Source organism: Aegilops tauschii, chromosome 2 (assembly GCF_002575655.3).
Source record: "Aegilops tauschii subsp. strangulata cultivar AL8/78 chromosome 2, Aet v6.0, whole genome shotgun sequence".
NCBI classification, from domain to species: Eukaryota; Viridiplantae; Streptophyta; class Magnoliopsida; order Poales; family Poaceae; genus Aegilops; species Aegilops tauschii.
The window spans coordinates 585,106,920-585,178,839 of record NC_053036.3 but is presented as its reverse complement, the minus strand read 5'-3'; the positions used below and the strand labels follow the sequence as shown (position 1 = coordinate 585,178,839).

Genomic DNA, 71,920 nt, shown 5'->3' with positions numbered 1-71,920 from the left:
AGAGAGCGGCTGTTGGGGAGATAAGGTGGAGAGAGCTCCGAACGATGTCGACCTCTTTGTGGTGGCCGGCCTTATGGGAGAGAGAGCCGAGAGGAAGAGGTTGGGGATAACAGAGGCGACAGAGGTAGGAGACGGAGGAGACGAAAGGAAAAACGAGTGGCTGTTGGCGAGATAAGGTTGCGCGAGCGATGGGTGGGTCTGATAGAGACACGTGAAGGACGCAGCACGCGGCTTATTTTCTGAGAAATCAGTCAGATGAAAACAATACTTTTCCTAAAACATGTCGAAACGACCATCCATGCGGGGAAAAAACATTAGTCATTTAAACTCTCATATCCATGCACCATGTGCGATTTTTGTACAAAAGAGATCATATCTATTATAAAGATTCACTAGAAGAAAAAGGTAGCTCAAACATAATAAAAATTACATCGAGGTATATGGACCATCAAATTACCATTGCCGCCATGACAAGCCGCCGTTGGGCCGATGTCACTGTTTCCATACTGGAGCCGATCTAACTTTGTCGATGGAAACTGGGAAGTCTTTATGCATGTATCCGTAAGGACCAGCGCCCTGGGGCCGCAGTCATCTCCATTGAATTCTTTAATCGATCTGAAAACCTGACACCAAATCTCGCCGTTGTGTACGCACAGCAAGAAACCCTAACCTCGTTGCCTTGGGGAGCTGGCAGGAATCTTCGTGAAGCTCTATGTAATCCATCCCGGCGAATGAACTTGCAGAGGATCGGATCCCGAAAGACTATCTCGAAGAAGATGTGTCATCATCCGTCCGAGCGTCGCCCCTGGGAGGACTAAACCCTACCTATCTATTAGTCGAAGCCGAGGCACCATAAATCCACTCCTCATCACCGACCGCCGGAGCGGTAGGAGGAGAGGCGAATCCACGAGCTCGTCGACGTGGATCAAAGGGAGGAAGGCTTTCATTGGTCCCCTTGTGAGACGCGGAAGGAAAACACCGATATCATGTACCCCGTGAGATTGACCAGGTGTTTTTATCACTGTCTGGGTTTTATAAGTAATAAAAAACACATTTGCATTTATTTATTTTGTGGGAAATTCCTATGTTTATGATTTACATATGAGCATATCTTTACAAAAAACATTGTCTTATTATTAATCATAAAATATCGTGTATTGTTGATAAGTGTGTTACCAATCCGTGCATGCCAATCACGCGCTCACACAAGCATCAAAAAATAGGAGAAAGCATTTTTTTTTCATTCACACGTACTAGAGAATGACGGGCCGGATGCTAGCCCCCTCGGGCAGGCGATTGGATACGATAGCCCAGGCCCAACAGTAGCATCTCAGGGGCCCATCCTTTTAGTTCGTCGCCGGGGCCAAATTAAGCAGATCGATCGGAGGTTTTCAAAACTTTCTTACAGAGGAAATACCGGGGCCAACAAGAAAGAACCTAGATCGATCTGCTTAATTTGTTAGTCTTTGGAATCGATAGATCGAAGTCCTCGCGTACTGCAAACGCCCTCCAGCAATCATTACGGCTGCTTCCGCCACCGGCTCCGGCGGCATGTCTCTGCCAGCGTCCATGCCCGCTGATTTGGTTGAGCTGGTCGGCCAGCGGGTGCTGGCCGGAGACCTGCTCGACTACGTCCGTTTCCGCGCCCTGTGTGCGCACTGGCGATCCAGCACCATCTGTCCACGCGGGCGTGGCATCACTGATCCGCGCTTCCATCCGCGTCGGTGGATGATGCTGCCCGACGGCCATGGACTCCACCTCAGAGATGGCAGGAAGCGTTTCCTCAACCTCGACACCGGAGTATTTGTCCGCCTTCGAGTTCCTCTTCTCGAGGACTATGTCATCCTCTGTCCGGTTGAAGGCCTTCTCCTCATGCAGCTGCAATACTTGCAATACGGTGACCAACGCAACAACATCTGCCTCCTTCACCCCTTCACAGGGGACGTCACAAGGTTCCCACCTATCACGCATCACACAATAACCTTGGGATCGAATCCAGATGGCATGCTTTTTAATTTTCTGCCTGGCAGCGCGACCGCCTCCTTGAGCATTAGTGCCAAGGGAGTCGCCATGATGATGATGGTGCTTCCACGTACGCGTCACGTAGTCTTTGCTACCACCGACGACAAGCAATGGAGCTTCTCATCCTGGAGTTTTTCCCCAGATGTGACCACCATATCATCCCAGGGAAAACTTTACATGCTGCAGAAGTCCATGGATACCGGTGGAGTACAGATTTTCCATGTCGACCCACCTCATGAGATGTCTGGGTTCAATTCATCTTCGTATCTGCCTCTCAAGGTTATCCCCGTATGCACGACTCGGATCCGCAACCCTTTCGGATTAGTAGAATGTGACTCGGAGATCCTGCTCGTGGCTTACACGAGAGTTTATAGAATAGAGGATCTTGTCCTAGAAAAAATTGCCCCACTAACAAGCGTCGGAGAAAACGCTCTCTTGATGAGTTTTGAAACAAGTCAGGGTGGCATCGGAAGGAGCCTGAGTGTCAATATCAAGGCGATGCCTACCATTAGGGGTGACACTATCATACGTAATAACCCCTAGGTGACGAATCACTTGGACAATATCACCTCGATACTGGCACTTGGTCAACTAGAGAGGAGCGATGCATGAAATATGATGGCCGGTTCTGTACTTGTAGCACTGTTCACCTCATTAACCATATCTATGGTGTCTGCCATTGTCCTGTTAACTGGTGAGCTGGTCTTTTTCGCTCCTGATTTACTTGAGTGCATAACCGTAAAAAAACTGCAACTTATTTGTATGTGTCCATGCAGGAACCCAGGCCGAAAGAGGCTTTGGTAGCTAGTGCCGGGTCGAGGGAGATTATGTTTGTGACAAGATAAGTTTGGTGCTACTTGTTTTCTCTTCATGGGAAGATAATTCACTTCATTCGACAATTATATGCATATGGCCAGCCTTTCTATACGTGTAAGATGTAGGAAAGAAAGTAGTATTGATCTTGATTATTATATCGTACACATACGGGATGAATGAACCGATTACCCCTGGCCCCTATCAATTGTTATTCATAAGCTGCCGAGGATGTGATGAAACTCATCTTTATCAAGTTTTTTCCAGAGTTTATTCACTTCATCCAGGGGTGGAGATTCATGAGCTTGTTGCCCTTGGGGAAATGCGAGCAGGTGGACGGGTGCCTGACTCCATCCTGCGGTTGTGGGAGCTGGACAGACAGTACTTTGCGCGCTCTGCCTATGCGGCTTTCTTTAGAGGCCGAGAGGTTTTCGACCGGGTGTTGTGGATTTGGTGCTCCCGTACTCTGCCTATTATTTACCGCCCTTTTGCTTGGCTTCTGACCTGTGATCGTTGCTTGACGGCTGACCGTCTGCATCAGCTTGGACTTCCTCACCTGACTGCGTGTCTACCGTGCGATCAGCACCAGGAGACCTAGCGGGTTTGGTGGTTCGTCGAGTATGGGCCATAGTGTTGCTCAGGTGGGGCAGTGCATGCTAGCGGTGGATTCAGATCGTGTAGCTTGGTGGACTTCCATTAGTGTGCCTGACGCCGTGAGACTAGGATTTTAGATGGTGAGGAGAGAGAATGAAGAGGGTAATAGTCCGTCGGTAGAATTGTAGACGATCGGTAGTGCTAGAAAATCGAACGCTACAGACGGCCATCCACCGTTGTATCAAGAGTGCGTCTGTAAAGCTACAACTGCATCCTTTCTCGATCGATTTGGTTTTCAAATTTCAATACCTCGCCGGCGGTGCGAGACCGCCCGGACCTTGTGCAGCACGGTGATGAAATGATGCTGGAGCCTGGTGTACGATGCGTGTGGTAGTCCATGTATATGTCCTGGATGTTACCGTCGGTGGCGGCAAGATGTTTGTCCAGGCCCGCCGGCGTCTTTGTCCAGGTGGGAGTCAATTGCACAAAACAAACGCATTTGCGGTTAGGTTTGCAAAAAGGGTGTGGCTTAGTTCTCAGTCGACGTCTCAGTCAAGCAACACAGTATATAAGAGAAAACAAAAAATAAACATAATTTTCTTTTATGAATCTTAAGGCAAGATCAAAGAAATATGCATCGACTAAGACATAAAAGTCTCAGTCGACTGAAATTTAGCAAAATTATTGCAAAAGACCACCTCGTCCCTAATTTTTTTTATAAAAACCACAGCATATTCAGTAATTCTTTTGCAGAATACACTGATCGAAGGATTTGGCCGTTTGAGCACTTTTCCGACCGGTGGGTCTTGATAGTAAGAACCTGGCTTGAAAAAAAATGTCACATGTGTACGTTGATCGGTCTATCTACTCTTCCTATCTCTCTTTCTTCTCCCTCCCTCTCTCATAACGCCATTGCCATCGGCCCGCCATGTGAGGGCTAGGGTTCGGAATTTGCCATTGAATTCAAATCTCGAGCTACAAGGGGGGATTACATGGAGGAGGAGAGAGTTGTCTTCCTCAGAGAGAGAAGCACACACGCAACATGCCTGGGATCTAGCCGTTTCTACCTTCCTACCTCCACACCACACAGTCACACAAATATATATAACGACTCTACTTGACCCACTCCGGCCCAGCCAGCTGAGCGGGTGGGCGAGGCTGCCGCTTGGGCCGGCCCATAGCTTGAACGCCATCTTTGCGCGTCTCCTGCTCGCTGACAATCCCTCCCGCCTTAGAAGCGGCTTGACCCCAAGCCAGCGCACGAGGAAACTTCTGTCGTAATGTCACTTTATCTTCCCAAGTAGCCATTTCTCCAGGTGCATCACTCCACTTGACCAAAACCTGAACCAAGGAATCAGCACCCCGACGAACCACTCGCTGCTCCAGAATTTGCTCTGGATACTGAAACTGATCATCAGGAGCAGGAAGCAAGGGAAGCACCTGACAGTCTTGAGCAAGGACTTTACGCAGTAATGAAACGTGGAAGACTGGATGCACATGGCTGGTTGGAGGAAGAGCTAGACGGTAATAAGCCACCTCACCCACACGTTCCACCACTTCAAAAGGGCCATAAAATTTGAAATCAAGTTTGTGGTTAGCGCGCGGCGCAACCGAAGACTGAAGATATGGTTGAAGTTTCAGGAAAACTGCATCGCCCACATTAAACACACGTTCAGTACGGTGTTTATCAGCTTGGTTTTTCATGCGATGTTGAGCTCTCAACAAGTGTTGTCTGACAGAAGCAAACACCACTTTGCGATCATCCAGCCATTTCTGCACATCCACTTACTAAATCACTGCATCTGGAGAGATACCAAAATGATGACGCGCATGCCCAAATATGATCTCAAAGGGAGTAGTATCTGTGGCAGAGTGCCAGTTGGTATTGTACCAGAACTCACAAAGAGGAATCCACTTAGCCCATTTAGTGGGATGAGCACTGACAAAGCAACGCAAAAAACATTCCACTTGTTGATTGACCCGTTCAGCCTGTCCATCAGATTGCGGGTGACGAGCAGAGCTCATTCGAAGCATAGTACCAGACTTAAAGAACAACTCTTGCCAGAAAACACTGGTGAATATGCGGTCTCTGTCTGAAACAATGGACTGGGGCATTCCATGCAAACGATAGACGGAATTGAGAAAGGTTTAAGCAACAACCTCCGCAGTGAATGGGTGATGCATGGGAACAAAGTGGCCATATTTAGAAAACTTATCAATGACCACAAACAGACAGTTGTACTGACCAGATGATGGTAACCCTTCGACAAAATCCATTGTCACCATGTCCCAAGGGAGTTTAGGAACAGGCAATGGTTGCAGCAAGCCAGGGTAGGGCACACGTTCTGGTTTTGCTTGCTGACAGATTAAGCAATGCTGCACATAGTGTTTGATAAACCCCCTCATGTGTTTCCAACGAAATAGCCGTCTGACATGGCGATAAGTAACCGGAAAGCCTGAGTGCCCTCCAATAGGACTATCATGGAAAGCAGACACAATCTGTTTGTGTAGCTCAGGAGCATTACCCACCCAAACACAATTATCAGTACGGAGAATGCCAGCTGTCAAAGTAAACTGGCTGTCAGCAGAAGGACTCGCAGACAATTTCTGAAGTAATTCAGTGCAAAACTTATCCCCCACATAGCTCTGCATAATATCTTCAAGCCAAGCAGGCTGAACTGAAGAAACAAGATGCAGTTCAGGTAATACATCAGCAGATTTGTGTGGCTTCCTAGACAAAGAATCTGCTGCACTGTTTTCAACACCTTTCTTGTAACAGATGCTGTACTGAAGGCCCAACAATTTTGTGAGAGCTTTCTGTTGCCACTTAGCATGCAAACGTTGTTCAGAAAGACTAGCCAGACTCCGTTGATCAGTACGAATCACAAATTTTGAAACCTGCAAATACTGCCTCCAGTGGTCAACAGCCAGCAGTATTGCTAAGTATTCCTTCTCATACACAGAAAGAGTTTGGTTCCTGGGGCCCAGAGCTTTGCTAACATAAGCCAATGGGTGTCCATTCTGCATGAGCACTGCCCCAATACCCACATCACAAGCATCTGTCTCGATCACAAAAGTGGATGAGAAATCAGGTAGGGCCAGAACAGGAGTTGTCACTAAAGCCTGCTTAAGCACTACAAAAGCTTGGTGCTCATTTGCTGTCCAATGAAATGGCACTCCCTTTTTCAACAGATTGGTCAAAGGTTTGCTCACAATGCCATAGTGATGAATAAATTTCCTATAATAACCAGCCAAACCCAGAAAACCTCTAACCTCTTTAGCAGTTTCAGGAACAGGCCAATCCTGAATAGCAGAAATTTTTGCTGGGTCAGTAGAAACCCCTTGCTCATTAATGATGTGCCCCAAGTAAGAAATTTGTGTTTGAGCAAAAGAGCATTTAGACATCTTGACTTGCCACTAATGTTGCAATAACAGTTTCAATACTTCTGGCAGGTGCTGTAAATGCAAAGCATAGGAAGCACTGAAGACCAAGATGTCATCAAAGAAAACAACTGCATTTTTTCTCAAACAAGGTGACAAGGTGTCATTCATAGCAAACTGGAAGGTGTTAGGTCCACCAGTCAATCCTTGAGAAAGGACCAAAAACTCAAAATGCCCAAAATGAGTCTGAATTGCAGATTTATGTTCTTCTCGAGGAGCTAACCTAATCTGATGATATTCATATCTCAGATCAAGTTTGGAAAACCAACCAGAACTTGCAAGTTCATCTAGGAGTTCATCAATAACTGGGATAGGGAACTTGCTTTTGACAGTGATTGCATTCAAATGCCTGTAATCAGACACTGGTCTCCATGTTTTATCTTTCTTCTGAACTAAAAGCATGGGCGAGGAGAAGGCACTATTTTTGTGTCTGATGATACCAGACTGCAACATTTCAGTTACTTGCTTCTCCATTTCGTCCTTCAAAGCTGGTGCAAGCCTGTATGGACGAATAGATACTGGTTGAGCACCAGGGATGAGAGGGATGGTGTGGTCATATTTCCTTCTGGGGGGCAATCCTTTTGGAGCTTCAAACACAGGAGCAAACTGAGCCAATAATTCCTTAATCTCAACAGGAAGGTCAGGTTGTTCTGAAATTTTAGAAACTGATAATGCAGAGACTTCTATGACAGCACAATATTGAGGAACAACATCCTGTCCTAACAAAGTAACCAAAGTATCATTCAACTGGAAACATAGCCAATGTTCTGCCCAATCAACTTGCATAGGACTGTGAGCAGCTAACCAATCAAGCCCTAAAATGCCATCATAAGATCCCAAGGGAAAAAACCTTGAAACTGGTCAGAAAAGTGTGCTCAGCATAACTCCAGGAGCCTTGCTGTAACTGGTGTGTACAAGGGATCAGACCACCATTAGCCACCTTAACCATACGAACTGGAATTTGAGAAATTCCTTGGAGTTTGGAAGCAACAGTGCAGTCAACAAAAGAATGAGTACTGTCAGAGTCAACCAAGAAAACCAAAGACAGGCCCTGCAACTTAACTTTCAATTTCATCGTAGAGATTGCTGGAGCTGAAGTGTCTCCCATTGCTGCAGCTGACAAACAAATAGCATTAGCTTCATCAACGACTTCCTCTTCAGTATCACTAAACTCAGATGGCATGTTCTGAACATAATCCAACATCTCTTGCACGACATGCAACTGCACTTCCTGCTTGCACTTATGTTCCCGAGCCCAACGTTCACCACAGGTGAAACAAAGCCCTTTGGATTTCCTATAAGCATGTAATGCTGCCCAACGATCATCAATAGGGACAGTTGACGGATCACATCAATACTTTTCCTGTCATCAATTGTTTTGGAACCAGAACTGGTGTGAGACACACGAGAAGGAGTCGATGCCACAAAACGTTTGGTGTTAACAGGAACAGTGTGCTGAATCAGAGAAGAGTCACCCAATTTTTCAGACAAAAGTGCAAGGGCATATGCTGAATCCAAGTCAGTGGGTTGCTGAATTCCAACTAATAAACGAACTGATGGTACCAAACCTTCCATAAACCGTATAACATAATGAACAATACTAGGATTCGGTTCATAAGCTGTCAACTAATCATACAGTTCAGAGAAGCACTCAACATAGTCCTCAACAGAGCTAGTTTGCCGTATGTGAAACATCTGACGAACTAAGTTCTGATGCTTGTTTCGCCCAAAACGAGACTGCAGCAAGGAACATAATTCAGACCAATTGACATTGGGAGCACGTCGTTGGACAGATTCAAGCCAGCGAGCTGCAGGACCATCAAATTGAGCAGAAGCAAACGATATCCACTGACTCGATGGAATACCCCACAATTTGAAATAATCTTCACATCGAGACTGCCAGAGCTTGGGATTAGAGCCATCAAAACACGGTAACTCCATACGCGGGGCAAAATTAAAAGTATCAGGCAACGGTGAACGCAAATTTTCAGGAGCTGGGACCAATTGCCTCGATTGAACTACCTCTGATGGTACACCTCTAGTTGGGGGTGGAACATACCTCGGGCCCGAATTCCTCTGCTCCAGATCTGACCGAAAGCCGTCCATCCCGTTCGAGCCCCCGCCGATCGCTGCTGGATGGGGCCCTGGCTGTGGCTCTCTCGGAGATACTGGAGCCGACGGAGAAGATGAATTGGCCCCAATCTCCCCGCGGAGCTCGTCGAGGTCGACGCCGATGGCGAGCTTGACGTCGTCGATACGCCCAGACAGCTGATCCAGCTTGTTGTCCAACTTGGTGAAGGCGGAGACCAATTCTTCATTGCGATCTGACGAGGACTTGGCGAGCGCGGCGTCGAAATCCACGCGGAGGAGCTCGTAGATTGCGCGAGTTTCCGACGGAATTTTGTCCATGGCTTCAGCTCGTCGGCGAACGGCTAGGCGAGTGTGGCGAAAGTGGGTTGGGAGCTCCAGGATTTTGAGGGCTCTGATACCAGATTGTGAGGGCTAGGGTTCGGAATTTGCCGCTAATTCAAATCTCGAGCTACAAGGAGGAGGAGAGAGTTGTCTTCCTCAGAGAGAGAAGCACACAAGCAACATGCCTCGCATCTAGCCGTTTCTACCTTCCTACCTTCACACCACACAGTCACTCAAATATATATAACGACTCTACTTGACCCACTCCGGCCCAGCCAGCCGAGCGGGTGGGCGAGGCTGCCGCTTGGGCCAGCCCATAGCTTGAACGCCATCTTCGCGCGTCTCCTGCTCGCTGACACGCCACAAAGCAGGAGAAGCTGAGCCGCCACCCTGCATCCCGTCTCTCCCTCTCCTCTTCCTCGCTCTATCTCTCTTTCATACAATTAACTCCTCTCCCCTGACCTCCCCGGCCTTTCAGCGCCACATCTTGCTACCCACGGCTCCTAACGCATCCCCATCCCCGCCACCAGTGACCCGCGCGGTCGCATCGCTGCTGCATCCACAGACAACATGTTTGTGGATTGGTGGCCGAAGCTTTCCGACGCTGCTGATACCGGAGGCAGCGAGGACCGCCTCGGTGCGTTGTACGACATCGTCCTCCTCAAGTGCGCCGGCGCGACCGCAGCCGTTCAAACTAGATTCCTCGCCCGACTCTAGCGCGGATCCAGCGATGGAGCTGCCTCTTATGCATTGGGGTCAATTGACCCAAATGAAATTAGCAAATCCTTCACAAACTTAGTACTAATCCCTATTCATTTATAAAGGATGACCCCCACTATCATACACATGACCCCATTAAACTTTTTTTTCTACCTTCTTCCATGCGCGGATCGAGGGGGGGGAGGGGGAGGCTTTCCCTAGTCACCTTGTGAGAGGGAAAAGAAAAACACCGGTATCATGCACCCTGTGAGATTGAAGGTGTTTTCATTACTGCCTGGGTTTTATAAGTAATAAAAACACTTTGCATTTTTTATTGTTGGGGAAACACCTATGTTTATGATTTACATATATTTAACCATAAAACATCAGTGTATTATTGATAAGTGTGTTACTAATCCGCGCATGCAAATCACCCTCACACAAGCATACAAAAAGGAAAACGTATCACGCCTACACGCTGCTGGCCGAAACTTCGGTCGATGGATCCAGCTTGCCTGCTCTCTCCCATGCTTCATCCGTGCTCCCACTTCATCTTACGACTGTGTTTTTTTTTCTTTCTAATCTAATCATCTTCCCCTAATTTTAAAGGATGGGACGGGCTTTATTTTGTTTCAATCAAATCAAGTCACCTAGGCGGGAGCATGGATGGCAGAGGAGGCAAGTCTCGTCCTCGGTCGATGGCTCGCGCGTCGTTGGATACACGCATATCCTGCGGTGCCTGCACGTGCTAGCGTTTTGGTACGGGGGAGCATGTGGCTGGCGGCCCCACGCACTTCCACCATATCCGCTCAGCGGCCGTTGCCATCCACTTTTTTTTCTCTTTTCTTTCCCAAAACTCAATCTCTTCTTCCCCAACAGCCCTGCAGGCTGCAGCCCACAACAAACGTCATGGATTTTGAAAGCTGCCAACAGTGCCCATGGAGGGGAATTCAGCCATAAACAGCGAGCTGGGTGGCCGCGGACGGCGAGGACGGGGTGGGGCTTTCTTTTTTAGCACCCCGTATCAGTGGTTTTGCTAGCTACATGCTAGAACTAGCACCAAAAAATACTACAGCCGACGTTGTGTTTTGCTTGCATCGCGCAACAGCATGGTGATTTTTGCTACACAACTAGCGTCGCTTCTTGCTACATTCAGTGTCGTATTTTGCTACAACCGGCAGCACGGCGAGCTACAGCCGCAGTGCAGCGAGATGCAATGGAAGGAATTTTTGGCTGGATCAGGGGGTCAAATTTGCTGGAACAGCGAGCCGAATTGTTGCAACGTTGAGTGGCGTCGAACAACGACAACTTTATTTTGCTGCAACCGTACTAGGCATTTGCTACGACCGTCGAGAGGTATTGCTACGACCAGCACTCGAGGAAGGTACATTGCGAGCTTGTCCATGGGTGCCGCGGCCGGCGACCGCCGCCACCCGAGCTGCGCCGCGTCGTTAGTCGGAGTTGCGACCGTTGCCGTTTGTTTTTACTGCAACCTGTGGGCGCACGGTATTGCATGCGCGAAGCCGGCAAGAAAGGCTTGGGAGGCAGCGACCGGCGTCGCGAACGGCGAACCGGCGGCGTGGTCGGCGGTGCTTCAAGATTGCCAGTGGCGCCGCTACTCCTTTTCCCCACTGCCTTCGTTAGATTTAGTATTGGGAGAGAAAAGGACATGAGAACTCGAAACAAGCTTTCGCCCCGCTTTATATATAACAGCAATACGTGCTCGATTCGAAAATGTTGAAAAGGACAAGAGAAGCCCCAATCCAACGGCAATACGTGCTTGATTCGAACGGTTGGAACGCGACTGGCCCAACTATTGGGCCGGCGCGCCGCGCGCCGACGCCTAGCACTAGCCACTTTTTTTAGCAACTAGCATTGGCCACTTAGGAGAAAGCATTTTCCTTTTTCATTTGAACTTACCAGAGAATGACGTGCCGAAACTTAGCACCATCGGCAGGCCCAACAGTAGCATCTCAGGAGCCATCTCGTCGCCAAGTCGATCGGAGGTTTCCAAATCACCCGGAAAAAAGAAATATCGGAGGTTTCCAAAAAAATAATTTACGGCGGGATTACCGGAGGGCAACAAGAAAGAACCTAGATCTATCCCTAAAAAAAAACCTAGATCTATCCTAAAAAAACAACCTAGATCCATCGATCTATTTAATTAGTTATTAGTATTTGGGATCTATAGACCAAAGTCCTCCTTGCCCTTGGCGTACTGCAAACGCCCTCCAGCAATCACCACAGCTGCTTCCGCCATCGGCTCCGGTGGCTCGTGGCATGTCTCTCCCGGCGTCCATGCCCGCTGATTTGGTTCAGCTGGTCGGCCAGCGGGTGCTGGCCGGAGACCTGCTCGACTACATCCGCTTTCGTGCCGTGTGCGCGCACTGGCGATCCAGCACCATCTGCCCACGGGGACGTGGCATCACCGACCCGCGCTTCCATCTGCGTTGATGGATGATGCTGCCCGACGGCCATGGACTCCACCTCAGAGATGGCAGGAAGCGTTTCCTCAACCTCGACACCGGAGTATTTTTTGTCCGCACTCGAGTTCCTCTTCTCGAGGACCATGTCATCCTCTGTCCGGTCGAAGCCTTCTCCTCCTGCAGCGACAATACTGGCAGTACGGTGACCAACACAACAGCATCTGCCTCCTTCACCCCTTTACGGGGGACGTTGCAAGGTTCCCACCTATCACGTATCACACAATAACCTTGGGATCGAATCCAAGTGGCATGCATTATTATTTGTTGCCTGGCAGCGCGACTGCCTCCTTGAGCATTAGTGCCAAGGGAGTCGCCATGATGATGATGGTGCTTTCACGTACGCGTCGCGTACTCTTCGCTACCACCAAGGACGAGCAATGGAGTTTCTCATCTTGGAGTTTCTCCACAGATGAGACCGACATGTCGTCCCTATATGAGACCATCATCTCATCCCACGGAAAACTTTACATGGTGCGGAAGTTCATTTCTACCGGTGAAGTACAGATTCTCCGGATCGACCCACCTCGTGAGGAGATGTCGGGGTTCAGCTCGTCTTGGTTTCCGTCATTGAAGATTATCCGGGTATGCACGAGTCGGATCCACAACCCTTTCGGATTGGTAGAATATGACTCAGAGATTCTGCTGGTCGCTTTCATGGGAGTCTATAGAATAGCGGATCTTATCCTAGGAAGAATTATCCCGCTAACAAGCATCGGGGACAATGCTCTCCTGATGGGTTTCGAAAGGAGTCGATGTGCCATCGGATGGAGTCTGAGTGTCAGTATCAAGGCAATGCCTACCATTACTGGTGACACCATCATACGAAGTCACCCTCTAAGTGACAAAGCTCTTGGACAATATCACCTCAACAGAAGCAGTTGGTCGCCAAGAGCGGAGCGATGCCTCAAATATGATGGTCATATGTCCTGTACTTGTAGCACTGGTCACCTCATAAACCATATGTATGGTGTCTGCCATTGTGCTGTTAACCGGTGAGCTGGGTTTTTTCACTCTATTTTTCTTTTTGTTGCTTACCAGGGGTCCACTCCTAATTTACTTGAGTATTTTTATTAACCGAAAAAATATTGCAACTTATATGTACGTATCCATGCAGGGACTTAGGCCAAATGGGTAGAAAGCGCCGGACCGTGGGAGATTATGTTGTCACAAGATGAGTTTGGTGCTTACTTGCTTTCTTTTCATCTGAAAGATGATTCACTTCATTCGGCAATTATATGCATATATGGCCAGCCTATGTGTGCATGTAAGATGTAGGAAGGAATTTATTGATCTTGATTATTATTATATCATACGCATATGAGATGAATGAACCGATTACCCCTTGTCCCTATGTATTGTTATTCATAAGCTACCGAGGGTGTGATGAAATGCATCTTTATCAAGTTTTTTCTGAAGTTTATTCTCTTTTTTCATGTGGTGAAGATTGGTGAGTTTCTCGTCCATAGGGAAACGCGGGCGGGGGATTTGAGAATTTGCTATATGTTTGTTGCTCTTTGAGGATTTGCCCCCGCTTTGCCTGACATCAATTATTTGCCATCTTTCCCGGATTCTTGATGATTTGCCCCTGTTGTCGCTGCTGATACGGACCTACAGCAAAATGTCCAACATGCCCCTGGTGAGGTCTAGCGTCGTTCTCGTTCCCTTGTCCTCATCTCGCCCAAAAATCGGCATGGTGGCGGACAGAAGCTCCACGGTAGCACGGCCGGCTCCACTTGTTCGTATTTGTCCCGTGACCCGGCCCCAATGCGTATGCGACCACTTTACATCTTCGAACTGAGCTAGACACGCATGAACTCCCCGGTGTCCACGGATGCGCGATGTCCGGTGCTCACCTCCACGATGGCCACCTCCAAGCATGGCGGGAGGAGGGAGGAGAATTTGCTAGCAGCGTATTGGTGGAGGACAGTGGATGCGTGTGCCCGGCGAGCTACTGGTTGAGGTCGTGACCTCGGCTTTTCTTTCAGGATCGACATCGTACTACTTGTTCTAGACCTGCCAGTGAAGGTCCTCGAGCGGGGTCTCGTATGGTCGACATGGAGGGGCTGGGCACAGGATGCGACTGGAGGTGGTCGTGGAGGACGCGAGGTGGAAGAGCACGGCAACGAGACACACGTCCGTGGAGGAGATGCGGGGAGGCAGCAGCACAGCAAAACGACGACCGGGAGGAAGCACGGCGGCAAGCAGCTGCACAGCATGGGGAGAGGAGCAGCACAACTAGTACGATCACAACAAGGCATCCCAACGGCAAGGCACGACTGCGAGTCATGGCGAGCAATGGGATACGCACAAACAGAAAGGTAAACGGGATGGGTGAACACGAGCTGCCTAATTTGGGCTAAGGGCTAGTTTGGTCAAAGATTTTATCGTGTAATTCTAAACTGTGCATAAGGGGCAAATCATCAATAATCTGGGATAGTTGTGGCAAATAATTGATGACAAAGAAAATAGGGGCAAATCCTCAAAGTGCAAAGAAACCTATGGCAAATCCTCAAATTCCCTGATGCTAGCAGGTGCATGGGGTGCCTGACTCCATCATTTGGTCGTCGGAGCCATATGGGCATTTTGGATTTGGTGCTCCCGTGGTCCGCCTATATATATGCCGCTTTTTGCTTGGCTTCTGCCCGTGATCGCCTTGGCTTTGATGCTCCTGTGCTCTACCTATATATGTGCCGCTTTTTTTTTCCTTGGCTACTGGCCCGCAACCGTTGCTTGGTAGCTAACCGTCCGCATCGGCATGGAATTCCTCACCCGACCGCTTGCCTATTGTGTGATCAGCACTAGGAGACCTTGCAGGTGTGGTGATTCATCGGGTATGGGCCTCAGTGTTTCTCAGGTGGGGCAAGATGGAGTCCATGACAGCGGCGGATTTGGATCTTGTAGCTTGGTGGACTTCCAAGTGTGTCGTCGCGACTAGCTCATGATATCTTGACCTGCTTGGTTCTGGTGTTCTGGTGCTTATGACAGCATTGGAAAAAGGTTATCCTCAATGGGGAGTCGGTCTCTCTCCAGTCGTTTCAGCAGCAGATTGCTCCGGAGTTTAAGGTGTGGCGGTTGTCCCCAACATGTCGTCAGTCGTTTAGGGCGACCTGATAAGGATCAACGTGATCCAAAAGGTTTTTAGGCCCGATCTTTCACGGCGAACCAGATAATAACTTCAATCGGTGAATAGATTGAATCTACTCCTCGATACGCAACACAGATTCTAATGAATCAGCAAGCACGGAGGATTTTAGACAGCTTCCTCAAAACTCAATACGGGTATCTACCCTGAAAAACACATCATGTTTATAAACTCAAAACATAACCCCCTATTACATGGCCGCACGTGGCTTCATATATTAGCCGACTCAAGTTGTCCTACAAGGAAAACGAAACCAACGGGAAAATAAAAACAACTTGACTCGGACCCACTTTTCCTAAACAGAAAATAAAATAACACAACTAAAAATAAAAGGACTCCTTGGTGTGCCACAATTGCCACGCCTGTAGGTGGACCCCAGCCGGACTCCTTCAAACACAGCACGCTCCACCAAATTCTTGCAAACACAACCATGTCTCTTTTGATCTTCTCCTTGCGCGGTAGAAATAAGAACAACAACTGTCGCTTGACAACATCAGCAACAGGGAAAAGAATATACATAGCACTCATAGGAGGTGCCGTATCACGACCAATCCGTTTGCAACAGTGGCCATGTTGCGCTTGCCATTTGCGACATAAGCCATGTTGTGCTTGTTGTTGTGTCGTGTCAGCTCGTCGAGAGTCGCAAGTGGACGTTTGCAACATGGAGTATAGTGCAGTCACCTTTAGCTTGCATAACGTCGGAAACACGTGGACTTTTGGTCACCCATTTCACATGGACCATGTTGTGGTCTATTTGCAGCACTGACGCCGAGCTTGCCTTGTAGCGTCGACAACGACGGCAACTGACCCTTACACATAGTCGTTTCCTGGTTGCACGCAGCACGGCGCATCCCCTGCGAGTGGGTAGCTTTACACTACTAGGGAAAAGGTTATAGGCAGACGCTTACTAGTAGCGAGGGTTTATACCCCTCGCTACTGCTACTTACTAGTAGCGCAAGATTTTACCCCTCGCTACTACTAAGTTGATAGTAGTAGCGCGGGTTTTTAAACCTCGCTACTACTAAGCGGTCTCTACCGTGCCCCCCGAGACATGCCATAGTAGTAGCAAGGGGTATAAACCCGCGCTACTACTAAGTTGATAGTGTTGGGGAACGTAGAAATTTTAAAAAAATTCCTACGCACACACAGGATCATGGTGATGCATAGCAACGAGAGGGGAGAGTGTGTCCATGTACCCTCGTAGACCGAAAGCGGAAGCGTTAGCACAACGCGGTTGATGTAGTCGTACGTCTTCACGATCCGACCGATCCAAGTACCGAACGTACGGCACCTCCGAGTTCAGCACACGTTCAGCTCGATGACGTCCCGCGAACTCCGATCCAGCAGAGCTTCACGAGAGAGTTCCGTCAGCATGACGGCGTGATGACGGTGATGATATTGCTACCGACGCAGGGCTTCGCCTAAGCACCGCTACTATATGACCGAGGTGGAATATGGTGGAGGGGGCACCGCACACGGCCAAGAGATCAAGAGATCAATTGTTGTGTCTATGGGGCGCCCCCTCCCCCGTATATAAAGGAGTGGAGGAGGGGGAGGGCCGGCCCTCTCTATGGCGCGCCCTAGAGGAGTCCTACTCCCACCGGGAGTAGGATCCCCCCCCCCCTTCCAAGTAATAGCAGGAGGAGTCAAGGAAAGGGAAAAAAGAAGAGAAGGAAGGAGGGGGCGCAGCCCCTCCCCCTAGTCCAATTCGGACTAGGCCTTTCTGACGCCCGGATAATCAAGCTACAGTAAAACTTTGCTAATGGTGCCACGTTACCTCCGTTACTGTTGCTAATCTATCGTTAGATCAAAACCGGTCCAAAATTCAAAGTTCAAAATCAAGCAAACAATAAAAGTTTTCAAATATTAAAACTAAAATGTTCGGAGTGAACCAAATATTGCATAGATAATAATGGGGGAGAAACCACACTTTTATAAAATAACTGAATGCTCGAAAGTAAATAGATAATAGCTAAAACCAATAATTAAATTCCTTTTATAATATATAAAATGTTAAACTAATTTGTTTGGGTGCCCAAGTTATTGTGGCATTAGAATAAGTAGTAATACTATTTTAGGAACTAATTTTATAATTTATAAAACTAACATAAATAGTAACAAAAAGGAAAACAAAAAAAATAGAAAATAATAAAAAGTTTTTTAAAAAAAGAGAAAGGCAAAAACAAGGGGAAGACCCCTGCCCCCTGGGCCTAGCCAGCCGAACCGGCCCAGCTAGCTCAGCCCAGTGGCCCACCCCCACCCGGTCGCTCGTCATGTTCCTCAGGCACGTTGCTACAGGGGAGGAGCCCCGCCGGACCAGCTCGCTGGCGCCGGCGAGTGGATAAGAACCCCCGGCTCCCACTCTCCTTCCCCTGGAACCCTAGCCGCCCGATACCCCCCTCTCACCTCGTCCAGATCTGCCTCGCTCTCTTCCACTCTCCCTACTCCTCCCAGCTCGCCGAACGCCCAAGCCGGAGCTCGCCAACGCGAACCACCCCCCCCCCCCCGGCCGCCTCCAGCTGCACCGGCCTGTCCAGGAGGAAGTGCGTGCCCCCCTACGTGGACTACGGTGCTAGATCGAAGACGGGAGGCCCCATCGACGACGCCTGCTTCATCTTCTTCCCTGTCCGCCGTCGCACAACCTCGCCGTCGATTCACGAGCTACACAGCGCCCCAGACCTCGCCACCCCTCCTCTGCGACCACTGTGAGCTCGCACACCTCCCCTCTCTCCCCGTTTTCCCTGCGCGCCCCTAGCTTCGTTTCCCCGCCATTGCCGAACCTCGCCGCCACTGCGGTCATCGTCGCTGCTGCTGCCGTTCGTTTCAGGGCCGGGCAAGCACTCGGTCGTGCTCAGTGCATCGCCCCGATACCGCCCGTGCCGCCAGTCCATCGCATTAGCGCCCGTAGAGTCGATCCCGTGCTCGCCCAACTCCGGCTGCCGCCGCCCGTCGACGCCCCGCCCGATTCCGGCCGTCTCCGCTCCTGCCACTGCCCACATCTGACGCGGCGCGACGTGCGCGTCCCGTAGGGCCAAACCCCGGGCCAAATGGTCACTTGTAGCGCGATTCCAGCCAACTCCGGCGAGGGGCCGCCTTTGATTTGGTCGCCGGAGCTCCTCCGGCGCCGGCCCTGACCTGGTGTGGCGTGGGGCCCGCCCAGTGCCGCTGACAGTGGGCCCCTGCGCCTCTGTTTGACTGCGTTGACCGTGGTCAACGCGGGGTACTATTCCCCAGCCACTGACATATAGGCCCCACCACCTAATTAGGTTAGTCAAACGTTTTTAAAAAATAAACTTAATTAGTTAAAACCTGATCAGTCACTGACAGGTGGGCCCAGTAGTTTTACTAACTAAATTTAGATTAGTTTGAACTCTGTTTAACCCACTGTCTATGACAGGTGGGTCCCCCGTGTCAGTTTTGACCAGTCAACCGGACTGTTGACTGCTGACATCACTCATACGTCATGCTGACGTCATATCCCTTTTCTGTTAATTAAGTAATTCCAGAAATTCAAATAATCTTTGAAAATTCATATCTTTTAAACCGTAACTCGGATGAAAATGTTTTCTACATGAAAGTTGCTCAGAACGACGAGACGAATCCGGATACGTAGTCCGTTCGTCCACCACACCTCCCTAACATATCGAACTCGCAACTTTCCCCCTCCGGTCCGTCTGTCCGAAAACGCAAAACATCGGGAATACTTTCCCGGCTGTTCCCCCCCCTTCGCCGGTACCACCTACTGTCGCGTTAGGACACACCTAGCACTGCTCATTGTCATGTCACGCATCGTCATGTTTATGTTTGCATTGTATTTACTGTTTCTTCCCCCTCTTCTCTCCGGTAGACTACGAGACCGACACTGCTGCTGCCTAGTTCGACTACGGAGTTGACGACCCCTCCTTCTTGCCAGAGCAACCAGGCAAGCCCCCCCCCTTGATCACCAGATATCGCCTATTCTTCTCTATACTGCTTGCATTAGAGTAGCGTAGCATGTTACTGCTTTCCGTTAATCCTATCCTGATGCATAGCCTGTCATTGTTGCTACAATTGTTACCCTTACCTGCTATCCTACTGCTTAGTATAGGGTGCTAGTGTCCATCAGTGGCCCTACACTCTTGTCCGTCTGCCATGCTATACTACTGGGCCGTGATCACTTCGGGAGGTGATCACGGGTATATACTATATACATTATATACATGACACATGTGGTGACTAAAGTCGGGTCGGCTCGTTGAGTACCCGCAAGTGATTCTGATGAGGGGGCTGAAAGGACAGGTGGCTCCATCCCGGTAGAGGTGGGCCTGGGTTCCTGACGGCCCCCGACTGTTACTTTATGGCGGAGCGACAGGGCAGGTTGAGACCACCTAAGAGAGAGGTGGGCCTGGCCCTGGTCGGCGTTCGCGGATCCATAACACGCTTAACGAGTTCTTGGTATTTGATCTGAGTCTGGCCATTTGGTCTATACGCACTAACCATCTACGCGGGAGTAGTTATGGGTATCCCGGCGTCGTGGTATCAGCCGAAGCCTTCGTGACGTCAGCGACTGAGTGGCGCGCGCCGGATTGGACTGGAACGCCACTAGGCTAGGTCTGCTTCTGGCCGCGTACGCAACGTGCAGGTGTGCATAGGGCGATGGGCCCAGACCCCTGCGCGCATAGGGTTAGACCGGCGTGCTGACCTCTCTATTGTGCTTAGGTGGGGCTGCGACGTGTTGATCTTATGAGGCCGGGCATGACCCAGAAGAGTGTGTCCGGCCAAATGGGATCGAGCGTGTTGGGTTATGTGGTGCACCCCTGCAGGGAAGTTTATCTATTCAAATAGCTGTGTCCCTCGGTAAAAGGACGACCCGGAGTTGTACCTTGACCTTATGACAACTAGAACTGGATACTTAATAAAACACACCCTTCCAAGTGCCAGATATAACCCGGTGGTCGCTCTCTAACAGGGCGACGAGGAGGGGATCGCCGGGTAGGTTTATGCTATGCGATGCTACTTGGAGGACTTCAATCTACTCTCTTCTACATGCTGCAAGATGGAGGCTGCCAGAAGCGTAGTCTTCGACAGGACTAGCTATCCCCCCTTATTCTGGCATTCTGCAGTTCAGTCCACTGATATGGCCCTTTACACATATACCCATGCATATGTAGTGTAGCTCCTTGCTTGTGAGTACTTTGGATGAGTACTCACGGTTTCTTTTCTCCCTCTTTTCCCTTTTTCTATACCGGATTGTCGCAACCAGATGCTGGAGTCCAGGAGCTAGAGATCCCGAGGATGATGCTACATGGAGTTCGGCTTCGAGGAGTAGTTTGGTGGTCCCAGGCAGGAGGCCCTGCCTTTTCGATCGTTGCTACTTTTGTGCTAGCCTTCTTAAGGCAATCTTGTTTACTTATGTCTGTACTCAGATATTGTTGCTTCCGCTGACTCGTCTATGATCGAGCAATTGTATTCGAGCCCTCGAGGCCCCTGGCTTGTATTATGATGCTTGTATGACTTATTTATGTTGTAGAGTTGTGTTGTGATATCTTCCCGTGAGTCCCTGATCTTGATCGTACACATTTGCGTGCATGATTAGTGTACGGTCAAATCGGGGGCGTCACAAGTTGGTATCAGAGCCGACTGCCTGTAGGAATCCCCCTTTCCACACTCCTTGGCCGAAGTCGAGTCTAGTCAGTGAAAACTGTTTTACTAACATGGCTGTGTGGCTTACGGGCCCACGTCGCCATTGGGTGGTATTAGGATCTTTTATTCCTCAACCTATACTCTGGGACTCTGATCTCTCTTCTAATCGGGTTAAGTGAATTTTACTAAATCTAACATTAGGATCTCGTTATCACTTTCACCCGGAGAGCCCCTTATTACTGATGATCGTCTGCTGCACGTGAAGACCCTGAAGATACTCTCCGCTGATAACCCGAGAACTTGTGTTCATCGCTTTTGCAATTCCCTTTCATCGATAAACTCCTATGGATAACCGCGTATACTCGCCATTCTTACAATGTTTCCCAGTTGATCTTGTTATTACAAGATACCCCGAAGTTAGCTCTGTTGTTCCAAGAATCCTTGAGCTTACTGCCTTGCTGTTCTTTGTCACCTGAGTACCCCTACGGATAATTTCTCGCCCTTATCGAGTATCCGCTCACCCCCAGTTGATTCAAGTATTTCACAAAAGTGTTCAAAATACCATTCGATCTACCAAAAATCCTGAGCAGCCTATTGCTCTTGAAACTCTTGCTTGCTTGCATTATGGATAATCCCATAAGTCTCGTAATCTTATAGTCATTCCTTGTCATTATCATTTTGAGTCTCTTGATTCAAAATATTGCGAATGCTCACAATCCTCAATCAGATCCTAGAATTCTTCCTTCTGGCTCAAACGTCATTTTTAACATGAGCTGGATCTCGACCTATCAAATTGCCATCGATTGTACCCCTAAGCCTACTCACTTATCCATCCTTGATCAGAGCGTTGCTTCTGACCCCCTGATTTGGAAATCATAATTCTTTGCATTCGAACTTTGAGTTAGTCAGTTGTTTCTATAATCAGATCTCCTTGCCTTCTTCTTCCTCTGGTTGAGTACCGGTGCTCACATCAGATCCCTTGTGGACCATCGGTTCCTTCGTTGGATTTTATCCGACAGTGTCCTTCATATTGAATAACCTTGTGAGTTCTTTCCCTGATACATAATGCCTTTAGTAAATTGTATCCTCTCGTTTTGACACCCATGCTCTACTTTCGAGCTTGTATTATTTACTCCGAAGTTTGTGGTATAAGTTCCTAAGATGCCCTGATGGGTTGAACCTATACCTTCCCTAAAAAAACCGTATGAACCCGAAGGTTTTCACAAGCCATACCCTTCTGGTATTTTACCAGATAAGTTTCTACTAAATAACTTCATCGAACGCGAGAAGTAAATGAAAGGTTATGCATTGGAGAAGTGGGAGTCGACCTTGAACTTTGCGTTCATGCCCATGGACACGATGTAGATCTTATCATTAAAGCTTTTCTTAAATTAATTATTCCATTGGTATAAGTTCATCTTATATCTGGGATCTGGCCTTTTTCAATCGTGGTTCCGACCATGTTCTCCTTTAAATACCATTTCTCGTGCAAGTTTAAGCACTTGTCTTCTGCAGAGCAATACCCTAGTCCAACCTCTACTTTGATCTGTCGTCGAGCATTACCCCCCTGGTATCTCGAGATTATCACGGAACTGCATAACTTATTATGAGTTCTCCATCAAGTGCTACATTCTCATTGATTCCAATTTTCCACGGGCTCTGAGTTATTAATCACGCAAAGACACCGATAACTGAACCGAGTCCGCACTACGGTTCAACAACTCTTAGTAATCTTCCTTAAGTACGAGTTTGTACCCGATCACGCCATTCCTAGCCTGTTTGGCTATATCATTACCTTGATGATTTTAACTGTGTTACCTGGACCTTCCCAGCGCACAAATTTCGACAGTGAGCTAATCTTGCGTCGATCTCCCTCGTCATATCACTTCTCCTTGAATAGCAAACTTGAATTCGAGTTTGTGCCCTACCCGTGGTTCCAATAACCTTTCGCTTTCATCATTCCTTTGACTTGATGTCATCGTCGATCAATTACATCTTCTGGAAAACCTCTCGACAAATTTGTCGTGATCATTGTCAACAATTTGATTTCTTCCAAGTTGTGTGTCAAAATTCAGGATGAGAAATACCATCCTTGCCCCTCGATGAATTGTGTTATCATCGACAACATTCTTGCCTCCCCTCAACGCAAACTTGTTCATATTTTGTGTTGTATCTTGATTTCCCTGCTATCCAACCTACGTTATGTTCTACCGTGGAGTATTACCATCTTCGATGTCAAGAATGTCGTGAGCATTACTCCACCTCTTAAGAATTCTTGGTACAGTGATACTTCTCACCATCACCATTCTTTCTTGGTCCCCGTGTTGTTTCTAAACGAAATACCGACAAATGGTCTGTGGCGTGTAAATTCTAAACTTCTAGCAACCCTATTGCTTTGAAGTTATTGGTCTATAGTTTGATTCTACGTCTATGGCTTAATGAATCATCATTCGAACATTGATCGTGCTACCTAGCCCACATTTCGGGTGCACATTTCAACCAATGTTTAACTATGTATGTTTTCCTCGAGCATACATCATTAAGTCATTCGATCTAGCTATTGTTATCTCCTTGTTCACATAGTTGTGGAAATCCATCTTTTGGAACTCTCAATGGAATGTCGCTGAGTCCATCAGCCACCTCCTATCCCTCTCTTTGGTTTAGTGAAGAACTCTGGTTTCGGAACTTGCTTTCATAGTTCATTTCCCGAGAATCTTATAATGTCATCCCATCAATTTGTGTTGCACTTTTCTTCTCAGACATCCTGAGTCTGAGGTATCCTGACACCAATCAGATCTGAATCTCGGTCAGATATGATGGTTGGAACATATTTCCAAGAGTTATAACATTGGCCTATTTATGACCCGGTAAGGTGATGATACCCAGCACCCCTGGCGGGAGGACCTATTGTTATAAGTTTTCCCTTTTAGCAAGGTTAGCTATTCTTCCATGAGAAAGTGGTAAGACTTATTCTATAAGTTGTTTCCGATGGATCCTTTGTATCCAAAGTCTGACCTTTCCTTGAAGACCATGCCAATGTTATCTCGAAGCATGTCTGTGGTACTCTGATTTTCAATAAGAGCATTTGAAGAACAATGCAAAATTTTCTTTGTCCATTATCCAAACACCGTTGTATGGGTGATGTCATGAAATTTCTCTCACCTTACCTAAAGAGTTTTCTACATTATATCCTGTCCTGGATATCATGCTCTGCTTGTCCTTGGGGAGGATACACCCTTGAAATATGTGTTTAAACACATTTTCCTTTCCATTCTTCTGTTTAATCTGATAATCATATTTTCCTTTCCATTGTTTGGTTTAACCTTTCTGGTGATCTATATGATCTAAGCAGTAGTATTCTCCTGCTTATGTAAACACCCCGGTGTACAATTCTGTCAGTAAGACCCTGTTACTATTGTCGATGATATTCCGGTAACCACCGATGGACGAAAACTTTGCCTATTGGTCCGCCTCGTTTCGACGAGCAGGAAAATGGTTCTCTTCGTCCCTCGCCCTTGGTACCGATGTGGTTGCCGACATAAAAGACATGCTATCCTCTGACATGCCTTGCTTACATGATCATGCAAGACGTCTCCGCCCTTCCTACTTTTAACCCACATGGTGGGCCCATAACCCACAGTTCCACAGGATCGAAACCTGACTCTCCTATACACCCCCTGTTTCCAAAGTTATTCCTCGCGCGTGGCCTCATATGTAATTCACGAGCCACCTTCCGAGATATCATCAATTCTGGTATCAGACGCAATACTTATCCCCGTTTCTTTGAACCCCTTTCACCCTCTGTTTCAGGCAACAGACGGTTGCCTACCCGCTTGGAGCTTCTTGTTGCCCATCCTCACCTTGCTCTCGATAACTTTCTTGAATTTCAACTTGAGAGATGCCTCTATGCCACGTTCACTGAGATAGCCCCCAGGTACCTAACATATGTTGAGCTCCGTCCTTCCCGAGTTTTCCCCCTTAGCTTCCCGTAAGTACGATAGAGATCCTGAAGGAAGAATGACGACTTCATCAGGATAACCTCAAGCAGACAAATGAAGACTTCAATCTAATGGATCGACCTCTTCAAGAAGAGCAACCAACACCGAGAAGACCCATTAGAGTTTCGTAACCAGATCCCTTCCCCCTTATAACCGCTCCTAAATCTCGGGACGAGATTTCTTGTAGTGGAGGAGAATTGTGACGCCCGGATAATCAAGCTACAGTAAAACTCTGCTAATGGTGCCACGTTACCTCCGTTACTGTTGCTAATCTATCGTTAGATCAAAACCGGTCCAAATTTCAAAGTTCAAAATCAAGCAAACAATAAAAGTTTTCAAATATTAAAACTAAAATGTTCGGAGTGAACCAAATATTGCATAGATAATAATGGGGGAGAAACCACACTTTTATAAAATAACTGAATGCTCGAAAGTAAATAGATAATAGCTAAAACCAATAATTAAATTCCTTTTATAATATATAAAATGTTAAACTAATTTGTTTGGGTGCCCAAGTTATTGTGGCATTAGAATAAGTAGTAATACTATTTTAGGAACTAATTTTATAATTTATAAAACTAACATAAATAGTAACAAAAAGGAAAACAAAAAAATAGAAAATAATAAAAAGTTTTTTAAAAAAAAGAGAAAGGCAAAAAAAAGGGGAAGACCCCTGCCCCTGGGCCTAGCCAGCCGAACCGGCCCAGCTAGCTCAGCCCAGTGGCCCAACCCCACCCGGTCGTTCGTCCTGTTCCTCAGGCACGTCGCTACAGGGGAGGAGCCCCACCAGACCAGCTCGCTGGCGCCGGCGAGTGGATAAGAACCCCCGGCAACCACTCTCCTTCCCCTGGAACCCTAGCCGCCCGATACCCCCCTCTCACCTCGTCCAGATCTGCCTCGCTCTCTTCCACTCTCCCTGCTCCTCCTAGCTCGCCGAACGCCCAAGCCGGAGCTCGCCAACGCGAACCACCGCCCCCCGCCCCCCGGCCGCCTCCAGCTGCACCGGCCTGTCCAGGAGGAAGTGCGTGCCCCCCCTACGTGGACTACGGTGCTAGATCGAAGACGGGAGGCCCCATCGACGACGCCTGCTTCATCTTCTTCCCTGTCCGCCGTCGCACAACCTCGCCGTCGATTCACGAGCTACACAGCGCCCCAGACCTCGCCACCCCTCCTCTGCGACCACTGTGAGCTCGCACACCTCCCCTCTCTCCCCGTTTTCCCTGCGCGCCCCTAGCTTCGTTTCCCCGCCATTGCCGAACCTCGCCGCCACTGCGGTCATTGTCGCTGCTGCTGCCGTTTCTTTCAGGGCCGGGCAAGCACTCGGTCGTGCTCAGTGCATCGCCCCGATACCGCCCGTGCCGCCAGTCCATCGCATTAGCGCCCGTAGAGTCGATCCCGTGCTTGCCCAACTCCGGCTGCCGCCGCCCGTCGACGCCCCGCCCGATTCCGGCCGTCTCCGCTCCTGCCACTGCCCACATCTGACGCGGCGCGACGTGCGCGTCCCGTAGGGCCAAACCCCGGGCCAAATGGTCACTTGTAGCGCGATTCCGGCCAACTCCGGCGAGGGGCCGCCTTTGATTTGGTCGCCGGAGCTCCTCCGGCGCCGGCCCTGACCTGGCGTGGCGTGGGGCCCGCCCAGTGCCGCTGACAGTGGGGCCCTGCGCCTCTGTTTGACTGCGTTGACCGTGGTCAACGCGGGGTACTATTCCCCAGCCACTGACACATAGGCCCCACCACCTAATTAGGTTAGTCAAACGCTTTTAAAAAATAAACTTAATTAGTTAAAACCTGATCAGTCACTGACAGGTGGGCCCAGTAGTTTTACTAACTAAATTTAGATTAGTTTGAACTCTGTTTAACCCACTGTCTATGATAGGTGGGTCCCCCGTGTCAGTTTTGACCAGTCAGCCGGACTGTTGACTGCTGACGTCACTCATACGTCATGTTGACGTCATATCCCTTTTCTGTTAATTAAATAATTCCAGAAATTCAAATAATCTTTGAAAATTCATATCTTTTAAACCGTAACTCGGATGAAAATGTTTTCTACATGAAAGTTGCTCAGAACGACGAGACGAATCCGGATACGTAGTCCGTTCGTCCACCACACCTCCCTAACATATCGAACTCGCAACTTTCCCCCTCCGGTCCGTCTGTCCAAAAACGCAAAACATCGGGAATACTTTCCCGGTTCTTCCCCCCCCTTCGCCGGTACCACCTACTGTCGCGTTAGGACACACCTAGCACTGCTCATTGTCATGTCACGCATCGTCATGTTTATGTTTGCATTGTATTTACTGTTTCTTCCCCCTCTTCTCTCCGGTAGACTACGAGACCGACACTGCTGCTGCCCAGTTCGACTACGGAGTTGACGACCCCTCCTTCTTGCCAGAGCAACCAGGCAAGCCCCCCCCCCTTGATCACCATATATCGCCTATTCTTCTCTATACTGCTTGCATTAGAGTAGCGTAGCATGTTACTGCTTTCCGTTAATCCTATCCTGATGCATAGCCTGTCATTGTTGCTACAATTGTTACCCTTACCTGCTATCCTACTGCTTAGTATAGGGTGCTAGTGTTCCATCAGTGGCCCTACACTCTTGTCCGTCTGCCATGCTATACTACTGGGCCGTGATCACTTCGGGAGGTGATCACGGGTATATACTATATACATTATATACATGACACATGTGGTGACTAAAGTCGGGTCGGCTCGTTGAGTACCCGCAAGTGATTCTGATGAGGGGGCTGAAAGGACAGGTGGCTCCATCCCGGTAGAGGTGGGCCTGGGTTCCTGACGGCCCCCGACTGTTACTTTATGGCGGAGCGACAGGGCAAGTTGAGACCACCTAAGAGAGAGGTGGGCCTGGCCCTGGTCGGCGTTCGCGGATCCATAACACGCTTAACGAGTTCTTGGTATTTGATCTGAGTCTGGTCATTTGGTCTATACGCACTAACCATCTACGCGGGAGTAGTTATGGGTATCCCGGCGTCGTGGTATCAGCCGAAGCCTTCGTGACGTCAGCGACTGAGTGGCGCGCGCCGGATTGGACTGGAACGCCACTAGGCTAGGTCTGCTTCTGGCCGCGTACGCAACGTGCAGGTGTGCATAGGGCGATGGGCCCAGACCCCTGCGCGCATAGGGTTAGACCGGCGTGCTGACCTCTCTGTTGTGCTTAGGTGGGGCTGCGACGTGTTGATCTTACGAGGCCGGGCATGACCCAGAAGAGTGTGTCCGGCCAAATGGGATCGAGCCTGTTGGGTTATGTGGTGCACCCCTGCAGGGAAGTTTATCTATTCGAATAGCCGTGTCCCTCGGTAAAAGGACGACCCGGAGTTGTACCTTGACCTTATGACAACTAGAACTGGATACTTAATAAAACACGCCCTTCCAAGTGCCAGATATAACCCGGTGGTCGCTCTCTAACAGGGCGACGAGGAGGGGATCGCCGGGTAGGTTTATGCTATGCGATGCTACTTGGAGGACTTCAATCTACTCTCTTCTACATGCTGCAAGATGGAGGCTGCCAGAAGCGTAGTCTTCGACAGGACTAGCTATCCCCCCTTATTCTGGCATTCTGCAATTCAGTCCACTGATATGGCCCTTTACACATATACCCATGCATATGTAGTGTAGCTCCTTGCTTGCGGGTACTTTGGATGAGTACTCACGGTTGCTTTTCTCCCTCTTTTCCCTTTTTCTATACCGGATTGTCGCAACCAGATGCTGGAGTCCAGGAGCTAGAGATCCCGAGGATGATGCTACATGGAGTTCGGCTTCGAGGAGTAGTTTGGTGGTCCCAGGCAGGAGGCCCTGCCTTTTCGATCGTTGCTACTTTTGTGCTAGCCTTCTTAAGGCAATCTTGTTTACTTATGTCTGTACTCAGATATTGTTGCTTCCGCTGACTCGTCTATGATCGAGCAATTGTATTCGAGCCCTCGAGGCCCCTGGCTTGTATTATGATGCTTGTATGACTTATTTATGTTGTAGAGTTGTGTTGTGATATCTTCCCGTGAGTCCCTGATCTTGATCGTACACATTTGCGTGCATGATTGGTGTACGGTCAAATCGGGGGCGTCACAGCCTTGGGGGGGCGCGCAGCCTCTCCTCTCTCTTTCCCTTAAAGCCCAATAAGGCCCATATACTCCCCGGCGAATTCCCGTAACTCTCCGGTACTCCGATAAATACCCGAATCACTCGGAACCTTTCCGATGTCCGAATATAGTCGTCCAATATATCGATCTTTACGTCTCGATCATTTCGAGACTCCTCGTCATGTCCCTGATCTCATCCGGGACTCCGAACTACCTTCGGTACATCAAAACACATAACTCATAATATAAATCGTCACCGAACGTTAAGCGTGCGGACCCTACGGGTTCGAGAACTATGTAGACATGACCGAGACACGTCTCCGGTCAATAACCAATAGCGGAACCTGGATGCTCATATTGGCTCCCACATATTCTACGAAGATCTTTTATCGGTCAAACCGCATAACAACATACGTTGTTCCCTTTGTCATCGGTATGTTACTTGCCCGAGATTCGATCGTCGGTATCTCAATACCTAGTTAAATTTCGTTACCGGCAAGTCTCTTTACTCGTTCCGTAATACATCGTCTCGCAACTAACTCATTAGTCACATTGCTTGCAAGGCTTATAGTGATGTGCATTACCGAGAGGGCCCAGAGATACCTCTCCGACAATCGGAGTGACAAATCCTAATCTCGAAATACGCCAACCCAACAAGTACCTTCCGAGACACCTGTAGAGCACCTTTATAATCACCCAGTTACGTTGTGACGTTTGGTAGCACACAAAGTGTTCCTCCGGTAAACGGGAGTTGCATAATCTCATAGTCATAGGAACATGTATAAGTCATGAAGAAAGCAATAGCAGAATACTAAACGATCAAGTGCTAAGCTAACGGAATGGGTCAAGTCAATCACATCATTCTCCTAATGATGTGATCCCGTTAATCAAATGACAACTCATGTCTATGGCGAGGAAACATAACCATCTTTGATCAACGAGCTAGTCAAGTAGAGGCATACTAGTGACACTCTGTTTGTCTATGTGTTCACACATGTATCATGTTTCTGGTTAATACAATTCTAGCATGAATAATAAACATTTATCATGATATAAGGAAATAAATAATAACTTTATTATTGCCTCTAGGGCATATTTTCTTCAGATAGTAGTAGCGCGGTTTTATACCCCCTCGCTACTACTAAGTATGAGGTAGGTGAAGTCGCCATATCCTCGGCCGAATCCCCATCTCCTCCCCCAAATCCCTCCTCTCTTCCGCCACTCTCTCCTCTCACTTTCCATATGCTCTCACATGGACCTCTTGCCCATGCGCCCCTCCTCCTCCTCCGTGGGGCCGAAAGAGGCCGCCGCCTCGCGCCACCGGCGTCCAGGAGCTCGCCGGTCTTCCACCGACGTCCAGGAGGCCGCCGCCCCGCGCCACCACACCGGAGCACCTCACCACCGGTGACTAGCTCCGCTGCTCCCTCCATCACCTTCCTCTCTCCCTCGGTTTTCCTTTTCTCCCTCTCCCTCTGGTTTGACTCACCCTCCCATGTCCATGCCCGTGCAGGTCGTCGCCATGGACGACCCGGAGCTATCTGGCATGGTCGGGAAGAGGAGCCCCACACCGCGGCCTGGCTCTGCCATAGAAACGGGCCCTCTCCAACAGCCACTGCTGGATCTGGTCTTCCGCTGTCCGGTCATGCCTCCGGCGACGCCAACCGTCGCTAGATCAAACCACTGCTGCCATTGACAACACGCACGGGATCGAGATTTTTTTGTTTTTGAAAGTAATAGCAGTAGCGCGGGGTATAAGACCCGCTACAGATAATTAGCAGCAGCGCTGTCTGCAACGCACGCTACAACTAACCATGTATAGCAGTAGCGTGTGTCAACACGCGCTACTGCTACAAGTTAGCTGTGGCGCCGTATCAGTAGCGCGGGCACCCGCGCTACTGATACACCCAAAACCCGCGCTGCTGCTAGGCTTTTCCCTAGTAGTGTTAGTCCTACCGATTTGAAGCGCGGTGGTTGGCCATGGGAGTGATCTCTTTCCTATCGATCCTATCGGACGAGTCAAAGATGGGAGGTCTTCGCCTATCGATTCTAGCTGATGAGGGAAAGATGGGAGGAGAAAAGCCGTGAACTCAACGGAAGTCCCATTCTGCTCGCGAGCTCATCAGCTCGCGATGAGCAGTAACACCAAAAAACATTGAAAAAAAGTTCAAAAATGTCTAATTTTTTTTGTGGTAAACTTTGACAAATGTTGTATGTGCTTGCAAAGTTTCATGATGAAATCACATGCGTGGAAGTCGTGGCAAAAAAAAATCAGTGCTCCAAAATGCTTTCACAAATGTGATTACACGATGAAATTTTGCAAGCACTTAGATAATTTGTCAAAGTTTGCCAAAAAAATCATTTTTTTTTACTTTCTTTCAATGTTTTTCAGTGTTACTGTTTACCTGGTTGCAAATGTGCTCGGGAGCAATAACTTTGCGTCCCGAACTCAGCGGCTCTTTTCAGCCGGGTGAATCAAAAGTTTCCTACTAAACATTTAGTCTCTTTCTTCCCATACATCCTCGTCGTTCATCACATGTATTCCTTCCCCGCAACAACATAAAAATCAACGCCCCTTTGTTTTGCGCTGGCGGCTGTTTGCACCCTACATCACACGACGTACACGTGCACCTCCCTCCACCAAAATGCTGCACATGCAGGCCCAATGAGAAACGCACTCGAATCATGTTATTTCTGGACATCCCCTCGTGCATGTCATGTTCGTTTCAAATATACCGGTATTATGTAATGCACTCCCTCTGTTCATAAATATAAGACGGTTTTACAGTTCAAATTGAACTACAAAAACGTCTTAAACAGAGGTTAGTAATTTTTTAGGCCAGTTCTATTAGCGGGATTCAGAGGACTCGTCGAGCAAAAACATTCAAGAATTAGTTGGCTAAATCCTCCAACGAGAAGAAACTACAGGCTCCATTCTTTCCCAGAAAAAAAAACAAATAACTAAAAAACAGCCTTGCTGTAAACTGCATATCATATGTAAACATATCAGACACAATATCCTTAAGGCAGTCAAAATGTCCAGGCAACAATTGCAAAGAAGAAAATACGAGCCCTCGTTATTTCCAGGCTTTCCTTTCCCTGAACTGCTTTCCTGAGTGCTTCGCTTTGGACTTCTTCTCCTGGCGAGAACGCGCTGCCTTTGCTCTCTTTGCCGCCAAAGGCATCCTCTTCTGGTGCTGTTTCTGCTTATTGCTCGAGCCACCCGTCTAACAAACACTAAAAAGAAATTGATCAGACAAATAACAGAAGATTAAAAAAAGAATCCCCAGAAGAGAAAGCTAAGACATCGATAACGTATCTGAAATGGCACGAGATCACATTTTCACAAGCCACGAACATGTAATAGCAAGGGGTAAAACAAGGGAATAAGGTTCTCAGGTTACCTTTTTCTGTTTAATAGCTGCTCTTGCTTGGTATTTTCCTCTATCCTCCCTTCCAGCTTTCACCATCTCTAATATCTCTTCCTCGGTCATCTTTCTCTTGACGTGAGTCTGCATAAATAGTTTATATAGGTCAAGCGTATGTGATTTTGCGCGTGTGGTGGGTGGGAAGAATAGTTTATATAGATAAAATGTATGTGATTTTGTGTGCGGGGAGCGAGAGGATACCGCGAGCTGCGATGGATCGATGCGCTTCAAGCTAAGCTCATCAGTAGAAGGAAGTTTGAAGGTCGCTTATCTTGTGTCACCCTTGCTGAGCCCATGTTGAACCAAAGCCAACTTTGCTGCTTTCTCTGCCTGAAACTCATACACTTTCAGTAAAATGTTCGCGTAACAGCAATTTTAATTTTTAACAAGAGTGGGTACTCTAAGCTTGAAACACAATGAATGAATGTATAACATAAGTGGAGAAGCTATGCAAAATTCACATACCTTGAGCTCTTTTATGCGGTTAAAATCTTCGTCGCCGAAAATTCTGCCAGCTTCATCTGTTGAGGCTTCGGCCTCCTTAGCTCCTGCTAACTTCTTCAGAGCTCGAAGGCTTGCATCTGCAGCATCAAGTTGTCCAATATAATCACTTAACTTTCTCTTCTGCACCTTGGATCTGCTACCCTTTGATTTATCCTCCTCATCACTGTCTTGAACCTCCGGGTCCGAGTCTTCTGTCTCTGAATCGTCATTGAGCTTCTCATCTTCATCCTCATCAGACACATCAGTATCACCATCCACGTCAGAGTCGTCATCTAGTTCATCCATATCGTCATCACTATCATCCTCGTCTAGTTCCTCTGCATCATCTTGTTCCCCAGATACTTCATCTTCATGATCTTCACTGGCATCAAGCTTGTTTGATAAACTCTCCAAACTTTGTCGGGTACCACTCGCAGATGGCAACACTTACTCGTCATCAGAATCAAAAGCATCAGACTCATCGTCTGAACCCCCTTCTGGTGACATCTCTCCATCTAGCAACTCAGCTCCAGGCACATCACTAGCAATAGTGGTTTCTCCAAATGCTTTTGGCCGAGCAGTTGGATCAATAGGACGGCCACGATCTTTCTTGACTAACAATGAAGGACAGATCTGAATTCAGAACAAAAGTAGGTTTAGCTAAGTGAAACAAAACTGTAAATGCCAAAACAGACATAGAATCTGCAAGAAAATATCTGACCTCCCTGAATAATGTGATAAGTGAGCGAGCGGCAATAGAAACAGCTTTCTCGTGGGACTTCTTATATAGAACAAGGTCTTGGAGTAGATCCTCATTCATCGTCTGCAGATTTAGAGAAAGAATCAAGGAAACTTAGGTGAGTAAACGAACCAAGATTATCTTCCTGTGCATTCTAGAATCCAGAGAGCACTAGGACACAAGGTATGCAAGACTGCATGTGTATTTTACATGCATAAAAAGAACAGCATCAATGAAACTTCCCAAACATCAGATCGACAATAATGGTAGAATAGTACAAAAACAAAATAAACTAAGCATGGTCAAGTATAGCCAAATTTATACATCTTCATTTAGTTATGCTTAAAACTTGGAGTTACACAACTATCACAATCTTTTCAGTCTACCATCCACAAGTCTACAAACAAAATTTATGATTTAACTACCACAATAGTATAATCATACGTGTTCCCCAAGGGTACAAGGTAGCAAACAATGCAACATGACCAGCATAATGATTCTAGGTCGTGATTTAAGGTAGCACTGCAAACCATGTAAATGCACAAATTGAGATGTCAGAGAAGAGCAAGTTAAGTACCAATGGAATTCGCATGCAGATCTCTCTCACAACATTCAGGCCAACAGCATAGCCTAAAAGGAGTGAGTTAGTTACACATATGCTCATGTTAGTCAGGAGAACACACATTACAAAAGATGAATAAGCGAGTCATGCAAACCTCCGGACGGGAACGATCATGCACAAATTGATTTACTATCTGCTCGAACAGCGGTTCAACAGCATCAGGAGGCACCTGCAATCGAAACAAATTAATTTTGTTGTATTTTAAAAATATCCAGAGAAGCAACATCATTGGCTACAAATACAGAGGAAAAGTGCAGTGTCTAACCATCTCATGGCAAGCCTGTACTGCTGCAGCAAGTTGAGTGGTGACATCACGTTGATGAGGCTGCATTGCATAAGGGTGAAAAATATTATGACCATATCAGCATAGAATAAAACTAGCAATTTTTCAAAGGCTGATGCAAGCTAGGCATACTCTCAGTTAAGTAACATACTTTAAAATATCTTTGAAGATATGGATAGAAGTTCAACAAAACCAAGTGATGCAGCCCAATAGTCCTTGCTATGACCTTCAACATCATCATCCTTACCTGCACATGCAATGGTTTTCCTTTATACTGTATGGTTCGTGTTTACTAAAAAAAGTGGCAGAAACCTATGCTACAGAAGAGCATGCAATCGCATACTAAATGTGGAAAAGGTTGATATGATAGCATATCAAGTCAGAACAAGCCGAATAATCAGAAGAACGGGATTTAACAATCTTAACCATTGGATGAAAACTAGCTCACACCAATCATCTAAAGCAACCTTTTTTGGTTTCGGAGAACACTTCTAATAATTATACCCATGTAGATTACCCTTTAACCGCCTAGTGAGCTGACCAACCGATCTTGCTGTACACAATTTAATAATTGAGATTTAAGTCCGTATTCTCCTACTTTGAGAGTTGTTCTTACTCAAGTCATAATACAAGTAATGTTACAATCTGTGTCAGCGAACTTTCAAAGATTGACCATCAACATAAGAAATTACAGACATCTATGACACCAAATTGATACAATACGTTCATCATGAAGTATGAGTGAACATATTTGCATAGTAGATAATGGTCACTGTGTAACTGAGTAAACCGTGTCTACATACAAAAGAACAGTACAGCAGCATGAAGGAATATTAGATATAGGAATAATAAGACCAACCTCAAATCGTTCATTGCATTTCTGTAGCCGAGAGAAGAGTTTCTCTGCAAAACCCTGTAAGAGCCCCAAAAGGAGTTTCAGCATAATAGAAGATTATCTCATCAACAGCAAGAAGTGGATGTGGCATCTCATTTTATTGTGACAATGACAACAGCTTGAAAATTTATGATGTTGCTCTACCTGGGGATCCTTTAAATACATAAGGGGCGAATAGTAATTGGAGCCAGTCTCCTCATTGGATTTACGTTGTTGCCTTTTCATACTACGAACTACACGCTCCAATTTAGCTTTCTTCCTTTTCTTACTAGCAGAGGTACCCTTGTGATTTGACTGCAGAAAGTAAATAAAGAAAAGACACAACGCATCAGAAGAGACAAATGAAACCATAAGATCTAAAATACTATCAATAGAGCGCCAATATGCAGAAACATCCAAATCACCTTGTAAACATCCTCTTTACTAAGTATAACATTTGGGTTTTGAATTGCTTCATCTTCACTGCTGGCATCACTATCATCCTCTTGCTCAACAGTTTCATACCCAATGAGCAATGAAATAGCAGCTGTCACATAAGCCTGCATGTAGAATACACTTGTTTAGATGGGAAGCAACCAACAGCAGACACCAACATTTCCTTACAAAAATGCACCTCGAAGAAGGATGGAAACAAGCATCGCATATAGCATTTGCTGTGCGGTCATCAAACCAGACCCTTCGACGGTGAAGATCACATAGGATAGTGAAAGCCCTCTTTGCTCTCGACTCTTCCTCGCCCTGAGAAACAGGACATAATCAGATAAGGTGGGAAATGGTCTCTGTTAAACAACGTTACTATGGGTCAAGGTGGTGCGGCTAGGTAATCTGGTTTGCAACCATAGATAGGCTAGGTAGTTATTCTCTTTAACAATATTCCTTCTCCAGCTTATCCCTTGTACTCCAAGTAGCTTATCCCTTGTATCTCAAGTCTCAATCTCAACAACCTGTACGCTATCAGGGAGTCGCGCCCCTGCCTATATAACATGCAACCGTCGCCCTGAACCGGGTACGACGTTTCCCACATGGTAATCAGAGCCTAACTCTTCCATCACATCTAGGTTTTCTCTCCTCCACCGAAACCTCCTGCCATGGCTTCCTCCAGCGCCTCCAACCCTACCCTCTCCGGCCAAGTCACCGAGCGCCTCACCCGCACCAACTACATCCTGTGGCGTACCCAAATCACGCCACAACTCCGCGGTGCTGGTTTCTTCGGGTACGTGGACGGGAGCATGCCGGAGCCAGCCAAGGTCGTGTCTCCAAGGACAAGGATGGCAAGAAGGAGACCATCCCGAATTCTCTACATCAACTTTGGATCAGGGAAGACCAGCAGGTACTGGGTTATCTTCTGAATAATCTGTCCAAAGAAGTGCTCGTACAGGTGACCGCGATCACCCACGCACACGAGCTCTGGACGGCGTTGGCAAGGATGTTCTCGTCAACCTCGCTGTCCCGCATCAACAACATCCGCGCTGCCCTCACGAACCCGCAGAAGGGAACACAATTGGTGGCCATGTTCTTTGCGCACATGCGCTCCCTCGCCGACGAGCTTGCAGCGGCAGGGCGGCCACTTGAGGATGACGAGCTGATCTCCTACATCCTCAACGGCCTCGACATGGACTACCAACCGTTGGTCTCTGCCCTTGACGCCCGCACCATCCCGGTCACTCTTGATGAATTGTTTGCTCAGATGAGTAACTTTGATCAAAGGGTGGCTTTGTTCCAAGGGGCAGGGACCGGCGGCGGCTTCAAGTCTTCGGCGAACATCGCCACACGCGGCCGCGGCGGTGGCGGCTCAGTTACCGTGGACCTCCTCGCAACAAGGGCAAGGGCCATGGTGGGGGCAACAGCAGCGGCCAGAAAGGCAACCCGCGCGGCGGCGGCCGACCCTCCTCCACCAACAATAGGGGTCGGCGCACCAGCTCCTCCAACAGCAATAAATCACGCCCGGACGCTGTTAGGTGCCAAATCTGTGGCAAGCTGGGACACTCAGCAAAAGATTGCTGGTACCAATTTGAGGATGATTATGATGCATCGTCCCAAGATGAAAAGGTGGCCGGGGCGGCTGAAGCCTCATATGGTGTTGACACGAACTGGTACGTCGACAGCGGAGCCACAAACCACATCACCGGCAAGCTGGAAAAAGTGACCGTGCGCGAGAAGTACCGTGGCCAAGATCACATCCACACCGCTAGTGGAGAAGGTATGAAGATTGGTCACATTGGTCACTCTGTTATTAAAACCCCTCATAGAAAAATTCATCTCAGAAATTTTTTGCATGTTCCTAGTGCTTCCAAAAGTCTTCTTTCCGTTCATCGCATTGCCATTGATAATCATGTCTTTCTTGAATTTCACCCCTTCTTCTTTTTAATCAAGGATCAGGCCACGAGGAAGGTGCTATATCGAGGTAGATGTGTTCGCGGGCTTTACCCATTGATTCCGGAGATTAGAAGACTCAATAAACAAGTTTTTAGTGCCACCAAAGTCTCATCAACACAGTGGCATGATCGATTAGGACATGCATCTTTTTCTTTAGTTGAGCGTTTGCTTAGGAAAAATAAGCTCCCATATGTTGGAGAGCGTGATGTTGAAACAATTTGTGATTCCTGCCAAAGAGCTAAAAGTCATCAGTTGTCTTATCCTATTTCTACAAGTATTTCTACCAAGCCTTTGCAGCTTATTTTTTTCTGATGTGTGGGGACCCGCTCCCTCCCTCCTCTGTTGGTAGACATACATATTATGTGAGTTTCATTGACGACTATAGCAAATTTACCTGGATCTATCTTCTTAAGAAAAGATCCAATGTATGCCAAGTTTTTCTCAATTTCCAAGCTTTAGTTGAAAGAAAATTTGACACCAAAATCATAGCCCTCCAATCTGATTGGGGTGGCGTATACGAGAAGCTCAACTCTTTTATCCAAAAACTTGGCATTTCTCATCATGTGTCTTGTCCGCATGCCCATCAACAGAATGGGTCTGCTGAACGCAAACACATACACATTGTCGAAGTTGGCTTTGCCCTTCTTGCTGGTGCCTCCATGCCCTTAAAGTTTTGGGACGAGGCTTTTCTCACTGCAGTTCATATCATTAATATGCTACCTAGTCGTGTTATAAACAATGAAACTCCCACTGAAAGGCTTCTCCATACCAAACCAGACTACACTTCTCTTCGTGTGTTTGGATGCACTTGTTGGCCCAATCTTCGCCCTTACAATGATCGAAAACTCAGTTTTAGATCCAAACAATGTGTGTTCATTGAATATAGTGCTCAACACAAAGGCGTCAAGTGCCTTGATGTTCCAACCGGACGCGTCTATATCTCACAAGATGTCATCTTTGATGAAACAAAATTTCCCTTCGCCACTCTTCATCCCAATGCCGGTGCCCTACTTCGCCAAGAAATTCTCCTTCTACCATCTAGTCTTACCGGTCTTGATCAAGGGGGAAATAACTGTAAAGATCACATGTTGACTAATCCTCATAACCGTGCACTTGAGTCTTGTGATGATGCAGATGAAAATGGTGCAGAAAATGATGAAGGAATCACAGAAAACGGTGAAGAAATCACCCCAAACGCTTCACATTTTATGTGTCACACGGCGGGGGACAAATCTTCATCGGGATCGGCGCTCCAGCACGTGGCAGCAAATCTGTCACGGGATCCGCGCCCCAGCAGGGCGACAGCGCGCCAGATCCCGTGTCGCCTTCCAGGCGCGGCGGCAGCGATCCAGCGGCGGCCACGCGGCTCGCCTCAACTGGGCCAGATGCGGCGTCCGGCCCGCGCCAATCCTCGAAGGCCACGCGGCAGGAGCCTCCGGCCCGCTAGCCCGCGAGCGGACCCCACCACTACATACGCCGCCAGCAGTCGGGCGCGAGATCCGACGCGGATTCGCCCCAGCTGACGACAGGCCTGCGATCCGAGGCCGATCCGGTCAGGCTTGTGCCATCGGCGCGGCCTGGATCTTCTGCGCCCACTGCCCCAGCTCCAGCGTCGTCCATCGCCACAGAAGATCCCGCTGATACAGCGGCTGGCGCGTTAGGAGCGCCAGGGGGATCTGCCTTGGGATTGCTGGGTCCAGATGCTGGATCTTCTGCGCTCGCCAACAACACTACTTCGTCTGTTCAACCTCGTACACGGCTACAGAAGGGAGTAATTCAACCAGTTAATTATAAACAGATAACCAAGTTTGGTTTAGCGTGTACCACAAGTGAACCTAGTACTCTTGATGAAGCCCTCAGTGATACACGTTGGAAAAAGGCCATGGAAGAGGAATACATGGCACTTCAGAAAAATAACACGTGGCATCTGGTTTCTCCACGGGAAGGTAAAAAATTGATTGATTGCAAGTGGGTTTATAGGATCAAAAGAAAGTCCGATGGAACCATAGATCACTACAAAGCCAGACTTGTTGCAACAGCGGTATGGTATAGACTATGAGGACACTTTTAGTCCTGTAGTTAAAGCTGCTACTATTCGTCTTGTGCTGTCTATTGCTGTTTCCAGGGGATGGAGTCTCAGACAACTAGATGTGCAGAATGTGTTCCTTGATGGTGTTCTGGAAGAGGAAGTATACATGAAACAACCTCATGGTTTTGAGAACAAGGATAAACCCTTCCATGTGTGTAAGCTTGACAAAGCTCTATATGGACTGAAGCAAGCTCCCAGGGCATGGTACTCTCGTCTCAGTCAGAAATTGCAAGCACTTGGTTTTGTTCCGTCTAAGTCTGATACATCTCTATTCATCTACAATAAGTCGAAAACATCTATATGTGTGCTTATCTATGTTGATGATATTATTGTCACAAGTTCATCTAATGAAGCAGTGACAAGATTGTTGAAGGACCTAAGTGCTGAGTTTGCTCTTAAAGATTTGGGAGACTTACATTTTTTCCTAGGGATTGAGGTAAAGAAAAATAAAGATGGTCTTCATCTCTCTCAGGAAAAGTATGCTACTGATTTGGTAAGGAGATTTGGCTTGCAAGGGTGTAAACCCTCCTCAACCCCTTTATCTAGCACAGAAAAATTGTCACTTGAAGAGGGAGATCTCTTGAACCAAGAGGATAGTACTAGATACAGAAGTCTAGTAGGAGCACTTCAGTACCTCACCTTAACAAGGCCAGATATATCCTTTGCTGTTAACAAAGTATGCCAATTTCTTCATGCACCCACCACAGTTCATTGGACTGCTGCCAAACGAATAGTGAGATATGTGAAAAATACTATGAGTCTTGGTCTTACATTCAGCAAATCTTCACCAACTCTTGTCAGTGCTTTTTCTGACTCTGATTGGGCAGGGTGTATAGATGACAGACGCTCTACTGGTGGATTTGCAGTTTTCTTTGGACCAAATATAATATCATGGTGTGCAAAGAAACAGGCTACTGTATCGTGATCTAGTACTGAAGCTGAGTATAAAGCACTAGCAAATGCTACTGCAGAGATTATCTAGGTCCAGTCCATGTTGAGAGAGCTGGGTGTGAAGCACACTAAGGTCCCATGTTTATGGTGTGACAACCTGGGTGCTACTTACTTGTCTAGTAACCCAGTTTTTCATGCAAGGACAAAACACATCGAGATAGACTTTCATTTTGTCAGAGAAAGAGTTGCAAACAGACAATTGGATATTCGCTTTGTGCATTCACGAGATCAGGTTGCAGATGGCTTCATAAAAGCATTGCCCACAAGAAGTTTTGAGGAGTTCAAGCGTAATCTCAACTTGACCAAGTTGTGATTAAGGGAGGGTGTTAAACAACGTTACTATGGGTCAAGGTGGTGCGGCTAGGTAATCTGGTTTGCAACCGTAGATAGGCTAGGTAGTTATTCTCTGTAACAATATTCCTTCTCCAGCTTATCCCTTGTACTCCAAGTAGCTTATCCCTTGTATCTCAAGTCTCAATCTCAACAACTTGTACGCTATCAGGGAGTCGCGCCCCTGCCTATATAACATGCAACCGTCGCCCTGAACCGGGTACGGTCTCAAGTGTATGCTTACCAGCTACAATGTTAAGCGCAATAGTTCTTATCAAACCAAGTGTAAGATGTTGCAAACCTGTACTAATTTAAAAAGGATGCCTTGCAGTTTGCGATTCTTGGCTTCATTCTTGTGCTTCTGATTCATCCTTCTGATGCTGTGTACAATATGTGAAAATGCAAGCTTTTTTACTGCTCGGTCTCCGATGACTTGAAGCTCCATAAATAACTCCATGGTGTCTTCCAGATCAACAATCTAAACATTTAATTATCAAAAGATTACAATGATATGAGGTTGCAAAACTGAACTCTACAAGGCAAAGAAAAAAAGCTCTTCATTCGGTAATAATCCACTCTCTATCCTCCTCCATTACCAAATAAAAAACGCCTCTAGAAACTCCACTGCGACCCAGAGGCCCTTAAATTTTAAAGATGACAGCCAGACAATCACGGACTCGCGGTCCGGTTACACTTCCTAATGGGGCTGATAGAACATCAAATTAGGAAGGAACAAAACCAAGACCATATACTCTGGGAACAGTGCTGATTACAGTTCAGGACAAAGTCCAAAACTTTCGGTTGAGATGATTTATCCTAGGCTTCAGCCATTGCATTATCGCGGTATAGGTATGAATGAATTCCTGGACGATGATCTATCGTAGTATCCTAGGTTTCGACTTTCAAATTCCCTGTAGTATGTTTGAATTGGCTGATCTATGGTGTAATGACAATAAGAAATCTGTGGCCAATATAGCCTGTGTTGCTGTTATCTGGAGCTTATGGACGATGCGAAATGATATTTGTTTCCAGGGTACGGTGTGGACAAGTATTCAAAATCTGCTGGGACGTGTGAGTGTCATGATTCATCAAAGGAAAATCCTGTGCATGGACGATCAATCGGTGCTACTGCGGAGATGTCTCTTACTCCTTGATCAGGCAAGAAGATAACTCCTGAGGATTGCCTGGAGATGAAGAATCTGGCGGGCGAGAGGAAATTGCAGAGAGGCATTGTAATTTTGGCTTGAGCCCGAGTGCTGCCAACAGTGTAGTTTTTGGCTTCATTGACTCGTTTGAATGAAAATGAAGCGGGGGGGAACCCCTTTTATTCAAAATAAATAAATGAATTCCTGGACAATGCAAAGCCCATCAGCCTAATTTGCTGCTATCCTAATGTAACCAACTTGAACAAATCTTCTGTGTGGTTATAAGAAGCAAAACATAGTAAATCCGACACTACAAAACTGAAACAGAACATATTTCCAATGTACTAGCAGAAAAACCATCTCAACTAAACAATGACCGCGACAAACAGACCCCACATCAATGAATTTGAACAATAATTCGTACCAATAGCTCAGCATCCCCTCTAGCCCACCAATACCAAACAATTTTTTCCATCTGAAGGCAACTAATGAATTGAACAGGAGTTCACCTTCCGATTGACCAGCAGTATGAGCACCTGCACTAGGTGCACCCGGAGGCCGGACGGCAGCGCGCGGGCGTTAGTGTCGAGCAGGCCCCCGATCTGGTCGGGCAGGTCGGCGAGGTCGTTGGGGTAGAAGGGCGCGACGTGGGCGAGGAAGAGCGCGAGGTCGCCGAGCTCCTTGGCCGTCTCTCCGCCGTCACCGCCGCCGCCGCCCGAGGAGGACGAGGACAGCGCCGCCTGCTGGCGGAAGAGGAACACCGATGGCCGATTGCAGCCTTGCAGGCCGTGCGGGAGTTGTGAGAGGGAGGGGTGATGAGGCGGTAGCTGGGCTTGGGCCTTCGGTGGTTATTGTCGAGTACTATGATGGTTTGCTGGGCCATGCCAAGTTTTTTTTTTTTTTGCAGGACGGCCATGTCTAAGTTAAAGGCTTCTTTTTTAGTTCCTCAAAAAAAAAGGTTAAAGGCTTCTTTTGATTGAAGTAATCAAAAACATTGGGATATGAAAAGGCGGATGCTACGCGTCGGCCGGGTGATGATTCGATTGGGTCGGTCCCTCAGCAGTTGTTAGATGGCGCACCAGAAAACAGTTCTCTCGTCGACTCAGCCGCAACCTTTGCAACAAGGACCTTGTTCGCTAGGGGCTTTGCAGCATGAACTGTGTTGCAGTCGTTCAAGCCATTTCCCTCCCATCGTACGCAGCTTTTGCAACAAGGACCGTGTTGTGCAAGGGGGCTTTGCAACACAAACTGTGTTGTGATAGTTTGAATCATCTGATCTCCCGACATGTGCAGCCTTTGCAACAAGGACCGTGTTGCGCTAGGGGGCTTTGCAGCATGAACTGTGTTGCAGTCGTTCAAACCATTTCCATCCCATCATACACAGCTTTTGCAACAAGGACCGTGTTGTGCAAGGGGGCTTTGCAACACAAACCGTGTTGTGATAGTTTGAATCATCTGATCTCCCGGCATGTGCAGCCTTTGCAACAAGGACCGTGTTGCGCTAGGGGGCTTAGCAACATGCACCTGACTGTTGTAGTTGGTCGAACCGTTTGATCTCCGGTCACGTGCAACCTTTGCAACAAGGACCGTGTTGTGCTAGGGTGCTTTGCAACATGAAAGTGTTGCGGTCGTTCGAATTGCTTCCAACCATTTACATTGTTCCATGTGTTGCGCTCGAAAAGGGTTGCAACAAGGCCCGTGTTGCAAACCTGGACTATGGGTATGGGGTTGTTGTGAGCTGTCAGATCAATTCAGGTTCGGCGGCCTCGAAGGTGGCCGACGTGCTACGCGTAAGCTGTCGGATGAGCACTAGCGTTTTCCATATGGAAAAGCATGATTAAGATGTCATGTAATGTGAATTCCTAAGATTTTGAAACAATGGAATTTTGTGCGAGGTGCATTTGGATGATGCTCAGGAAATGAACACAATAATTTTTAGATGGTTGAGAAGATAGATAAAGTGAAAGTGCATTGGACTTTAAAAAGAAAAAGGAAATGAGGTTTGAGTTCATGTTGATATTTCTGAGGAATGGGGCTATAGAAATTTGGTAGTCTTGATCCTATGATCCAAAGGGCTTTCGTAGAAAAAGATCATTAAGATTTGAATCCTCCATTATTCCGATGAAATCCTACAATCCAACGAGGCCTTTTAGGTTGACTGGTTAACAAGCATCGACACAGATTTACCTGACTAAGAAATTTGTTCCTTTGCTTAGTACTAGTGTCAACCGCGATGTCTCTCTGAGCCATATTACATATATTGTCCACTTCTTCTTTTTTGAAAAGGAGGATGACCCCGGCCTCTGCATCTGGGCGATGCATACAGCCACTTTATTAATTATTCTCACAAAACCTTACAAAATCATACAACAGCAAGACTGAAGCCACCGTCTAAGCAACAACTGTCGCTACACCTATCCAATTGATGAAGGGGCACTGATAGCCTGGGCCTAATACCAAACATACATCGTAACCAAACCTAAACATCTAAGACCTGAGGTCCCAACCAGGACGCCTGTCTGGTATGGGGCACCTATCAGTCCGGCGCACTTCTCAACCAGGACGCCTGCCGGGTATGAGGCCGCCGCAGCCACCTGCCACAAGTCCATCTTCAGAGTTGTACCGTTGCATCTACCGTGCCAAGTCTCACTGCCATCGACGCCACCACGACGCCAGACAGCGTCGTCCTCCTGCGCGAGTCCATCCTCCCACATCGAACTCCGAATCTGCACTGTGCCACGCCGTCAAGATCCGTCGCCATCAATGTATGGATGAAGCACCGCTCCACCAAAGAAGCCGTCCGCTGGTCCCGCGAAGCCGAGTGCACCTCCAAGAATGCCGCCCCCAAGGGGGTTACGACACATGATTGCCGCCAACATCCGATCATCTGATCTAGGGTTTCCCCCGGAGGTATTGAGTGGAGTTGGGAGCTTCACCTCGATGATGCCTTCATGAAGGAAACGATGATAAGGGCATCGTCATCACCGGCTCCGGCCATTGACCGAAGACCAGGTTTTCACTCGGATCCGTCCCAAGAAATCCACCCAACAACCTGTGCACTGTCTCGACCGCCTTCAAAGCCCCAGATCCAGCCACCTAGATACGGCGACCAACCGCAGCAACAGTGCCACCGTGGGATCCCTGGCGCACCGGCCACTGCCTGAGTGTGCCACCACTGGAGCCTAGGAGGGGCTCCCACCCCGCCTCGCCAAGCCGCGAGAGCCGCCGAGAAGGATCCCGCGCGCTCGTCACCGTCTCTGATCCGAACCAATCCATAGCAGATCGCCGTCACAGATCCACCTTGGACAGGGACTGCACCACGCCATGCCGCCGCGGGAAGCCCTAGCTTCACCGGCCACCACCCTCCAGGGCCGCCGCCCCGAGATCCAGACAGAACATTGCCGCTGCCACCGGCCAAGTTCCGCCGCCGCCGACCGGCCAAGCCGCCGGTCACTGCATGACCATGTGAGCACAGCCAGTCGGCCGACCAACTCCGACGAAGAAGAAGGCCACCACCACCAAGCCTAGGGCCGGCGCCCCAGACATCCTCGTGTTGCAGATCAAGTCCAGGAGCAGTGCACCGCCGACGGCGATTGAGATCGGTAGCACAACGAATTAGCCCGACAAGAGTCAAGGCCAGATCCGTCGTTGTTGTTGCCGTCCTCCCCCGCCGCCGCCGCACCACTTCCATGCCGCCATCGATCTGCGCCACCGCCGCCGATATGGTCGGAAAGGAGCGCCGCCTCCCAACCAGATCGGGGTCCGAGGAGAAAACCGCCGCCGCCACGCCACAAGGGCTTTGCCCTGTGACGCCCCGGGCGACGGCGGCGGAGGGGAGCGGAGGTGGGGCGAGGCTGTAGGAGGAGGGCGGGGGCTCCCCGGTGCGGGGCGGCGCCGCGCGTCTTTAAAAAATTGGGGAAGAATTTCACTTCCCCGGCCTCTGCACCAACTAGGGATGCATACGGCCATTTTAGTATAATTACCAAGTTAAACATGGTCCTCGGAATTTTTTTTAAATGAGTATCAACATATTTTTTTGATGAGTGGTTCGACCACACACCAAACTTGATCCTCAATAAATAAGGGAAAACCCCTGTGCATCACCTGTCAATTGTAGGAATTGAACTCGGGTCGTTAGGCTACGCAACCGCATGCCCAACCACTTATTGATCCTCAATATATTGTTCACTTCTAGGACATCAAAAAAAACTTTTCAAGTTTGAGAAAGTAACTTCGGTGAAGTCTCGGGTATATTGTGAACATGGTACAAGCACATATACGTTGCAATGCTATTCATTGGTTTAACTATGATTAGTTTTCTCTCATTGCGGCAAACTAACATAACGTAGATAATTGTTTGATGTCTTTCTCTGAAATAAGTGTATCCAGAGAACTAACTTAATGTCTGATGTTTTTCTGATACATATGTCAACAAAGTTCATTTTTAATACCGGCTTATTTTCTGACTATACCGGTATACATGGCAATGAGATTGATTTATCTTCCAGTATTGTGTATTAGTTTTTGTAGATCACATGGCAAAGTGAGGAGAATTTGGGTTTTTGCAAGGAATTTCATGTACTAATATGGGTGCCGTTCTTTTCTTCCCCATTCCAGTTGATGGACTGTCCTCTTGTGTACATGTGCAGTGCAAAGATATACTCCCTCCTATTCAAAATAAGTGCCCAAGTTTTAAACTGAGGTTATTCAAAACTGCAACACTTATTATGGATGTGTGGTGGTAGTATATATTAAAATAGTTGCTCCGAATGCATGCAGTGTCGATATACAGTGAGGCGAGGACAAGCTTGCCATTGCCAAGTAATGTGCGCTGCTCAAGCAAATAAAAATGTACGCGCCCACCTACCAACTCAAGTATTCCGGGCGTATATTATTGTTTATATCTGCTATGGTTGTGCACCAAACCTAGAGCATCGAAACCAGACATAGAGCGTACCAACCTGTGATTGGATGGTTAGGTGGACAATGGTATCCCCAGCCCACCAGAGTCAAGTCCTGGTGCTCGTATTTATCCTGCATTTATTCCAGGATTTCCGGCGATGCGCTTTCAGTGGGAGGAGATGTTCCCGTCGATTACGAGGCGCCTACGATGATTTCGTAAAATCTCAAGATGATATGCCGGCTCAGTCTCTCGGAGGTGCTCATAAGGATAGAGTGTGCGTGTGTGCATTCATAGGAGTGAGTGTATGCGCATATATATGGATGTTTGCGTCTGTACTGTGTTAAAAAAAACCAGACAAAAATAGGAATCATGAGAAACAAGCAAGCGCCGAAACCAAGCCATGGCAAACGTTTCTCACACCGGTCGCAAGTCGGGCCGGTGGCCGACGGTCGCCTGTGGCGTCCACCTCGCCAAATGGGAAAACATGAAACATATCCCAGTCCAGACCACCTGCTCGACATCCCAGTGGTGCCGCCTTTGCTTACGATCCACACAGGGAAATAAATACGGGCGCTCCCATCCTATTCCTACCTGCCGGCCGGTGCGAGCTTCCGCTTTACTTTACTGATGCATGGCATTGCTGTCAGTACAGCGTTCACGAGAGATTTGGTAGGAAGAGAACCTCTCAAGTCTAGAAAACACGGGCGCCATTTTCCTTGGATGTTCGGTGCCGCGCTTTTGGCGTGTCACTGATGATTGCCCAACGAACGAGCCTCCCTTTTCTACTACTTCTTTTTGCGACAGGGAGTTCTTACCGGTTGAACAAATAAACGTCGGCGCGCCAAGCAGCCAGCCGGTCCATGTGCTGTGAGCCAACCTACCGTCGCACACGGCGCAAGTCGTGCCTTGCCAAAGAAATGAGCGCCTACCCGCCCGTACAGTACCACACTGGTGCCGGTTATGGCACTGAAAGGAAAGCACACGCAGATTTTAGTCTAAGAGTTGATTTTATTTAGTTTAGAAGTTGCTACACTACGCGGCTCCTTTTTTTTGTTAACACTGCAGTACGCGGCTCTTGGACGGAGGCGGGTTTTCAATCTACTTTGAAACATTCATCTGCATCAAATTTCTTTGTTTTTCTTATTTTATATACTTTACGATGAATCTATTTGCGCTTTCTTAGAATGAGGTGATTGCGCTAGGGTACACCAAGTTTTGCGACGGTTTCATTTTGGACCACAAAGCTGCAAAAAGTAACGGGTCAATCCACAAATTGATCACGCAGGGGTACAAACACATCTAAATCACTCTGAGTTAGTTCTATTAACACGCCTTTGAAACAAATACGAAGCTAAAATAATTTACACAAATCGATCATCATGGCATTAAATGTTTTGAATAAAACCCCATGCTCTTTATAAATTTCATTCCTGCATGTCCCACTGATGGATAGGGCCCTCTAATAAGGGCCTTCTTTTTTTCCCAGACTGCTGCTAGTTTTTTGTTTTGTTTTTTATTGCTGCATTATATATTTGTGGGAGCTTAGATGTGACATCCTTAAAAAACATAAAGATGTGAATTAGACAAAGTGAAGAAAAAATATACACTGATGAGTGATGAGTATGACAGTATTATGAGCGAGGAGCACATGCATTCACTGTTTGGCCTAAAAAAACACACGGTCACTCTTGAGTAGCGCGCACGCGTGCGCACGTCTCTCTCCAGCTCGTCTTCGTCCCCAACAGGCCCGGCGTTCCCCTGCCGCAAGCGTGCCTCTCTCGCAACGCCCCGAGCAGATCCCCTTTCCCTTTCTCGCACCCAACTCAGCCACACCCACCCCACCCAGCTCAAATCCGACGCCACCAACGACCGCGCCCGCCACCAAGCTTCCGCCTTTTCCTCCACTGACCCCTCCTCATCTTCCCTCTCACGGAGCCAGTCAAGCCCCTCTCTCCTCTCTCTGCGCGCGCGCGTGTGCCCCGCTGTTTATGCGCCGGTAGATCCCCGACGCGACGCGTCCCGCGGAGGAGGAGCTAGGCCGAGATGAACTCGACGGCGTACTCGCGGCCGTCCAAGCTGCCGGGCGGCGCCGGCGACAGGAGGCCGCCCACGCGCCTCCGGGGCTTCGCCTCCAAGATCGAGCCCAAGAAGCTCGGCGCCGGCCTCCTCGCCGGCTGCTGCCTCGCGCTCCTCACCTACGTCTCCCTCGCCAAGCTCTTCGCCATCTACTCCCCCGTCTTCGGTGCGTGCTCCACTCACTACTCACTCTCTACATTCCATTGATCCCCAAAGCTTGGCTTTCTCCCTGATCTAACAATTGCTGCTGCTGATTGAATCCGCGCTCAGCTAGCACGGCCAACACGTCCGGCCTGCTCCAGAACACCCCGCCGGCGTCGTCGTCCGTCCCGGAGACGACGGATGCCATCCCAGCCGAAGACACCACATTCATCGGCCGCGAGAACGGCAACGCCGTGGATCCCGTCGATTTCCCGGAGGAGGGGCCGGCGGCGGCCGGCTCTCAAGAGCCCGGCGTACCGGAGGTGCTCTCGAGGAAGGAGGACGAAGCCGAGAAGGCGGCGGAGGCGGCGACGACCTCCGTGCCAAAGCCATGTAAGGAATCTCGCCCCCTTTCCTCAGCTCCTTTTTCCTCGCACCTTAACTGGAAAGCAGAACAAAACTGGCATCACTCCCAGGTCAGCGGGCACATTAATGCTCTGTACTCTGCAATCTGGGCAAACATTTGTCGCCCACTTGATGTCGACGCAGTTAATTTGCTTGAGATTTGCTTGAGATCTGCCCGCGCTCTAAATTCAGTTCTAATGCGGCTTTGTTTGTTTCTTGGTGAATGAATGGAATCAGCTGCGGAGGGCGGCGCCGGCGGGGATGGGGCGGCATTAGCAAAGATGAGCTGCGACGAGAACGGGGTGGACGAGGGGTTCCCGTACGCGCGGCCGTCGGTGTGCGAGCTGTCCGGCGACATCCGGATCAGCCCCAAGCAGAAGACCATGTACCTGGTGAACCCGTCGGGCGCCGGGGGCTTCGACGAGAACGGCGAGAAGCGGCTCCGGCCGTACGCCCGCAAGGACGACTTCCTCCTGCCCGCCGTGGTGGAGGTGACCGTCAAGTCGGTCCCCTCCGCCGCGGCCGCGCCGCAGTGCACGAAGAAGCACCGCGTGCCGGCGGTGGTGTTCTCCGTGGCCGGCTACACGGACAACTTCTTCCACGACAACACGGACGCGCTGATCCCGCTGTTCCTGACGGCGTCGCACCTCAAGGGCGAGGTGCAGCTGCTCATCACCAACTACAAGCCATGGTGGGTGCAGAAGTACACGCCGGTGCTGCGCAAGCTCTCCAACTACGACCCCATCAACTTCGACGCGGACGCCGGCGTGCACTGCTTCGCGGCGGGGTTCCTCGGCCTGTACCGCGACCGGGACCTCATCATCTCGCCGCACCCGACCCGCAACCCGCGCAACTACACCATGGTGGACTACAACCGCTTCATCCGGTCGGCCTACGCGCTCCGCCGCGACCGGCCGTCGGCGCTCGGGGAGGTGCCCGGGATGCGGCCGCAGATGCTGATCATCTCCCGCGGGGGCACGCGGAAGCTGCTGAACCTGGAGGAGGTGGCGGCGGCGGCGACGGAGCTGGGGTTCAACGTGACGGTGGCGGAGGCGGGCGCGGACGTGCCGGCGTTCGCGGCGCTGGTGAACGCGGCGGACGTGCTGCTGGCGGTGCACGGGGCCGGGCTGACGAACCAGATCTTCCTGCCGACGCAGGCGGTGGTGGTGCAGATCGTGCCGTGGGGGAACATGGACTGGATGGCCACCAACTTCTACGGGCAGCCGGCGCGGGAGATGCAGCTCCGGTACGTGGAGTACTACGTGGACGAGGAGGAGACGAGCCTCAAGGACAAGTACCCTCGGGAGCACCTGGTGTTCAGCGACCCCAAGGCGCTGCACAAGCAGGGGTGGCAGGCGCTCGCCGAGACCATCATGAAGCAGGACGTGAAGGTGAACCTCACCAGGTTCCGGCCCTTCCTGCTCCAGGCCATCGACAAGCTGCAGGAGTAGCGGCGGCCGCGGCGGCGGCGTCTCCATTGTCATCCCAGGGTGGTGATGGCAGGTATACTACTCACGTCACAATCACATACACATACACAAGCGAACAACACGACGACAAGAAACGCGGAACATTGTAAAACTAGTGCACATTGGAAAGGGTCATGATCAGATTGGTTTGTTGGTTGGTTTTGTAATGTTCATTATTTGTTCTTCAGTTCACCTGCAGTTCAAAATAGGCCAGCACGCCAGCACGGTGTGATTTCAGTATGAACCTTAGTTTCGTCGAATTTTAAAAAATGATACAGCCAGCCAACCCAGCTAGCTGGAGTGGATTGATTTTGATGAAATACTACAATGTTATTTCTGCAAATATGCTGCATCTCTACTCCAGCTTGAATCATGAACCTTGCCCCTCGTTTTTCCTTCCGATGACTGCAAGCCGTGGTGCGCCGATCCAGGTCGTGCGATAGAAGTAGAACGTTCTCACCATCCTTGTCCTTGCCACTGCAAGTTAAATTAAACTAAAGCGCGGGAAATCATCTACGCTCTGTGGAACACCCCGGAACACGCGTGTAGGCTGTTAAAAGGCCACTTTACTAATGAAAGCATAGAGTATTTGTTAATGGGCATGGGCCTACCTTTAGCCATCCACCGAGCGGGAAATCATTTCACAGCGCACAAGAATGATTCTGTTTTTGTTTGCTAAACCTGGAATTGGAAGTCGCCTTCCCTCTTTGCTGCCCCAGACAGTCGGACCACCCACCTTGTGCTATCTTAATTTGGGGTCGAATTGCTTTCGCTCCGACAACTCTCGGCGGCTTCCACAAGCTGCAAGCGTAGCAACAGCACTATCGTCTCCATCCCCAGCCCAGGTTGGTAGGCACACGCACGCACACACGCAGGCAAACGCGACAACAAGAAATGCGGAACAAAAGATTCACATGAACGAACAAAACAGCACAGGTTGGTTGGTTTTGTAACACTCATTTTGGACAGTGCACCTGCACGCAAGAAGAATGTATGTTCTTTGTTCTTCATTTCACTTGCCATTTTATTGAGGATTTCATTGTTATTTTCTTCCTAGTCACACTGCGTCCATCTATTGAGCTACGCCATGTTCTTTGGTGATCCGGAGAAAACAACATTTTTCTTCCTTAGCAGCAGGCACCGGAGTGGAGTGAACGAATAAATTACTCCTTAGAGTATAGGCAGACAGAGATCGTTCGTGGAGACGCACCTCGGGGCTACCAGAGAGAGAGACGAAGGCATCGGCGTCGAGGAACTTGTTCCAAATTCATGGATGAAGAAAATCGAAGGGAAAAACAAGGTGGAGGGTGCAGGCAAGGCGCAGAGGGTGGAGACGGAGGTGAGAAGGAGGCAGCGGCCATCTAGGTATACGCCATAGTGGGAGGGTTTGCTCGCTCGTGTTGGGGAGAGGTGAGAAAGAGGCGCCCAACTAACAAAGAAAAAAAAGTGGGAGGAGAGAAAAATCAATGGGAATTGGGCTTGACATGAAAAAAATAAAATCAATGTGAGGGGGTGCGGAGTAATGAAACGAACAACCGCGGACTCCTCTTTAATAGTAGTGATAGGAACCACCACAGAACCGAAAATGGAACACCAACACTGCCGCTCGCTTACCAACTAAAGAAGATAGATACGATCATGAGAGTGTGTGTGTGTCTGTCCCAGCTACGAGCGAGTTTTTCATTTGTTTTCATTTTTTTTGTATTTCAGGCAGTTATATTCTAATATTTTTCAAAAATTCACAAAATTTCATAAACTCAAAAAAATGTTTGTTGATTAAAAAATGTTAATGAATTTGAAAATGATTCATGAATTTATTTTTTTTGGAAAATTTAAAATATGTCATGAATTAGTAAAAGTGTTCATAAATTCGAAAAAGTTTCATGTATGTAAAAAATGTTGGGAAATTTAAAAGATCTCATGCATGTAAAAATGTCCACGAATTCGGAAAATGTTCATGAACGTTTATGGATTTCAATTTTTTTGGTGGATTTGGAAAATGCGTGAAAATTCGAAAAATGACACGAATTTGTTCATGAATTTTAAAAATGTCCACGAATTGGAAATATTCATACAATTTTAAAAAGTTAAATAATTAACAAAGTAAAAAGGAAAATGTAAGGAAGGCCGAAGGAAAATTACAAATAAAAACTGGATGAAAAAGAAAATAAATAAGAAAAACAAACTGAAAAACCGAGAGAAAACTAGAAAAACTAGGGTAGAAAGAGGAAATAGATGAAGAAAGAAAAAACCAGGAAGGAATGTTTTGGTAACATGTTAAAACTGCTTTTTTAGGGGTACATCTTTTTTTGAGAGTTTTTTCAATGGTACAAAACTTTTAGGGGTACATCTTAAAACTGTTTTTTTAGGCAAACATCTTAAAACTTCTAAACGCTTACCTGTGAATTCTCGCTAAGCGGCGTGTGAGACAGCCGTCCACATCGCCTCAAAGATCACTTTACTGGGACGACCCAGTAGCTATAACACTTGTTAGCTTCGTTTTCGTGCTTCTTCGTTTGTTTTTGTTTACTTTTTAAAATTTTGATTATATTTTTAAAAATATCCTAAATACATATTCCAAAAATTAAATAATTTTTTAAAAGCGTTCATGCAGTGTAAACATATTACCCATACAATTTTTAAAAAATGTAAGTGACATTTAAAAATATTCATACGTTTCAACAAATATATTTGTGACATTTCAAAAAAAAATTTATACAATGAAAAAACGTCCGTGTAATTTAGAAAAATGTTTTGTACCATTTGGAAAAAATGTTGGGCCTTGCTTCCCTCCTGGGCCGTTCCAGCTGGGCTGGGCTTATCCTGACGGGGCGTGCCATTCCCGTGACAACCAGGCCCGGCAGCACAGAGCGGTTCTGACAAATGAACACCTCTGCGCTGGTGCCATCGGCAACGGCGGCTTCCGCAACAGCAGCTACTGCGACCCGCCGGACCAGGTATTCGGCCACATCATGTGCTACCTCAACTATAACTGGACTATGTGCGAGAGCTGTTTGGCAGGGATTCGGCTTGCCTGCTCCCTCTCCATGCTCCCATCCGTGCTCCCACTTCATCCTACGGTTGTTCTTTTCCTTTTTTCTTTTCTAATCTAATCATTTTCCCCCTGATTTTCAGGGGGTGGGGCCGGGCCTTATTTTCTTCCAATCAAATCAAGCCACGTATGCGGGAGCACGGATGGGAGCATGGGAAGGGAGCAGGCAAGTCTCGTCCGTTCGGCAGCGGCACAATCTTTTCCTAGCGAGCAGTGCCCCTACACATGGGACGCTGGGGCCATGTACGACGCCTGCGTCTTACGATACTCCAACAACTCCTCCTCCTCCGTGCCCGGCGAGAGTATTCAGGTCGAATACATCGACTGGTCCGGCTCCGGCTCGTTCCATGACATAGTTGCCATGAAGGGAGTATTTAACAAAAAACTATCACAATTCATTGAACTGTGCCTACAAAGTATCACTTTACAATTCTGTGCCAAAAACTATCATTTTTTCCCCTAATCCGTTGCTAAAAACTACCAAGTTTGTAAAGCGCCCGATTTGGCACGTTTATGATAGATGTTGGCCCACATGTCAGGACGGAAAAAGTCAGCACCGTTAAGTTTTCCATCACCGTAGAAAGAGATCGAGACGGCGGCGGCCTTCACCGGAGGCGGAGAAGATGAGGTACTACGGCGGTGCGGCCGCATCTGGAGGAGACGGCGCGACCTGCAGGCGGCGCTCCGGTGCGAGCAGGGCGGCGGGGAGGTCCGGGGGAGGCGGATTCGGGGCGGCGTCTGCCGGATCTGGCGACGACGAGGCTGGACGGTGATGGGGAGGCCTGCCGGCGGCGAGCCCCGGGACGGCGGCCGCTCGAGGCGAGGCCATGGCGACGGGCGGTGCGGGGCGGTTCGCTGGACGGCGGGGCTGCGCCAGGGAGGCGAGGCTGCAGGATCCTGTCGCGATGGGATCGGCGATTGCCGTCAGTGCTCCGGTGACCACTGCGGCGGGCAAGGGGAGACGAGCGGGGGCACGGGCTCGGCGGGAGCTTGGGTCCGCGGGTGGCTACGAGGACAGGCGGTCACGGGCGTTAACGGCCGGCAAGCGCTTCGCCACGCTGGCACCTAAACGGTGGGGTCGGGCAGTCAGATTCGGGTTTAACCCAGGCAAAGCGAGCAATTTTCACATTTGGTAGTTTTTAGCAACAGATTAGGAAAAAAGCGATAGTTTTTGGCACAAAGTTGTAAAGTGATAGTTCGTAGGCATGATTCGACGAATTGTGGTAATTTTTGGTTAAATACTCCCATAAAGGAGACGCGGTGGAAGCTGATGAGCCAGCTCGTTCCTCAAGCCTCCGGCTCGTCGGCGAGGTTCGCCAACGGCAGCCTGCCGTAAGCGGACTCGTATGGCGCCTCGCTGGAGACGTACGGGCTTATATACAATAAGGAAGCTAACTAGTGTTATAGCTACTGGGTCGTCCCACTACCACGATCTTTGAGGCAACGTGGACTTACGAATCTGGCGAGCGCTAACAGCACGACTGGTCATGTGAGGTCGTACAGCTGCTACATTACACGTGGAACCCATCGAAATCCGCAGCCCTTCACCCGCAGGTACTCCCTCTGTAAACTAATATAAAAATGTTTAGATTACTAAAGTAGTGTTCTAAATGCTCTTATATTAGTTTACGAAGGGAGTACAATACACATCTTGCATGTATCGTAAAACTGACATTGCGCCTGAATTTTCACAAAGTGTGTGTCTGTGTGTTCAGGCGCTGCGCCCGCGCTTGCCCCAGCTCGAAGCTCGGCCAAAGGAAGCTGCTAATCGCCGTGTCCATGGCTGTCGGTTTCATCTTGTCAGTCTAATCTTGTCCTTGTGGTAAATTTGGTAAAATGGCATAGTGATGTATGTAGTGGGTTGTCACTTGTGACTTGTCAGACTGCAATTGTTATAAGCACCTAGTCAACAGTATGTGTGCACGCTTGGGAGGTTGACAAAGTGTGTTGTAGAGCACGCCCTGGATGGCCTAGCTCATCATGGGTGCACTGGTGAGGTGAAGTGGGCAGTGTAAAAGGCCACCCTGCATTTGTGTAGCAGGTTTGCCAGGCAAAATAGAAAAACAAAAAAAGAAGGCACACAAAGCAATGGATGCTGGACTGGAGAAAACCAACCTGTGTCTCTCTCCGTTCTTGGCTCACGCCCTTGCCAGCGTTGATTGATCCAAGCTGTGTGTGCGCAGGTCCACCAAAGGAGAAGGGTGACGAGTGTAGTGGCTAGGACCTGGCATTTGGCGCCAGAGCTAGAGGAAGAAGGTGCAGCGGTGGCGGCGCACAAGAAACGTGGGGAGGAGCAAGCTTTGACAGTAGGAAGCAAGCAGATCAAAGCTGACAAGCATACAACAAAGGATAAAATCCAACGAACAAAGCAAGCACACAACAACAAATGTGTTCCAAGTCAATAGTGCCACAGTGGCTCACAAGCTCACATGCGTACAAGTTGGATAAGTAGCCCTAAAGTTTAGATAATAAGTAGTCAACTAGCCGAGACCTTGAAAGTGGTTTGGCACCATACACTCCAGTTAGGCGAAGGAAGGCCAGGTAGATCATCCGGGACCTTTTACAAAGTCCGGATTAAACGTTGCACCATATACTCCAACAAGTAGTCCAGGTAGAAGATCCTTGAGCTTAGCATCAAGCTGGGGACGCTATCACACACAAAACACACAAAAAGGGTCTGTTATTTATATATACAGCCCCAAAACAAAATAATATAATAATTTGTGATTGGTTAGTTTACCCCGACAGGATCATGCTCGTGATAATGGGATACGGCTATTTTTGCAAAGTGTAAGGCACCCCAAGTATTTGGCTCAAACGCTTGGGCCCACTTATTAATTTTCTGAAAAATCATAATCTCTCTAAAACCAAAATCTGTATTTGGATCAGCAGGATCAACTCGGACTTGCCACCCTTGTGTGTTAATGTTGTTCTGCAACCAATCTTTTTGACGTTGGGTAAAATTTCTTCTAAACAATTCCTTGTACATGCCCTCCCTAGCACCGGAGCCTCCTAGGAATGGATGATTGAGGACATCTTCTTTGCTGCCAAAAATGATTAGAGTTAAACACATATGATGGTCAATGCTAGAAGAATTAGTTGGCTAGTGCATACCATATATTTGTATTAAGGAGGAATTGATGAAAGTGACTTAGTTCAACATCATTTGTCCAGCGGTTCAGAATATTGTGGAATATCATGTCTGCCAAACCTTGCGAAGGCCGCCTAGCATCACCAAGATTCCTTACACGAACATGGGATGGCTTAATTTGCATCATGTCGCCATTGAGACCATAAGTTCCACTAAGGTGCACATCATCTACTGTCATGTTTTTGTCCCATAACCTCTCAAGTAGGTCATACAAATCCCTACCATGATTAAAGAGATAAATTTACATCACTAACAAAATAATAGAATTTAATGTGACAGAACTAATATGAAGCAACTAGCACAACCTCAAGTGCTACATACAAATTCAAATTCCTACAAGAGATAAATTTTCATCACTAACAACATAGCACAATTTAATGTGACAAATCTAATATGAAAAGCCACTAGCAGAACCTCAAGTGCCACATACAAATTCCTAACAGAGATAAATTTGCATCACTAACAAAATAGCACAATTTAGGTAAATTTTCATCACTAACAAAACAGCATAATTTAATGTGACAAATCTAATATGAATACAAGGCAAAGCACATTATAATGGGAGAAACTTATGAGACATAGCAACTTGCACAATCTAAAAGACTAGACTAATGTATGGAGCAAATACAAGTGTACGAGGCAGTGTAAGCAAATACAAGTGTATGAGGCAATGTAAGCAAATATAAACCAGAGAGGATAAAGAGGGGAGGAGGGTTTCCATACCTAATACTATCTTTTAAAATTGTGGGAACGTCAACGGAACCTTGAATACTTAATGAATTTAACCAGGAGTCTACACTTTGGGGGATGTGAGCATAAGCTGTCACAGTTCTTGCAATCTCCCTATTATAGGCGACACCATGGGTCTTAACAATCCCTATATCAATTTCTGGGTTCAGCCCAATTGAGTCTAGCTGATTAAAGGGCAATTCATTCTCAACTAAGAAAGTAGCTGCTAGTTTCTGCACTTCTGTTGAATGAAATCCTTCTTCCGGATTCCCAGCAAAAGCTATTGCTTTATTTGAATAATGTATAAAACCATGTTTTTCTCCAAGTACTCCATTTTGAGAACAACTAAACTCATAGGGCTGAATAAGAGTACCATAGCTTTTAGCACGAAAGTCTCTGGTTTTATCTGTCACGCATCTATGGAATATTTGTTTCTCACTTTGCTGCAATTGTACAGAACAGGTGGGGATGAGCTTATTAGGTTGAGGGGGGAAAAAGGAAAGGAGGAAAAACTTGGATGCAAAGGAATGTTATGCTCTGCTTATACTTACATGGTGTGGTTGTGGCTGATCCACTTCCATTTGGTCCATGCTGAAAAATGAACAAAACAAAGAAATACACATGAGAAACGAAAAACAAAAATAAACAAACCAAAGAACAGGGGAGGGGAAAGAAACATACCTGGGTTTTCTTTTCCTCTCTTCGTCTTCCCGGTGCGAGCCAACAGCCAAGGAGCAGCAGCGGAGCAGCCCGAGCAAACGTGCAGGGAGGGCGGCGGCGGCAGTGGGATCTAGGGTTTAGGTTTTCCTAGGTGGTGGAGTCGGGTGGGGGTGCCTTTGTAAGGCCAATGGCGCAGCCATTCATAACCTGGGTGGGCTCACCTGGTTTGCATGGGCCACATTGTTTGGGCCTGTGCGATTATTTCCCCTTTTGCATTTTCCTTATATTACATTAAGGACTGTGATACAAAAAATGACCCTTATATGGGACTTTTACCCTTTTTTTTTAGGAAAGGCCATCATGGCTAGCTTTATTGAATTAAAACACACTTACATCGTCCACGAGTTCCCTCATCAAAAAATCGGGAGGCTCGTCCAACCAACTAAAAGAGGACTTATTACGATAGCTATGATTAGCTAGCACATGCGCTACATTATTACATGATCGTAAGCAATGCTTAAAGGTGACCTTTCCAATAGATGAACCAATATCTATGCATTCTGCAAATAAGGTTGTAGCTTCATCCCACCATCTTGTTTGTCCAGAGCAGAAATTAATGACTTGAAGGGAATCAGACTCCGCTTCTATCCTACTAAATCCAAGGGAATTAGCGAATAGTAATTCATCTCTCATGGCCATTGCCTCCGTGGTGATAGCATCGGCTACAATAGCAATGAATTTGCACTGAGCCACAATAAAATTTCCCCTGATGTCTCTGAGAATAGCTGCAGTTGCACCAATGCCCTCATGTGCAAAAAAAGTTGCGTCAACATTAAGTTTTATGAATCTTGGGTCCGGTTTCCTCCATTTTGTTTCAGGCAACTCGGTCATTCGGTTAGAGGCATTTTGGAAATTCCTCACAATGGACAGGACTGAGATAGGCCATCTCCATGAGGGTGGGTATGTTCCATTGTGTGTGGCCTGCCTCCTAATCCACCATAGGTACCACGCTCCCACCAAAATGGCCTGTTTAAAATTGATGTTCGGATGCATAGATAGATGACTGTCCATAAGTGACAGTATATGCGCGACAACGATCGATCCCGATCTATCCACTGGCAATGACTGATTCACTAGTTCCAGCAAGCCTAGTCGGTCCCACAAATTCCTTGCATGTGTGCACTGGAATAGAAGATGCTTGATGTCCTCCGCCCCCTGATGGCAGATTGGGCAGGCTCCATTAGACCCGACATGCCTATTAGTGAGGATAGCTCGCAGCGGGATGATTCCTCGTAACACCCTCCATCCAAACACTTGAACTTTATGTGGAACTGGGAGTTTCCAAAGTGTACTCCAGACTGCCAGAGGTGTGGATCCACCAGGGGTCTTCATCCTAGTTGCATGTGCTTGAAAAGTATGCATCCATTGTAAATGGTAAGCTGTGCGAACAGAGAAAATACCAGTCCGGCTTGGTTGCCACGCAATAAAATCATCAAAGGCATGGAGATTGATAGGAATCTGTAGTATTCTGCGGACATCTACAGGATAGAAAATTGTTGGAAATATGCCCTAGAGGCAATAATAAAATGGTTATTATTATATTTCCTTGTTCATGATAATTGTCTATTGTTCATGCTTTAATTGTGTTATCCGGAAATCGTAATACATGTGTGAATACATAGACCATAACATGTCCCTAGTGAGCCTCTAGTTGACTAGCTCGTTGATCAATAGATGGTTACGGTTTCCTGACCATGGACATTGGATGTCATTGATAACGGGAACACATCATTAGGAGAATGATGTGATGGACAAGACCCAATCCTAAGCATAGCACTAGATCGTGTAGTTCGTTTGCTAAAGCTTTTCTAATGTCAAGTATCATTTCCTTAGACCATGAGATCGTGCAACTCCCGAATACCGTAGGAATGCTTTGGGTGTACCAAACGTCACAACGTAACTGGGTGGCTATAAAGGTGCACTACAGGTATCTCCGAAAGTGTCTGTTGGGTTGGCTCGGATCGAGACTGGGATTTGTCACTCCGTATGACGGAGAGGTATCTCTGGGCCCACTCGGTATTGCATCATCATAATGAGCTCAATGTGACTAAGTAGTTAATCACGGGATCATGCATTACGGAACGAGTAAAGTGACTTGCCGGTAACGAGATTGAACGAGGTATTGGGATACGACGATCGAATCTCGGGCAAGTAAAGTACCGATTGATAAAGGGAATTGTATACAGGATTGCTTGAATCCTCGACATCGTGGTTCATCCGATGAGATCATCGTGGAACATGTGGGAGCCAACATGGGTATCCAGATCCCGCTGTTGGTTATTGGCTAGAGAGGTGTCTCGGTCATGTCTGCATGATTCCCGAACCCGTAGGGTCTACACACTTAAGGTTCGATGACGCTAGGGTTATAAGGAAGGTTTGTATGTGATTACCGAATGTTGTTCGGAGTCCCGGATGAGATCCCGGACGTCACGAGGAGTTCCGGAATGGTCCGAAGGTAAAAATTTATATATGGGAAGTCACCATACGGTCACCGGAAATATTCGGGGGTATACCGGTATTGTACCGGGACCACCGGAGGGGTTCCGGGGGTCCACCGGGAGGGTCCACCTGCCCCGGAGGGCCTTATGGGCTGTAGGTGGAAGGGAACCAGCCCTTAGTGGGCTGGGCGCCAACCCCCCTAGGGCCCATGCGCCTAGGGTTTGGGGGGAACCCTAAAGGGGGGCGCCCCCCTTGCTTGGGGGGCAAGCTCCCTCCCCCCTTGGCCGCCGCCCCCCCTCTAGATCTCATCTAAAGGGGCCGGCCCCCTTCCCCCTTCTCCCTATAAATAGAGGGGTGAGGGGAGGGCTGCAGGACGACATCCAAGGCGCAGCCCCTCCCCTCCCCAACACCTCTCCTCCTCCGCGTGTGCTTGGCGAAGCCCTGCCGGAGAACTGTCACTCCACCACCACCACGTCGTCGTGCTGCTGTTGGAGCCTTCTTCCTCAACCTCTCCCTCCTCCTTGCTGGATCAAGGCGTGGGAGACGTCACCGCTCCGTACGTGTGTTGAACGCGGAGGTGCCGTCCGTTCGGCGCTTGGATCATCGGTGATTTGGATCACGACGAGTACGACTCCATCAACCCCGTTCTCTTGAACGCTTCCGCTCGCGATCTGCAAGGGTATGTAGATGCACTCCTCCCCTCTCGTTGCTAGTAAAATCCATAGATTGATCTTGGTGATGCGTAGAAAATTTTAATTTCTGCTACGATCCCCAACAAAAATATGTTGTAGTAAGTCCTCATCCCAAGTGCCCGTCATAGGATCAATTAACTCACACACACCCGTGTCAACACTGTTTGGCCCCGAGGAGTGATAATCTTCAAATCAGAACTAGCTGGGATCCAAGGATCCTTCCATATATTCACTTCTTCCCCGGCCCCAATTCTCCAAATATACCCTTTCTTAAAAGTTTCCAGTCCCTTAAGGATACTTTGCCAAGTAAAGGATGACCCATTTTTTGGAGTACCAGTAAGAATGCTTCCATTAGGATAATATTTAGCTTTTAAAACTCTCGCCACCAAAGAATCTGGATCAGTGACAGTCTCCAGCACTGTTTAGCGAACATAGCTAGATTAAAAGAATATAGGTCTTTGAAGCCCATACCTCCTTCACTTTTTGGAACATAGAGTTTCCACCATGCCATCCAGTGCATTCTCCTATGATCTACATCATCACCCCACCAAAAACTGGGCAATAATATCTGTAATTTCTTTGCATATCCTCTTGGGCAAACTGAAAATAGACATAGCAAAAACAGGGATAGCTTGTGCCACCGCCTTTAACAATTTTTTTTGCCCCCAATAGACAATTGTTTTTCCATCCATCCTAGTATTCTCTCCTTAATTCTTTCAACAAAATGCCTGAAACAATCACTCTTATCTGCACCAACTATAGCTGGTAGCCCGAGATATTTATCTGAAAGAGCTTCGGTGTCTATATGAAGAATTTGGCTAATTTCTGCCTTAGACACCACACTAGTATTAGGACTGAAAAATATACTTGATTTAGCCAGACTCACCATTTGCCCTGAACTTGCACAATAGGTATCCAGTACTTGTTGTAAGGAAGTTGCATTTAACACATCTGCTCTCATGAGAATTAGAGAATCATTAGCAAATAAAAGGTGTGATACTGATGGTGCATTCCTGCACACTCTAATTCCCTCCATGCCACCAACTTCTTCTTCATACTGCAACATACTAGATAATCCTTCTCCACAAATGAGGAATAAATATGGGGAGAGAGGGTCCCCCTGTCTAATTCCCCTAGAAGGGGTAAAAATATCAGTTTCTTGAGAGTTGAATCTTACTTTATACCTCACTGATGAAACACAGGACATAATCATTTCAATCCAGATGTCATGAAATCCAAGTTTTTCCATCATGCTTCTCAAGAAAATCCACTCCACACGGTCATAAGCTTTGTGCATATCCAGCTTCACAGCACATAGTCCTGACTGCCCTGATCTCTTATTCTTTATTTTATGGACACACTCGTACACAATAAGAACATTATCTGTGATTAGTCTCCCAGGGACAAAGGCACTCTGAGTGGGAGAGATAATTTCCGGCAATATTCCCTTTAGTCTGGCCGCCAGCATCTTAGAAATTATTTTGTACAGTACATTACACAAACTTATGGGTCTGTATTGTGTAATTAACTCAGGAGAATCAGTTTTGGGAATAAGAACTATGCACGTATCATTCCACTCTGCAGGAATTTGTCTTGAGTTTATGGCAAAAAGAACCTCTTGGGATATGTCCTCTCCAATTATATGCCAAAATTTCTTGAAGAAAATAGCATGTAAACCATCATGCCCAGGTGCTTTAAGACCACCAATACTAAAAACGGCCTTACGCACATCATCATGAGTATAAGGGGCCATCAACATCTTATTCATTTGTTCAGTTACCTTACGTTGAACTTTATGGATAATAGATGGATCAACATGGTTCACCTCAGACGTGAACAAGTTATTAAAATAATTCCAAATATGCGGTTTAAGAGCATCTGTACCTTCCATCTCATTGCCATTGCCATCTTTAAGCCTCTTAATAAGGTTTCTCTTTCGTCTAGCAATTGCATAGGCCTGAAAAAATCCCGTATTACGATCACCACTCTTCAGCCATTCCGCTCTAGATCGCTGCATGTAGTGTATTTCCTCCAGTTCAAGTAAATATTCAATTAGCTCGGATAACTCCTTTCTTTTCTCTTCTGAATCATCATTGATTGGTCCGGTCATGATTTTCTTGAGATCTTTCTGTGCCTTCCTAAGCCTTTTCTTTGGTTTCTTAAGAACTCTCTTGTCCCAATTATGGAAAGAATTATGCATATTGTTTAACTTCTCCTGGACAGTAGCAAGGGCTGGGTTAGACCCCGCCAAGTTCCATGCCTCTTGCACTATATCTGAGAACTCATGTTCCCGTAACCAGCGCGCTTCAAAACGCCTAGTGTTTCCACTACTGCCTTCAACATGAGTAAAATATTCTGTGTCCACACAGAGTGGACGGTGGTCAGAATGGTTATAGTGCATATTCTGTAGCGCAGCCGCTGGAAACATGTTTGCGCAGCCATCATTGATCAATCCTCGATCAAGTCTCTCCCGTATACGCCCCCTCTGCCAAGTAAATCGATCCCCAATGTAGCCCAAATCCCTCAGGCCACAGTCATCAATGGCATTCTGGAACGCTTCCATGTATTGAGGTGGCCTAGGATTTCCCCCTTCTTTCTCACTGAGGAATTGGATTTCATTCAGATCCCCTACCAGTAGCCATGGTAGATTATTACTCTCACAACCACAATTACCAGACCGAATAACCAACACACCAAATCTTCTCTGTTGTTAATTGGATGGAAATCAAAGATTTTAACCTTTGTACTACTGTCTTGGTACATAGAAAAGTGAATTCTTTGTTTTTCTTTTGTGCATCATTGATGCCGCACTTTATGTGTAAGTTCATGGAGGAACTTCTCTGTAAAAAAAAAATCGAAGTATCTTAGCACATATGGCTTTATAGAGTGTGTTCACATGTGTACGTGGCGTATTTCCTTTTTGCTTGAATTTGAACGAATGATCTACTTTAAGAAAAGGGTGAAGAGAGATGAAACCCGGAAATTGGCTATGCCTCCTAGGTGCATATGCACCCATTGTCTAAATACACATTTTGAAAAGTTGAAAAATTCCGAACAAAAATCCCGCGTGTATATCCGGACATTCTATGTGCGTGCACAAAGTTTTCGGTGAAAAAACGAGGTTTTTTGTGGCTTGTGTAAAAAAGACAATTTCGGGTGCTCCATTATAACTATTCACGAGGCATTTCTTTATCTTTTTTACACAAGCCACAAAAAACGTCGTTTTTCATCGAAACTTTGTGCACGCACATATAATGTCCGGATATACCCGCAGGATTTTTGTTCCGAATTTTTCATCTTTTCAAAATGTGTATTTAAACAATGGGTGCATATGCACCTAGGAGCCAAGACACCGCGTCTGATGAAACCGGCATACGTTGCGTGTATCACCATGTTATTTACAAAAGAAGTCACCGGGTTGTGTTTCAACAACTTCTTTCCCACCGAGTCAAAGTTATCACAGTGTTTGCACGTAAGTTATCAAGTCTACTATCTGGTGTGCGAGGTAGATATATCGATGTATTAGAGGACAATAAAGCTGATGTCATCTTAAATTCTCTCTATTTCAGAAGTTCAAAATATTTTGTAGCTCAAATCGTCGTTCCGATGCAAAAGGCCGTTTTTACATGAAAGATTCGTCGCGACAAGATCTTTGAAACTAGATCTCAAGTTGGTATATAAGTTATCGTGATATCTTCACACAAGTTACCGGGCGCATAAAAATGGTTCCCCCATCCTTCTCCACATACACATATATGTATGCACTAGAGGACAACAAAACTGATGTCATCTTAAATCTCCCTATTTAAAAGTTCAAAAAAGAATTGTAGATCAAACCATTGGACCGATGCAAAAATTGTTTTCACATAAAAGATTCGTTGCGACCAGATCTTTGAAACTACATCCCATATTTTTATGTTCCAATAACTTTTTTTCTGCTCAAAGTTAGCGCGCTTGGGCTACATATGTTACCACGCTTCTGGTATGTAAGTTATCGTGGTATTTTCACATGAGGTTTACCTTTTTAACAACTTTTTTCCATTGGTCAATGTTGTCGCGGTGGTTTTATTTAAGTTATCGGGAATTCGGTTCGTATATTACCATATTATTTTCACATCAGTTCGTATAAACCATGCTATTTTCACATAAGTTATCGGGGTATGTTTTTCAACAATTTTCCCCTCCTTGGTCAAAGTTACCGTGGTGTTTGTGCGTAAGTTATCGGATTTGTGGTTCGTATATTACCGTATTATTTTCACATAAGTTACCAGGTATTTTTTTTAGGGAAAAGTCCATTTTAAACCTTGAACTTGTAGACCGTAGCTAAATCGAACCCCCAACTCCGAATCCTGGTCGTTGGCACCACGAACTTATCAATCCCGGTCCAGATCGAACCTTAAGCTGTTTTTCACGTAAAAAAGTACGAAGTTGAAAAATGTTCAACATATATTTAAGAGAAAAATGTTCATGTATTTAAAAACGAAATATGATAATAAAATAGAGAAAGGAAAATAAAAAAGAAACAAATAAAAACAAGTATGTAAATAAAATGCCTGAGGAAATTATAAATTAAAAATAAACAAAATGGGATATAAGATGATAATAGAAATTACAGAAACAGAAAATCAAAAGAGAAAAAAAAGATCTAGGCACTAGACCATTGCCAGAACGACATTTTCAAAAAAACTAGCTTAGGTTTGCTATGCAAGTGGGCACGAGTACGAAAAGAATCAGTTACTGGGTGGCCCGCATGAGACTACGGGTGTTTTTTAAAATTCGTGAACATCTTTCAAACTTGTGATTTTTTGTTAAATCATGTAAACTAATTCAACAAATATTTTTTGACTTTGCCAACATGTTTCGAGTTTGTCGATATTTGTTCAACTTCGCAAACAATTGTCAATCTCACGTAATTTTTTAGAACAATTTTATATTTGCGAACATTTTTTGAGTTCGTGAGAATTTTTTCATTTTTTAGTTCGTGATATTTTTTTCAAATTCGTGAACAGTTTTTGAAATTCAAAACATTTTTGGTGTTCACGATTTTTTTTCAAATGCAAGAAACCTTTTCAATTTTGCGACAATTTTTTAGTTTGTGAAATTTCCAAACTCCTGGAGATTTTTTAAATTTAAGAATATTTTTGATTTCCGCTTTTTTCCTGATTTGCGAACATTTTTTAGTTCATGGACATTTTTCCATACTATTTTTTAGGCTGGCCCGCCCACCAAAGAAGCAAACTGAGAGATGCAATCCCAGGATCGTCGCTTTCCCGGTGCGCCAAATAGCTCCAGGGTTCAATTTAGACCGGGATTGATAAGTTCAGAGTGCCAACGACCGGGATTTGAAGTTGAGGGTTCGATTTAGCTAGGCTCTACAAATTCAAGGTTTAAAATGGACTTTTTCCTTTTTTTAACAACTTTTTCCTTCCTTGGTCAAAGTTATCATGGTGTATGTATGTAAGTTATCACGTATGTGGTTCATATATTGCCATGCTATTTTCACATAAGTTAGCAAGGTATATTTTTCAACATTTTTTTCTAAATTAGTTGTGTTGTGCTTATATTATCATGTTGTTTACACAGAAATTATCGGGGTACGTTTTTAACAACCTTTTTCCTGGATAATTTTTTTACCAAAGTGTTTGTATGTAAGTTATCGGTTATATGGTGCTTATATTACCATGTTATTTACACAGAAATTATCGGGGGCACGTTTTTAACAACACTTCCCCTTGGGTCAAAGTTACCTCGGTGTTTATATGCAAGTTATCAAGTCCGCGGAGCATAGAATATCATGTTATTTATACGTAAGTTAACGGGGTTATCTTTTACAACAAAATTTCCCCCGGCTCAAATTTACCATGGGATTTGTGCGTAAGTTATCGGGTCTACAGTACGTATGTTACCATGCTATTTACATAGAAAATTACGGTGCATGTGTTTTCAACAACTTTTTCTAGGGTTAAAAAATGTTAATATGGTGTTTGTACTTGAATTATCAACTCTGAGGTCCGTAATTTACCATGCTATTTACATTTGCATTAGTCTTAACTTGTTCAAAAGCAAAAGAAAACATCCGTACAAGACTACTTACGTGTATAAGATAGCTTAAAGAGACATGAATTCACTCGTACCTAGCTAGGTTAACTTGTAGGCTGTAGGACTGCGGAACATCCAGAATGACTCAATTCATAGGCATGACTCTCTCCCCCTTGGATCGCATGGTTTAGAAGGCTTGGACACCTTCAAAGATTAAGTTTTTTGCTTGGTTGGTGTTGCAAGATAGGATTTGGATCGCCGATCGCTTGGAGCGACGAGGTTGGCCAAATTGTGGCCATTGCAAGCTTTGCAATAGGGAACAAGAATCGGAAGCCTATCTTTTCTTTAAGTGCCGCTACACGATTCGGCTATGTGAGTCTCTCATTGAGAAGCTTGGTCTCGCGGACATGGATACATCCCGACTGGCTCATGTATGATTCCGTCTACGAGTGGTGGGACAAGAGAACCGACAACCGCAACCCTAACCGGCGAGCTATGACCTCTCTCACCATGCTCGTCTCGTGGACCATTTGGAATGAAAGAAATGCACGGGTGTTCCGCCACAAGAGTGCGCCACCGACCATCCTACTCACCGCTTGTCGAGGAGGCCAAGCTTTGGATGGCCGCAGGCGCAAAGAAATTAGAGAATATTTTTCAGGGCGAGTAATTGTCATGCTGAAATTGTGTGGGCGTGCTTTAAACCTCTAAAATCTATTATCTCCTTATTTAATAGACGAGGCAAATCTTATGGCTCCATGATCCCCATTACCTACTGTTTCTTTTTTTACCACTCACAGCAGTTCAAGAACGAGCATGTCAAAAAAAAAAAAGAGAGAGAGAGATAGAGAGATACAAAGGGGAGCTTGTGTGCACTGTCCCTGCTCCCTAGTACTATCTGCTGGGGACGAACTGGTAGTAGCCGCAACACTGGAAGCATCAGCCACAAGAGAGAAAAGAGAGAGGAGCGTAGCATCCTTGTCTAGCCGGGACCTCTCCCGAGCACCAACAGGAGGATGCACACGCAGCGCTGGGACCTCTTCAGGCCGAAGCAGGACTGCAGCCACGCCATGGTGGCGGGCGGCGGCGCAAATAGCATCAGTGGGAAGTTGAGTCGGTGCGCAAAAGCCAGCGTGGCCAATAGAGGAGGCCGGGGAGGCACGACGCGCAGAGGCCGGCGCGGCCATAGCCATAGGTGGCCGGTGCAGCACATACAGAAATATGAAACTTCACTGCCTTACTTGGAAAGCTAAGCAGGTTATTGACCCACTAATCTTACCTTCCCTCAAACCTTGCACTGAAAAGAGCAGATCCCAGAAAAAAGGATAGCGAATGATCGATTCACCATTGATAGCATTAACCCTAAAAGTATCGGGTACAAACAAGCCTCCATACGCTTTACCCTCCATACAAACAATTTTGCTAGAGTAAACCAAACCACAGACGTCCCCACTTTAGTCAAACCAAAGACGTCCCTAAACAAGATAGAGTAATAGAGACAATATGACGTAAGGCTCTATATGTCAACACCATAATAATAACTCTAATTAATTAGAGAGGATACATGCAGTTTCCAACAAACCCACAGCCCACACACGTTAGTTCGACATAAAACAGAGTTTCCAACAGTTAACCGACACACTTTAGTTGACTGGATCAAAATAAAGCACACCGTCCTTCCTCTCCCAATGATTACTCCCTCTGTAAAGTAATATAAGAGCATTTAGATCACTAAAGTAGTGATCTAAACGCTCTTATATTTGTTTAAGGAGGGCGTATTTGCTTCGTGCACCGATCGAATCAACGCCTCTGACCAAACCCCCACTCTAGGAGAAAGCTGAGACAAGGCATCAACTAGCGCTTTCATGGTCCTTGTGTCCCTGGCTGTCATGGTCCTAGTCCTTCTGGACCTTCTGTCACTGTCCCTAAAAGAAAGAAAGAAAAATCAATCAGTCAACGAGTATAAACAGTGCTTATGTGACCGACCAAGAAAAAACAAGGCATCTGTTACCTTCTCTTTCTCTCCTTTTCAGTGAAGTCAAGTAGAGCCATTCCTACCTTGAATCCAGACTTTGGGTCGGTTATACCCCCTAATATGCCATGGTAGGCCTTAGATATCGCCTCTCTAACCTTGTTACTATGATCCCCAAGAGGATCCTGATCGAGTTGAGCAACCTTTTCCATAACTATAAGCTTTTCCATAACTGGAGGCAGGTACTTCTCAAATTTTTCACCAATAGCAAGAGCAATCTGTCCAATGCTTGATAGAATTGGAGGTTGAAGTGTCGATTCTCCCATACCTTGATACAAAACTTCCATAATATGATCAAAGCATGGCACCACTTCTTCCTCTTTTCCCTCTTTTCCCAAGACATGGCATATATCACATATCACTTCTAAATAAAGTGGAGAGAGTCGCTTCACACTGAAATATTGTAGCACCGTAGGCATGTGTTGTCCAAAATCAGCACCAATGGCATGAGCAAGAGCACCAATGGCAAGGGCTGCTCCATTTCGTGCACTTGTACTCTCACGGGTTAAGAGAGGGCACAACAACATCAACACACATTTAGCAGACCCCTTGAGTGTACTTCCAAGCTTGTGGATCAAGACTTCAACTAGACCACACAGCAAGACCTCAAGTTGGTTCTTCCTCTGAACAGATGAAACTGCACCATGACCATTAAGCACAATGTTGAATCTCCTCATAATATGAGACATCAAGCCTATAACAGCCTGGCGAACTTGTAAGTCCCCAGTGTCACTAACTCTCACAATCTCACTCAAAGCTTTATAAGGAGATGGAAGAAGGCAAAAAGGGGTCTCCCTAGCCAGATCCGAAGCACAAAGAAGAGCATCAATAAGAGGCTTAACAGAAGGTGAAAGCTCACATGAGTTTGATTTTGACCTTGACTTTGCATCTTCTGCATAACCTCTTGCAAGAAAATATAGAGCTCCATGCACTTCAACGGACACTTCAGGGACATCTTTGCTCCTTTCTATCAAGAGCTTCATGATCCGATCCAGGACTACCACCTCATTTCTCACGATTCTATGTGCACCAACAAGCTTAAACAGCCGCCCAAGTGTCCAGGCAGCCCTGCCTCTTACACCTTCCTCCGGATGGTCCATCAAGACAAGCAATAAATGAACTAGAGGAGCAAGTTGCTTGACCGAGGGACCTTCCAGGATAAAACCTAATGGAGACAATGCTGCTATCTTATGTGGCCCATTCAAGTTCTCCTTGACAAAATGCATCACAAGGGGGACAACTCCACCCTTCATAATTCTAGCTGCAAGGCCTAGGCATGTCATGGAAATGCCTTGTAGAGTCTCATCTTCCTCTTCGTCTTGTTCCAAAATGTCTTCAAGGTTTACTCCCTCTTGTTCCACATTTTCATCTCCCTCTTCTTCTTGTTCCCCCGTCATGGAAATGTCTCCCTCGT

At 47.1% G+C, this 71,920-nt stretch overlaps 3 protein-coding genes, 1 non-coding gene and 1 pseudogene across 5 annotated transcripts in view; 2 read left to right on the top strand and 3 right to left on the bottom strand.

The window, feature by feature from the left end:
• Positions 1–32,168: 32,168 nt before the first annotated feature.
• Positions 32,169–48,426, bottom strand: LOC109745443 (uncharacterized; annotated as a pseudogene).
• Positions 37,335–37,473, top strand: LOC120975111 (small nucleolar RNA Z247). Its single transcript, XR_005770949.1, has one exon. It is a non-coding gene; the product is annotated as a small nucleolar RNA Z247 (small nucleolar RNA).
• An 801-nt stretch (positions 48,427–49,227) lies between the features above and the next one.
• On the top strand, positions 49,228–51,998 carry LOC109745439 (beta-1,2-xylosyltransferease XAX1). Its single transcript, XM_020304558.3, has 3 exons — positions 49,228–49,806; positions 49,911–50,174; positions 50,424–51,998. Exons 1-3 carry the CDS (start codon positions 49,608–49,610, stop codon positions 51,635–51,637), a joined length of 1,677 nt encoding a protein of 558 aa, XP_020160147.1. The 5' UTR covers positions 49,228–49,607; the 3' UTR covers positions 51,638–51,998.
• Positions 51,999–57,045: 5,047 nt separating this feature from the next.
• Positions 57,046–59,377, bottom strand: LOC109745450 (uncharacterized). Its single transcript, XM_073509072.1, has 5 exons — positions 59,269–59,377; positions 59,139–59,178; positions 57,822–58,076; positions 57,448–57,751; positions 57,046–57,355 (listed from the first exon to the last, which is right to left on the bottom strand). Coding segments are annotated over exons 2-5 (663 nt in total). The 5' UTR covers positions 59,141–59,178; positions 59,269–59,377; the 3' UTR covers positions 57,046–57,253.
• A 10,620-nt stretch (positions 59,378–69,997) lies between these two features.
• The window catches only part of LOC109745440 (importin subunit beta-1), a 4,271-nt gene continuing 2,348 nt past the window's right edge, over positions 69,998–71,920 (bottom strand). For both annotated transcript variants that reach the window (XM_073509070.1, XM_073509071.1), the window contains exons 2-3: positions 70,486–71,920; positions 69,998–70,399 (exon numbers count right to left, since the gene is read on the bottom strand). The exon at positions 70,486–71,920 is cut by the window's right edge. In XM_073509070.1, coding sequence (XP_073365171.1) covers positions 70,219–70,399; positions 70,486–71,920 — 1,616 coding nt within the window. In that variant the 3' untranslated portion in view covers positions 69,998–70,218. The remainder of the gene's footprint in view (positions 70,400–70,485) is intronic.

Bases quoted from the DNA above. Each gene is read 5' to 3' on its own strand.
- LOC109745439 (XM_020304558.3), top strand. From the start codon at position 49,608: ATGAACTCGACGGCGTACTCGCGGCCGTCCAAGCTGCCGGGCGGCGCC. The intron at 49,807-49,910 runs GTGCGTGCTCCA...ATCCGCGCTCAG, and splicing joins CATCTACTCCCCCGTCTTCG to CTAGCACGGCCAACACGTCC. The intron at 50,175-50,423 runs GTAAGGAATCTC...GAATGGAATCAG, and splicing joins GACCTCCGTGCCAAAGCCAT to CTGCGGAGGGCGGCGCCGGC.
- LOC109745450 (XM_073509072.1), bottom strand. The intron at 57,752-57,821 runs GTATGCACTAGC...CATTTTTGGCAG, and splicing joins CTCCTTAATACAAATATATG to CAAAGAAGATGTCCTCAATC. The intron at 57,356-57,447 runs GTAAACTAACCA...TGTGTGTGATAG, and splicing joins ACGAGCATGATCCTGTCGGG to CGTCCCCAGCTTGATGCTAA.